The 71,019-nt window shown below is 46.4% G+C and overlaps 2 protein-coding genes across 5 annotated transcripts; one reads left to right on the top strand and one right to left on the bottom strand.

Moving 5' to 3' along the window:
* Positions 1–38,971: 38,971 nt before the first annotated feature.
* Positions 38,972–43,306, bottom strand: CETN2 (centrin 2). 3 transcript variants are annotated; one of them, XM_060137897.1, is made up of 5 exons: positions 43,193–43,306; positions 42,176–42,334; positions 41,789–41,917; positions 40,255–40,392; positions 38,972–39,823 (listed from the first exon to the last, which is right to left on the bottom strand). In XM_060137897.1, the coding sequence occupies exons 1-5, from the start codon at positions 43,289–43,291 to the stop codon at positions 39,734–39,736; spliced, it is 615 nt and encodes a 204-aa protein (XP_059993880.1). In that variant the 5' UTR covers positions 43,292–43,306; the 3' UTR covers positions 38,972–39,733. The 3 variants fall into 3 exon arrangements, with proteins under 3 accessions (XP_059993880.1, XP_059993881.1, XP_059993879.1); XM_060137898.1 differs by lacking the exon at positions 43,193–43,306 and adding an exon at positions 43,056–43,185; XM_060137896.1 differs by lacking the exon at positions 43,193–43,306 and adding an exon at positions 42,940–43,065.
* Positions 43,307–43,366: 60 nt separating this feature from the next.
* NSDHL (NAD(P) dependent steroid dehydrogenase-like) lies at positions 43,367–70,638 on the top strand. Of its 2 annotated transcripts, XR_009538484.1 has the most exons (9): positions 43,367–43,594; positions 49,700–49,814; positions 53,409–53,567; positions 60,103–60,249; positions 64,803–64,931; positions 66,993–67,135; positions 68,380–68,482; positions 69,251–69,998; positions 70,221–70,638. XR_009538484.1 is itself a non-coding variant. In XM_060137895.1 (8 exons), the coding sequence occupies exons 1-8, from the start codon at positions 43,545–43,547 to the stop codon at positions 69,581–69,583; spliced, it is 1,179 nt and encodes a 392-aa protein (XP_059993878.1). In that variant the 5' UTR covers positions 43,367–43,544; the 3' UTR covers positions 69,584–70,638. The 2 variants fall into 2 exon arrangements, 1 of the variants encoding a protein (XP_059993878.1); XM_060137895.1 differs by having other exon boundaries at positions 69,251–70,638.
* Positions 70,639–71,019: the final 381 nt, after the last annotated feature.

Below are 71,019 nucleotides of genomic sequence, written 5' to 3'. Positions count from 1 at the left end.
CTGCACTTTCCAGCAAGTTGAGGTTGGACTTCTAGCCACCAGGACTGGGACCCAGTACATTTCTGTAGTTTTAGCCACCCCCTCTGTGGGACTTTGCTATGGCAGCTCTAAGCAGACTAACACAGCCTGCTTTCATTATGGGTACAGCGACCAGACAGCACCGCAGTACGGGAATCACAGATTTGAACAGCACTGTACAAAGACTAGGTCTCATGACATGTGTAGACTATTAGCCCCAAGAACAGAGTAGACACGTGCTCGAACAGAGTAGACACGTGCTCGTCAAGCGTACCTAGAACGTTCTCCAGGGTACTCCACGCGTCAGGCCACACAGCATCCCTCAGTAAACTTAAGGGGATACAAACAAAAGGGCTTCAACATGCAAATTTTGGGGGGACGCAGTTCAGTCCATAACAATAGCCCAGGGAACATACAAGACATCACAAGGGAAACTAGAAAATACTTTGAAATGAAGAAAACACATACCAAAGCCCCCAGGACTTATGGCACGGGGCCAAAGAGGCACTTGGGACCTAAAGCTGCAAACACCCGTGTTCCAATGGAGGCGACACCTCAGATCAACCGCCTCATCTTGAACGGGGACAAGCGAGAAGACGAGGAAGGCGAGCCCAAGCATTCTGACAACAAATGTTCACGAGAAAAGAAAAACTGCGCTAATCCACGTACGCGGGGATCCCAAGACGTGCACTGGTCGGGAATCCTCACAACATGGGGGAGGGCGCATCCTTCTTACACACTCAGTAACAAGAGCTACAGCCACCGACCACTTCATTTGGCCCAGGCTTTCTACAAGCAGGTCACATCATGGGGAAACCCACACCAATGCTTTTGCCTGGTACTGTTAGGAGGCCCATTTTACAGATGGAGAAATCGAGGCGTAGGGAGTCTCCATGATTTGATCAGCTTGTCACTAGAAGGACTCTTATTCAAGCTAAGCATCATATGCGTGCAAAGACCCATCCCCGCACTGGCCTGACCTGTCTCCCCAACAGTCAAGGGGGATTCAGCTGTCCTCCACGGGGTCCTACTACCTGACGCCTCAGGCCACATCATGGAGAAAACACAGGGAAGCCAGGCATTAGTGCCCATGAGAGCCTGACACTGGATTCTGCCCACGTGGCCTCCCCAGCCCCATCAGGTCACCATCTCTCGTGAAATGGACACGAGGGCCAGGGAGGAGGGTGAGGGTCTAGGACTGAGGGCGTGAGGATGGAGAAGGGTCCCGGACGTGGGGGTCCGAGGCACGGCCCTCTGAAGGCGGCTCCTATGCTCAGGCTTGGGCCCTGCTCTCTTCTTCCACTGCCCACTCTGCTCCCTTCTGTCCCAGCGGCGTGGTGGCCCCACGTTCTCCTGCAGGCTCACTTCCCCGGGCACACTGGCTGTCAGGCAGGCGGCAAGCCTGCATTCAAAACACGGGGACCGCCGGGCTGGAGGACTCTCCGCATCCCCACGGGGTGTGAGTGTCTGTGCCCTTCAGGGCCCTGTGGATGACCTCAGTGTGGGTACTGGAACATACATGATGCGTTCCCTATATATACATGTGGTATGTCGATGCATGTGTATATAAGCACATATGTTCTCCACACATGTTATATATATGTAGATAGATAGATAGATAGATAGATAGATAGATAGATGACACACACTACACTACACAGACATGTAAAATGTATTACTCAGTATGAATGAGGATGAAAAAGTGACAATCACATAACTCTAACAGGTAATATGATCTAATCATGAAACCAAGCGTTCCCCTAAATCACCTGCCACTGCTCAGCCCTCTTCAGCTAAAACTAAACCTTTCTTAAAACAGGTTTCCGAAGTCTGCTGGCTGGCGAGGAGCCCCGAGGGGAAGGTGTGCGGTTCTCTGTGCTCCCCCCACGGTCATGGGCACGGCAGCCCCCCTTCCAGCATCTGTGCTGGGACTGCAGCCTTTCTCTCAGGGTTTGAGGAGGACCCTCCTGAGTGAGGATGGAGGGGTCCAGCAGGCCCGGAACAGAGGGTCCCCCAGCATGCAACTCCACCCGTACTGGGACTCCTGGGGCACCCCGGGCCGGGCTATCAGGCTGCCCATCCCCCCCCGCCGCCCCCAACTCCTCAGGGATCTCGGGGGTTCAGAGGCTCGGTCTGAGGGGCACAGTCTCAGGTGGGCAGAGGGAGGGGCCCAGGTGCTGCCTGGAGTCGAGGTGAGGACCAGAGGAGGACTGAGGGCCCCAAGGGGGATGCATCTGCAGCCCTCCCGACAGCCCTGGGAGCCCCCCCACGCCGGCATGCTGTCCAGATGGGACTGCACTGATCCCCCTGGGAGGGGCAGGGAAGGGCCTGGGTCAGGGAGGCCGGGGCCAGGTCGGCAGAGGGAAGGAGCCCAGCCCCACCAGGAGTCAAGGTACAACCGTGAGGGGGACTCGGAGGCCGCAAGGCATCCAGGTTGGCCCTGCTGTCAGCCCTGAGAGACCGCTGGCTGGGCTGTGGGAATAAGCGCCACCCCCGACCCCCGCTTCCCTCTCAGGGGTCCTGGCTGGGGAGGGCCTGGGTCTCAGGGGACCAAAGTCAGGTGGGCGGGGGATGGGCCCTACCATCTGGGAGGGAAGGTGAGTAGCCAACGGAGGGCTGAGGGACCCCCGTGGGATCATCTCAGCCCTGGGAAGCCCTGGGCTTGGGGGCCTGATGTGTTGTCCATAGATTCCCCCTGGGGGTCTCAGGACAGTGAAAGCCTTGGTGTGAGGGTCCGGCCTCGGATCAACACAGGGGGCGTCCAGGACCTGCCAGAGATCCAGCTGAGGACTCTGAAGGAAGACAGAGGGGACCCCACAGATCCCTGCCCCTGCCATCAGCCCTGGGCGGTCCCGGGACGGAATGAGCACTTGGCAAGGAGTTTTGACTTCCGCATCTGGGTCTCAGAGACACTGGGGACCTGGTGTAAAGGGCGGGGCCTAAGGAGGGCAGGGGGAAGAATCCCAGGTCCTGCAGGGAGTTGAGGTGTGGAACCTGAGGGAGGAATGAGGAGACGCTGGGCCCCAAACAGAGGGGGACCCCACAGATTCCCGCCCCTGCCGTCAGCCCTGGGAGGCCCCGGGGTGGGATGAACACACGCAGCCTTTCTTTACTTCCCATCAGGTCTGAGAGACTCTGGGGACTTGGTATAAAGAACGAGGCCTCAGATCGATAGAGGGGAGAGTCCAGGTGCTGCCAGAGTGACGGCAAGGCCCCTGAGGGATGACTGAGCGGAGCCCACAGAAACCCATCCGTGCTGTCAGCTGTGGGCAACAGCTAGGCGGGATGACCACAGGCAGCATTTCCTGACATCCGGGTCCCAGAGAGAGTGGGGACCTGGGGTAAGGGGCGGGGCCTCAGGTGGGCAGAGGGGAGAATCCCAGGTCCTGTCGGGGCTCAGGATGAGGACCCTGAGGGAGGACAGAGGGGACCCTGGGCCCCAGATCAGAGTCGGCCCTGGTAGGTCATAGGGCAGGAGGACCGCTTGCAGCACTTCCTGACATCTGGGTCCCAGAAAGAGTGGGGACCTGGTATGAGGGGTGGGGCCTCAGGTGGGCAGAGGGGAGAATCCTAGTCCTGCGGGGGTCAGGGTGAGGACCCTGAGGCAGGACTGACGGGACCCTGGACCCCAGAACAGAGGGGACCTCAGAGGAGCTCGCCCATGCTGTCAGCCCTGGGAGGTCCCGGGCAGGGCTGACTGGACGTTGCAGGCTCTCACCTCTGCCACGTGGTTGGGGATGGAGGCGTCTAGGGATGCGAGGACCTTGGTCTGAGGGGAAACATCAGGGCAGCGGAGGGTGGAGTCCCAGGACCTGCCAGGGGTCAAGGTGTGGACCCCAAGAGAGGACTGGGGGGAGCCCAATCCCCGGAGCAAACAGGGGCCCACAGACATCTGGCCTGACCCAACTGTCAGCCCTGGAAACCCTGGGCATTGTTATTTTCATAGGAATTGCATTGATTGCAGTTCTGTAGGTTGAAATGAGTAGTATGGTCATTTTAACAATATTGATGCTTCCATTTCAAGAATGCAATGTATCTTTCCATCTGTTTGTGTTGTCTTCAGTTTCTTTCATTACTGTCATAGTTTTCAGTGTACAGGTCTTTTGGCCCCTTAGGTAGGTTTATTCCTAGGTATTCTACACTTTTGATGCAATGGTAAATGAGATAGTTTCCTTAATTTCTCTTTCTGATACTTTGTTGTTAGTGTATACAAATGCACCAGTTTTCTGCATATTAGTAGTATTATTTAATAAGCTTCATTTTCTAAGATTGTGAATAGTATTGATCACATATATTTGTACTTATCCAATTCAAGACTGAATTTTGCTATTTGTAAAACCAATTGGGAAACCTTCCATCATAGTTTGTGATCTCAAACTAGATAACACAGCATTGGAATAGGAATTTACTTTGAAATGTGAAAGTAATTAGCAGCACAATTAATGAGGTCAAGAAATAGAGAAACAAAAATTAATTCTTGGCTTCTTATCCCTTTTCTTCTGTCATTTTGTAAAATTAAAATATATGTGTATAACCTGAATTTGTTTGGCTTATTTAAGAAAGTTGGAGAAAATTGATCTACGTAAGACTCCTGCTCACTGGCTTATTATTTCCACAAACATTCAAGGAGTCTGTGCTCTCTGGAAGGCCCTATGTTTGTAGTGGGGACACTAGGAAAAGCAGGACACACCCACACCTAGAGTGATGGTCTAGGAGCTGCAGTCACATGAGGAAGATGGTGAGATGTCCCCTAAGTCCCAAAGAACAAGTCAACATGGGACGAGGCAGTGGGGCTCCAGGAGCGAGCCCTGGAGTGTTAAGTGCCCCAATCCAGGGCAGTTTGGGGCTTTGGGAAGCGGGGGTTCCTTCTGTGGGTGGTGACGGTGATGAAGCTGGGTGGTGGCAGCCATCAGACATGCAGACATTGTGTTTTGAGTGTGAGAGGAGAGTCTGAAACGGGACTTTGCTGTGAGATGTCCTTTTGGATCATGGATAAACCTGAGAGAAATCTCATCTTGGGGCAGGAAGGAATGTATCCTGGCTCTTGTCTCATTGCACTTGACCACAATGAAGAAGTAGTTGTTTTATACCCACCATCTGCAAGGATTTCTGGAGAAGTGTGGTCACACTCCTTGGGAGTGATGCCCAGAAGTCCATGGACAGGCACTCTTTTCCCTGGTCTGTGAGAACCAGAGCCCATGACATTAAAATGACATTATTATTAGGTAATCTTAAGAGTATTTTGGACAACTCTAAGCAGTGTATAGATTTTTAGTGGAGGTGGAATGAATGAAAATCATGGTTTGGATGGAAGAGGAGCTTGGAGGGAGGGAAAGAGTTGGTTCTTGACATAAATTCTAGGAGCTTTGGGTTGCATCCTGCTGGGGAAGTCTCCTCCACACCCGAATTAAATAGTAGATCCTCTAGGAAGGAGATTGTGCTGAGTTTTATTAACAAAGCAAAGTTTCCTGCTGAATTAGTACTCCCTGTCCTATTGTGTTGCATGCTGTCTGAGATATCCTAGACAACAGCAACAACAAAAATTCCCAGAGGGCTTCCCTGGTGGCGCAGTGGTTGAGAGTCCGCCTGCCGATGCAGGGGACACGGGTTCGTGCCCTGGTCCGGGAAGATCCCACATGCCGCGGAGCGGCTGGGCCCATGAGCCATGGCCGCTGAGCCTGCACGTCCGGAGCCTGTGCTCCGCAACGGGAGAGGCCACAACAGTGAGAGGCCCACGTACAGAAGGAAAAAAAAAATTGTGAAAAATTCCCAGAGCCGAGAGTTGTGGGATCTGAGGTCCAAATACTAATACAAATAACTGCTAATCATAAAGGTTAGACCAGGCCTTGTGAGGTGCTTTACACACATCCCTGAAACCCTACAAGACAGGGCTCATCACAGCCACTTGCTTCACAGATGACAAACCTGAGGCCATGGGGCTTGGGAATCTTCCCAGGATCACGTGCTCGTAAGTGACGGGGTGGGGACTAGAGCCCTGGTCTGAATTCCTCTCGAGCCCACACTGTTCCCACCCACCCCAGCCTGTGGCTGACCTTCTGACTGGCGATTCATTTCTCTTCTCAGTGTCACACGGTGTCTTTCAGTTGACAAAAAGCAGGCCCAAGAAAGGAAGGTGCCAAGGAGAATCAAACATGACGTTAGTGCTGTCTGTGAGATTTATTAACCTGGGGTCCTCTTGCCCGAGTCCCAGCGTCTTTGAGAGCTGAGGTGCTGGCATTTCTGTCCAGTCCCAGAAACTTCCCACGTGACAGCACTCTGTCCCTGGTCTTCCCACATGTGCCCTCCTGTCCAACTCTGGGACCTGACCTGCTGACCAGCTCATCACTGCTGCCCCTTGTGAAGGCTGCACCCTGCTCCCAGTGAAACTGCCCAGAATCGCCTACCCTCCCCTAACTGGCCTTGCAGAAGTCCCCTGACTGTTTGTCCCTCACCATGGAACCCCTCTGATGGCAAAAATCCCTTCGAATTTGCACAGTGACTTTTCGATGTTTGGTCATCCTACTGGGCATCTTCAATATGCTCTCAATATGTTTTCCAAATGAACTGGTGAGTAGAGTGTGATTTGGCCCATAATCTAACAGTTCTTGGGATATAACCCTGAAGCTAGAGAGAGAATTTTTGAAAATACCTGATATTTACAGTAAGATTTTAATGGCGTATTTTCTTTGAAACTGCCCACTGAACACATAAACGGATGAATCAGCTTACCTAGGTGATTAAAACCCAAAGCCTCCTGTATTAGCCTGCTCAGGCTGCCATAACAGAATACTACAGACTGTGTGTAGCTGAAGCAACAGGCATTTACTTCTTACAGTTCTGGAGCCTGGGAAGCCAGAGATCAAGATGCCAGCATGGTCGGTTCCTTGTGTGACCTCTCTACCTGGCTTGTGGATGGCCACATTCTCACTACATCCTCACATGGCAGACGGATAGACAGAAGAAGCAAGGTCTGTGGTGTCGCTTTGTATAGGGGCACTGATCTTATACTGAGGGTCCCACTCTCATGACCTCATCTAGACCTCATTACTTCCCAAAGGCTCCATCTCCAAATACATCACATTGGGCGTTAGCCCTCAACATATGACTGTTGGGGGACACTGTTGAGTCCATAGCATCTCCCTCATAAATGCTAGATGAGGAAAGACCATGAAACAAACATCCACTAAGGCTGAATTTCTAAAACTTTAGAATACTCCTAGGAGGTGAAAAATGCTTCCTCAGTGGACATGCTACCTTTGATTTTAAAAAGTGAAAGTAATTAACCATCCTCCCACTGTCTCTTGCCTGGTACAAGCAGTGTGCCTAATGGCACCTGTGCAGGGGCTCAGGCAAGTTCAGTCACGTGGAGGGATAGGATTGTGAGCTTGCGTCAGATGGAAGGGGAACATTCTCGGCTTAATGAAATTACAGAGATTGTTGCAAAAAGTTCTGTAAAGGGCCATTGAGTGAACGAAGTGAATTCTCCCTGCTGAGATTTACAGAATCATTTGACAATTAGATGTGATCCTGTAGTTGAAAGCATCTGTCACATAGTAGATGCTTGAAAATTTCAGAGAATTTCAAGGCAAATGTGACCTCAGAAACTCCTCCAAGCAATGAAGACGGCAAATCAAAATAGTTGGTTTTTGTTGAGCATCTACTTCGTAACGGTGTGTGGGAGAGGCTCCAATGCCCGTCCACATCTTGTCTTGCTCTCCTTCCTGCCAGTCCACTTATAGTTAGGAAGGGTCATGTGATGACCGTTTGCCACTGAGATACTAGCAGAAGCATTGTCTGTCACATGCAGGCACTTGAGAACCAGCATGCCACTTCCCTGCCCTCTCCCTGGATTCACCAGCAAACATGGTGACCCCGTGTCGAGGTGCTGACACCACAAGATGGAAGCAGCCTGGATCCCTGGGTCCCTAGAGCTAAGGGCCCCTGCCAAACCACACAAGAATTTACCTGCACAAAACCACACTGTTCTTGTGTTAGCCTTTCAAGCGTCAGGGTTTGCCTGTTGCATCAGGTTGCAGTAACTTTAACGGACACAGCTTTAAAGTGGCCTATGGGCTTTTTCATAGATATATATACTATAAAAACATATCGGTTTTATTTGACATGCATATATAATGTTGTACATATTGATCTGCCACTAGACTTTTTCACTGAATTAAAAGGATGCGGGATCTTCCCCTGACAGCACATACAGCTCTACGTCACTTTTGAAACTACCCCCTGAAATGCTAAAGTGTGCCTGAACCATAATTAAACAATTTCTTATATGATTAATAAAATGAAATCAACACCTCTGAATTCTTGGGTAAACATGGATGTCTTCTGGTAAGGTATACATACTAACTTAAAGATTGGGTTAGTGTGAAAAGGGTGTGAATAGTTTAATATTTTATAAATATTTCTGAAATTTTATTCCAAAGGTACTATACCAATTCACATTCTTATAAGCATCACAAATGATTAAGACTGTGAGATATCAGCAGGCATTTCCCCTTTACTTTGGGAAGGAACGATTGGCTAGGAATGGCTAGGAACCGGGGAAGGGGACCAGACAGGACACCCTCTGCCAGGGAGGGGCATTGAGAGCATCATGGGGAAAGCAATTGCCAGAGTCCGTGAGAGACACCACGTGCAAAGCCAAGTCCAGAGAGCTCCAGGCAGGCTGACAGCCAGGGCCCTGAATCCGGAGTTCAGTGCAGGGGGAAAAGGACCCCGAAGGAGAGAAGTTGGGGAGGGGAAAGGATACAGGACAAGGAACGTGAATAGGCTGGGGAAATCTCTGGACCCTCCCAAGCTAGAAGTCGCAGGGTGGTCTGAGTGGTCAGGTCTATTGGATGAATGGACCACAGGCACGCCAGAGAGCCCACCCTAACCTTAGAGTCCCCTTACCTCTGTCAGGAAAAGTACACCTGAGTCCCTGCATCATTCAGGGGAGCTTCATCTCCTGACTATACTAGTGGTCCTTGAACCCTTGCCAGTGTTTCAGGGCTGGGCTGGGAGCTGTTGTGATGCCTGCTGGAGGCTGGGGACTTTCCCCCTGAGTGCAGGGCAATCCTCCATAGAGGTTGGGGCCATGTGAGTGAGTGGGGTGGGTCACTAGGGACAGACAGCTGAGATAGGCCAGGAATACCCATGAGCTGTGGAAGGGAGTGTGCAGCTGCAAGGAGGGTGAAATTGGAAGGGGAAAGCCATGGGATTAATCTCTTCAGCCTCTGCAGCTAAAGAGCTGGGTGTGGACATGCTTTGAAAAACTGTCCAGATGGTGTCCCTTTCTCACACTGCTTCCTGGGGTTTCTGAGTTCTTGGAACACCAGAGGCAAGTGTCCTGTGCTATGATGGCTGGCCTACATTGCCACTAGATACTGTCTGAGATAAAGGATTGGCCCAAGGTGCAGACATTTACAGGGTGAATGGAAAACCCTTGGAGATGGCACCCTTCCTTACTAAACTGATGGAGATGTGTGGGGCCTGATGCAGGAAGTATCATGGAGCGATCAGTTGAGAGCATACCCACCTCCAAGATGAGATGGTGTTTGGACCTGGAGAAGACACACCCATAATGACACCCTCAGTAAGTTCCCCATGGGAATTATGAGTTATGTGAGCAGTTGTAGCACTTGATGTTTCTTCCATGTAGGCAGAAGGCCCAGGCAGGAGAGGAGGCAGACTCCACATTTTGAATCAGCGAATGAGACCCTCCAGTAATTTGATTCATTCATCCATCAAATATTATTGAACACATGCTGAGAAAGAATACCAAGTAAACCAAAAAAAAAAAAAAGAACATGATAAAGCACTTAATTCAGTCTGGGTGGGAGGATGGTGAGGTACAGACAGATGTGAGAGAGTTTTAGGAAGTTACAAACCATGACATGGTGAGAAGAGTATAAAATGACCTTGAATTCTGAGGTTTCTGACTAGGCAGAAGCTGTTCATCTCAGCTGAGATTGAGGAAGAGCTGGTGGTGAGTTGATGAGGAAAGGTGTGAAGAATGTGGTCAGTATGGACCATGTAGACCTTGAGCTTCTTCCAGCTGACCAGTGGACAGTAGGAAACATGTCTACCAGGAGAGGAGCCTGGGCTTGACATTAGGTTAGGCTGCATCAATAGGGGTCATTAGAGACCATAGGTTTAGGTTAAAAAGAGTGTTGCTTACATGAAAAGATGTTCCACATCACTAATTATTAGAGAAATGCAACTCAAACCCACAGTGAGGTATTACCTCACACTGATGGGAATGGCAATCATTAAAAAGTCTACAAAGAATAAATGCTGGAGGTGGTGTGGAGAAAAAGGAACCCTCTTACACTTTTGGTGGAAATGTAAATTGGTACAGCCGCTATGGAAAACAGTATGGAGGTTCTTTAAAAAATTAAAAAGAGAGCTATCATATGATCCAGCAACCCCACTCCTGGGCATATATCTGGAGAAAATCATAATTCAAAAAGATACATGCAGGGCTTCCCTGGTGGTGCAGTGGTTGAGAATCTGCCTGCTAATGCAGGCAACACGGGTTCGAGCCCTGGTCTGGGAAGATCCCACATGCCGCGGAGCAACTGGGCCCGTGAGCCACAATTACTGAGCCTGCGCGTCTGGAGCTTGTGCTCTGCAACAAGACAGGCCACGATAGTAAGAGGCCCGCGCACCGTGATGAAGAGTGGCCCCCACTTGCCACAACTAGAGAAAGCCCTCACACAGAAACGAAACCCAACACAGACATAAATAAATAAATAAATAAAAACATCTACATGAAGTAGATATTTAAAAAAAAAAAAAAAGATACATGCACCCCAATGTTCAATACAGCAGTATTTACAATAGCCAGGACATGGAAGCAACCTAAATGTCCATCAACAGAGGAATGGATAAAGAAGATGTGGTATATATACACAATGGAATACTACTCAGCCATAAAAAATAATGAAATAATGTCATTTGCAGCAACATAGACAGACCTTGAGATTATCATACTAAGTGAAGTAAGTCAGACAGAGAAACACAAATATCATGATATCACTTATATGTGGAATCTAAAATATGACACAAATGAACTTATCTATGAAACAGAAACAGACTCACAGACATAGAGAACAGACCTGTATTTGCCAAGGGGGAGGGGGGTGGGGGAGGGATGGATTGGGGGTTTGGGATTAGCAGATTCCAACTATTACATATAGAATGGATAAAAAGCAAGGCCCTACTGTATAGCACAGGGAACTATATTCAATATCCTGTGATAAACCATAATGGAAAAGAAAAATTTTTTTTAAAGAGTGTTGCTTAGATAGTGGCCTATATGCTATAGGATACCATCACCTCTCCTGCAAACACAGTTGGAAACTAAAGTTGCACAAAGATTAAATTTATGAAAGACTTTAATGGGAGAAAGTACTCAACCAGAAAATCCAATTATAGAAAGTTTTCCTGTATTTAAATATATTTTTCTGTGTATTTGTGGCTCATGCATACAGCTACAATAATGACCTTTCATTCTTTCATTTGCTATGTCAGGTCACTTTTAAGACTTTACTCTTGACAGCCGTTGGGAAGACTGAGCTTACACTCTCTCTCTGCTTCCCCCAATATCCAGACACTTATCTCCTCAAACCTAGTGTGAGTTTTAGGCAGTTGGCAGCTCTTTGGTAACAAAAGTTGTTGATGATAAACAGATCAGAGACCTGGAGGCAACATCTGGTACCTGGAGGCTGGGCTTCCATGATACATCACTTATCTAGTGGACAGTGGTTGTCAAAATTTTAGATGTGGAACCTCTTATTCCAGCTGAAGCCTTCCGCAGAAATCCAGTCCACAGACATGAGCAAGGCAGACCACTCCGGTGGAAGTGAGGAGTGTGATCCCAGAGTCCTGCCTACCCTCTTGAAGAAGCTGGCCCTGACACTGAGCCACAGAACTCCAAGGTCCTCCTGACCACAGCTGGGAAAGTTCTACGCTGAAAGACCCTTCTTTCTTTCTTTCTTTATTTTTAACTATTTTTTTTATTTTTTTGCGTTACGTGGGCCTCTCACTGTTGTGGCCTCTCCCGTTGCGGAGCACAGGCTCTGGACGCGCAGGCTCAGCGGCCATGGCTCACGGGCCCAGCCGCTCCGCGGCATGCGGGATCTTCCCAGACAGGGGCACGAACCCGTGTCCCCTGCATCGGCGGGCGGACTCTCAACCATTGCGCCACCAGGGAAGCCCATGGAAGACCCTTCTTCAGACATGGACCTTATGCTCCTGCACAGGCACCTATTTGTGTGGACTCCATTCTGCCCAATGCACTGACTCCTAATTTATCTGTCTGGGTTGCCAGCACTGCCAGCAAATATCACCCTAACCTCTGCATTCTCAACATAAGTTATCATCCCATTTCTTGTTTCCCAAACTCTTCATTGCCCACTGAGTCTATTTCTGGACTCTCTAATCAGCAACACTGATCTATGGGTCTACCCTTTAGCCAATATCACACCATCTCAATTACTATAGCCTTTTCTTAAAATCAGGTAGTGTGATTCTTCCAACTTTATTCTACTTTGTCATAATTGTTTTAGCTATTCTTGTTCTTTTGCCCTTCCATAAACTTTTTCTGGCTTTCTATAAACTTTTTGAATCAGCTTGTTTATACCTACAAAAAAATCCTGCTGGAATTTTGACTGGCATTACTTTAAATATATAGATCAATTTACTGAAAATTGACACTGTCACTATGTTGAGTCTACCAGTCCATGAACACAGTAGGTATCACTATTTATTTACTATTCATTTATGTCTTGATTCCTTTCATTAGCATTTTGTAGTTTTCAGCATACAGATCCTGTGCATGTCTTATTAGACTTATACCTAAATATTGCAATTTTTTAACTATTGAAAATGGTAAGTTTTTTTCAAAGAGGAAATTCATATATTAATGGAGATAATTTGTGAGATTTCTTGTTACATATGAAATTAAACTTGCAGTGGATATCTTTGGACAAATAACTTTTTGACTGGCAGGAAAGTCTTCTAAAACTTTAAATTTTTATAAAAGAATCAGTTTGGTCACTATAGAAGTAACATGTGCTCATCACAGAAATCAGAGTAAATAACAAAAGCACCCATAATCTCACCAGAAAGTGGTAGGTTTTTAATTTTTTTTCCATTTTTTTCCAAAATGGTTTCCAATTTTTTATTGTAGTTGTATGTAAATACAGTTAATTTTGTGTGTTGATCTTGTATCCTTCAACCTTGCTGGATTTGTTGTAGTTTCCTTGGGATTTTCTCTGACTCCCTCCCAGGCTGCCAGATGTGAGAAAGCCCACAGGGTGCCAAGACAGCAAATGAGCCCCATGCCTTTCCGAGGCTGTACCCTCACTACCAGAGGTTCTTCCGGGTACCATGGTGCCAAGGGCTTCACCCTCTGAAGAGACCATGGGCTGGCCAGCCAGGCACCTGCCCACTCAGCCTAAGCTCTTTGGCCCGCAAAAATAGAGGTTAGAGTCATGATATGATTTTTGCACCAGAGCGGAGACTAAAGACAGCTGTACCAGTACCTACTGTGTACTGGACTCTGACTGGTGCCCAAGAAGGCTGCTGGAGGTGGGAGGAGGCAGGGTCGGGCCTACCCCTTGACTAAGGAAAGTTCTCTGTAGTATTCCACTCCCGTCATTCTGGGTTCACCACAGCCACAGCCTCCACTCTAGTCACCTTCCAGGTGAAACAGTGGAAAGAAAAAACAAAGAGAAGAGAGAAGAGGAGGGAAGAGTAGACCTGATCTCTAGGCCAAATATAAGGACTGCAGAAATACACCAGCCAAATAGAAGCATCAAGGAAGGAAAGAAAGGAGAAGTAATCCTCTGTGTGTAAGAGAGAGATCCTGGGGCTTATAGTCTCTGCTGTTATTTTATTTCAAATACAGAAATCTGATTTAGTAGTATTCTGGGGTGTTATGAAAGGGAAAGTGAGGATCTCTGACAAGCAGAGAGACAGCAGGAAAGTCAGAACTGGACAGTCAGCCCAAATCTGGTTTTCTGAAGATGACACCTCCCCAAGTTGTGGAAAACACTATGTTGGGGCAATATTATCCTACAGAACACCCACCCCTACCTAAGGCCCCATGTGTCTCCTTAGGACAATCTACACTGTGGCAAGACTTCAGGCATTAAGGAATAAGTTTCTCCACACCCTCTACCCACAACACTCAGTCCTGAAGTCCTCTTCTCTCCCTCATTCCAACAGCTATAGACATGAGTCACCTTCTAAATAATGAAAAATAAAGACTGTAAATACAAGACAGACTAGTAAGGAGGAAAAAATATCAGTCCTTGGTCCAAGCAGCAGACAGAATGATTTAAATGCATGCTTCCCGCTTTGAATATAAAGACACTCAGCAGAACTGAGAAGAGGGGGAAAGGAGAAGATTAAGAAACCAAGAAAGCGCATAGCCTCAGACCTGTGTGGAATGGCAATTGCCCCAACCCTCTCCAACTCTTATTCTTATGTGACAACCTTCCCCCCACCTCCTCCCAGATCTGCAATCCTAACTGCCTAGGGCTCATAAAGCAACCCCCAGAGGATGAATCTTACACTTCGAGGGATGATGGAGATTGAAGGGAAAGTCTGGCCTGGATTACAGTAGACTACAAAGAACCCATTGAAATTGCTCCCTGAGAAAATAGTAGACCAGTTTTTAAAAACAGGAAGGAAAGTGAGGGAAGAATAGATGAAGGGATAGAGGAAATGGAAAAGGGAGGGAAGAAAGGAGGGAGGGGAGGAAGATAATTTTTTAAAAATCTATGAAGCAAATAATTGAAAGGGCTGTTTTTGAGGACAGAGTGAGCAGAAAGGAGGAGGAAGTAGAAGGAAGTAAGAAGGTTAATAAAAAGTTGTCCAGTGGTAAGAGCCTTGGACAACGGGTTAGGAAATTCAAATTCTAGTCATTGCTCCGCCACTGACTTACTAAATTGCAAGTGCCATCCCTTCTCTGGGTCTCAGTTTCTTCATCTGTGCAATGGGGATGTGTGGGGACTTAGAGCTTCCACCAAGGTCCTTGCCTGCTTAGTTTTCACAGGAGAAAGGCAGACCTCACAGAATTAGGCTGTCAATAGGGATATATGTATCATTTAATTAAATTAGTAATGGATTCAGCAAATATAGGAGTCAGCTGTTTATGAAAAGTATCTAATACTCCCAAACTCCCATCAACTTACAGAAATCTCATCATATTGCTCCTATTATGCTGCAACTTGCTTTTTCAAAAAACAGCTTTATTGAGATATAATTCATATACCATGAAATTCACCCATTTAAAGTGTACAGTTCAGTAGTTTTTAGTATGTTCACAGAGTTAGGCAACCACCACCACAGTCAATTTTAGAATATTTCCATCAACCCAAAAAGAAACCCTGTATTCATTAGTACTCATTCACCATTTCCTCCCAACCCCACACCCCAACCACAGACAATTACTAGAGTCTGCTTTCTGTTTCTACAAGTTTGCCTATTCTGGACCTTTCATATAAATGGAATCCTGTAATATGTGGCCCTTCGTGTCTGGCTTCTTTCACGTAGCAAAATGTTTTCAAAAGTTTCATCCATGCTGTAGCCTGTATAATATTTTTATTTTTTATGGCCAAATAATATTCCATTGTATTGATATACCACATGGTGTTGAGCTCATCTATTGATGAACATTTAGGTCATTTCCAACTTTGAGGTACTGTAAACAGTGCTGCTCTAAACATTCATGTTCAAGTTTTTGTGTGAACATGTTTTCATTTCTCTTGAGTATATTCCTAGGAGTGAAATTGCTGGGTCAAACAGTGACCCAATGTTTAACTTTTTGAACAACTGCCAAACAGTTTTCCAAAGTGGCTGCACCATTTTACAATCCTACAGCAGTGTATGATGGTTCCAATTTCTCCACATCCTTACCAACACTTATTATTATCTGCCTTTTAGATTCTAGCCATCCTAGTGGTTGTGAAGTGGTATCTCTGTGGTTTTGATTTGCATTTCCCTAATAACCAAAAATCTTGAGCTTCTTCTCATGTAGTTATTGGCCATTCATATACTTGTGTGTGTGTGTGTGTGTGTGTGTGTGTGTGTGTGTGTGTGTGTGTGTGCGTGTGTGCAGTACGCGGGCCTCTCACTGTTGTGGCCTCTCCCGTTGCGGAGCACAGGCTCTGGACGCGCAGGCTCAGCGGCCATGGTTCACAGGCCCAGCCGCTCCGCGACATGTGGGATCTTCCCAGATGGGGGCACAAACCCGTGTCCCCTCCATCGGCAGGCGGACTCTCAACCACTGCGCCACCAGGGAAGCCCTCATATACCTTTTTTGAAGAAATGTGTATTTAAATATTTTGCCAGTTTTGAAATTGCAACATTTGTCCTTTTATTTTTGAATTGTAAGAATTCTTTATATACTCTGGATACCAGTGCCTTATAATGTATATAATCTACAAGTATTATAATTTTTCAGGGTAAGATTTTTTTCCTCTACCCAAAGCAAATTTCCATGTCATTCCATCTATCTGGCAGGCTTATTATTATTTATCATTTTACTGATAGTGTAACAAGTTCCCAAACAGGGGATCTTCTATTAGACCTCCTATTAATCTCCCATTAGACTTCCACTTTAGGCAGGCTCTAAATTTCATCTCCTGCCCTGTGTACTTTATGTAGCCATCAAAATGGAACACAATGCCTCCAAATTTTTCAGAAACCTCAAGGATAAAAGCTGACTTTGATACTCTCACCTCCCAGGAGTCCTGCTATCATTTCATTTATGGCTTCTGTGAATTCCATACTTGAATACCAAGGAGTGATGCATTTAAGAAGCTTTGACTTACTCAGTGTTTTAGTCGTTTTCATGAGGATGCTTATTCAGGGTCTTTTAAAATATGTTGTAAAAAATGGAAGTCTGCATTTCCTTTGTTTTAAAATTTTATTTTGAAATAACTGTAGATTCAAGGAAGCTAAAAAGATAGTACGGAAATGTTCTGTGTACCTTTCATCCAGTTTCACCCAAGGGTTACTATAATACCATATCAAAACCAGGAAACTGACATTGATACAATGTATTAGTATAGTTCTGTCTATTTATCACAAGTGTAGATAATCAAGATACAGAGCTATTCCATCATCACAAAGTCTTCCCTTGTGCTACCCCTCTATAATCATATTCATCCCTCTACTCTCACAATTCCTGCCCCTGGAAACTAATTGTCTCTTCTTCATCTCTATAACTTTATTATTTCAAGAAAACTATATATGTGGAATCATACAGTATGAGACTTTTGGAGACTGGATGTTTTCGCTCTGAATAATGTCCTTTAAGCCATACAAATTACTGCATGTATCAAGAGTTTGCTCATTTTTATTGCTGAGTAGTAATCCATGGTATGCAAGCAGCAGTTTCTGTAATCATTCCTTTAGTAAAGGACATTTCGGTTGTTTGCAACTTTTTTACTATCAAAAATAAAGCTGCAATTATATTCCTGTTTGCTTTCATTATACTTATATCATTATATTTGAAATGAGTTTCTTATACATATGATATAATTGGGTCATTTTTTAAATCCACTCTTCCACTCTCTGTCATTTAATTGATGTATTTTAGACCATGTGTTTTAATGTAATTATGGAACTGTTAGGGCTTGAGTCTGACATTTTATTTTTTTAACACAATTTGGTTTTCAGAGACGTTTCAGATTCAGCGCAAAATTGAAAGGAAGGTACAGAGATTTCCAATATACTCCCTACCCCTACACATGTGTAGCCTCTCCCATTATCTGGCACCAGAGTGGTACATTTGTTACAACTGGTGAACCTACATTGACACATCATTATCACCCAAAGTCCACAGGTTCACTCTTGGTGTTGTACATTCTATGGGTTTGGGAAAATGTATAATGACATGTATCCACCATTATGATACCATACAGAGTAGTTTCACTGCCCTAAAAACCCTCTGTGCTCTACCTGTTCATGCTTCCTTTCCCCCATCGCCTGGAAACCACTGAATTCTTACTGTCTCCATAGTTTTACCTTTTACAGACTGTCATATAGTTGGAATCATATAGTATGTAGCCCTTTCAGATTGGCTTTCTTTCACTCAGTAATAAGCATTGAAGATTCCTTCATGTCTTCATGGCTTAATAGCTCATTTCTTTTCAGCATTGAATTGTGGTGTTCCATTGTCTGGATGTGCCACAGTTTATGTATCCATTTACCTACTGAAGTATACCTTGTTTGCATCCAAGTTTTGGTAATTGGGAATAAAGCTGCTATAAACATCCATGTGCAGGTTTTCGGGGGACAGAAGTTTTCAACTACTCTGAGTAAATACCAAGCAGTGTGATTGCTGGGTTTTGTGGTTAAGAGTATAGTTTTGTAAGAAACGTCCAAGCTGTCTTCCAAAGTGGTTGTACCATCTTGCATTCCCACTAGCAATGAATGAGTGTTCCTGTTGCTCCATATTCTCACCAGCAGTTGACATTGTCAGTGTTTCAGAATCTGTCCATTCTAATAGGTATGCAGTGGTATCTCATTGCTGTTTTAATTTGTATTTCTCTGATGATGTATGAGATAGAGCATCTTTTCATATGCTTATTTCTCATCTGTAACTCTTCATTGCTGAGGTGCCTGTTCAGATCTTTGGACCATTTTTTAATCAGGTTGTGCATTTTCTTGTTAAGTTTTAAGAGTTCTTTGTATATTTTGGATAACAGTCCTTTATCAGTTATGAATTTGCAAAGATGTTCTCCCAGTATGTGGCTTGTCTTTTCATCCTCTTGGTAGTGTATTTTGTAGAGCAGAAAAGAGAGAGGAGATATGGGGATATGTGTATACGTATAGCTGGTTCACTTTGTTATACAGCAGAAACTAACACACCATTGTAAAGCAATTATACTCCAATAAATATATTTTTAAAATATATGAACAGTGACTCAGAAATGTATAGGGGAATATGCCACAACAATAACATAAAAGATGGGAAAAGGCAGTCAGAATTAAAATGTTCTAAGATCCTTGTGCAAAAGCCATGCCACCCCAGCCCTGGTCTGTCATCTTGTAGTGCGCTAGGTCCCAGGTCACTGTCCCTGGACACTGCTGCATGTTCTGCAGGTGCCTGTGATGGACCTGTGAAAGCCAGGCCATGGGACCCCCGAAGCTGCCTCAAATCTTACCCTGACTCCCACAAGCAGGAAGGGGTAGGGGAATATCTCTCTTCCCAGCTCTGGGCTCAGTCTGCTTGAGCCCATGATCTCCCAGGATCCTGCCACCTAGGCAAGCCTGCTCATGAGAAGGCAGGTGGATTGGGTCATATGGGCCCACTGTTAGGGCTCATGGCTGCCAGAGCATCTTTTAGGAATTGAGAGGGCAGAAGGGACACAGGTTTGGTCCTAGACTTCCTCCTTTCTTTGAAACCTGGCTCCTTCCCTGTTCTTGTGGTTCTTTCTGTTTTCCTTAACAACGTGCCTGTCATGTAGCAGATGTTCAATACATTTTAGTTGAATGAATGGATGAATGAATGTAACCTCAGACTCCACTGTCTCTTTGTTGCTAAATACAGTGGATGGTTCGCAGTCCTTTCCTCATCGGATAACTCTGCAGAATATGACAATGCGGATGGCCAGAAATCAAAATCACAAAAGTTGGCAAATGGTGTACCTAGAAATGCATGATTTGCACTGTGAATTGAGCCCACCGTGCTGGAGGTAGGAAGCAAGATTTCTGGCAAGAGAGCCTGAGAAGACACAGGAGGCAACCATCATGAGAAGAGGGAGCCTTTTCCTGAGGGTAAGGCCAGCTTAGGAGAGAGAAGTAGCAACACTTATATCTGCCCCTGCCACCTCCTCACTTTTAGTGGCCTGATTGCCTCTGCCACCAAGGTACGCTGCCAGCCGGCACCCCTGCCCTACAGCAGTCTGGCCGAGGAGAGAATCTCCGCTTTCCCAACTGGCCCTCTCAGCTGCCCCTGCTCGCCCAAGCCCACCAGGAGCCCCTTGCCCTGACTAACTTTACTAGTTTGCAACTGATGCCTGGACCCCCAAGGCCCTACTTCCAAATCGGTAGCACAAGCCAACACGGGAAGAGGATGACAGGCCCCAGCGTCTGCCCACTGTGCCTCGGCCGGTGCCCAGAAACGCCACGGGGCCGGGGCCTCGGTTCTCTGAGCTCCCGCTAGTGGGAAGGACTGTGGAAGAGCCCAACACCCGCGGCCTGCATCTTTCTTCCTGTCTGTACAGTCATTAGATGGATCTTGACTAAAAAATAAATTAAATCACATTGCTCTCCTGCTTAAACCTTCCAGTGGCTCCCTACTTTCCTCAGAATAAATTCCAAACTCCTTTCCATGGCTCATGGGGTCCTACACACTGAGGACTTTGACCACCTAGCCAGCCTGGCACCTTGCCACTCTCCCCACTTGGCTACAATCTGAGGCCCAGGTTTACCTCACCCCTCAAGCAAAGCTCTTACCTGCCATGTTGAGGGCCCCTACGGACACTGCCTTTGTGCACTTGAGCTTCTGTGGCTTGTGAGGGTTTCCCTGTGCAGAGGCTCAGGCTTACCAGGTCCCCACCCTTCTGATGACTCAGTCGTGGGATTGTGGGGCTATGCCTCCTCTGGCTTCACTTCCCTGGGTGCTTGGTTGCATAGGTCTCAGCCCAGTCTGCAGTCTTGAGGAGCTGAAAGTGAGAAGACTGGGAAGCCTGAGAGCTGAGAGCTGTTGGAAGATCCCTCAGGTCCCTACAAAGAGTTCCTTGTAGCAGGCATCCTTCTCTGATATCCTATTAGGCAGTTTTGTTGTACAGGTCATTTGTCCTGAATACTGGCTCGCTCATCCTCAGGTTGCAGGACAATGAAGAAAGGCTGTTGATTTCCTGCTAGTCCCCCACCAGGATTCATGGGCACCTTTTTCCCTGACAAGGCATTTTCAAGCCAAGAAGCTGCCTCCTGCTTTCCTTCCAATCTTTTCAATTGTGGTAAATATATATATAACATAAAATTCACTATCTTGATTATTGTTAAGTGTTCAGTTCAGTGACATTAAGCACATTCTGCAATTCTGTTCCGCCATTACTACCATCCACCTCCAGAACTCTTTTCATCTTGCAAAATTGAAATTCTGCTCCCGTTAAACACTAACTCCCCAACCCCTCGCCCAGCCCTGGGCAAACACCTTTCTACTTTCTGTCTCTATGAATCTGACTACTCTAGGGACTTCATAGAAGTGAAATTATACAGTATTTGTCTTTTTGTGACTGACTTCTATCACTTAACAGAAAGTCTTCAAGGTTCATCCATGTTGTAACAGGTGTCAGAATTTCCTTCCTTTTTATGAGTGGATAATATTCCATTGTATGTATGTATCACATTTTGCTTATCCAGTTATCCACTGATGGACACTTGATTTGCTTTCACCTCTTGGCTACTATGAACAGTTCTGTTAAGAACATTAGTGTGCAAATATCTCTTTAAGACCCTGCTTCCAATTCTTTGGGGTATATACACAGGAGTGAAATTTCTGGATCAATATGATAGTTCTACACATTCTCGCCAACACTTGTTATTTTCTGGGGTTTTTTAAATAGTTGCCATCCTAATGGGTGTGAGGTGGTATCTCATTGTGGTTTTGATTTGTATTTCCCTAATGACTGATGATGTTCAGCATCTTTTCATGCGTTTATTTGCCATTTATATATCTTCTTTGGAGAAATTTCTATTCAAGTCCTTTGCCCATTTTTTTAATCAGGTTGTTTGTTTTGTTTTTGTGCAGTTTTAAAAGTTCTTTATGTATTCTGGATAGTAACCCCTTATCAGATATATGATTTTCAAATATTTTCTCCCATTCCATGGGTTGCCTTTTCACTCTGTTGGTTGTTTCCTTTGTTGCACAGAAGGTTTAATTTTTGATGTAGTCCAGTTTATCTACTTGTCCTCTTGTTGCCTGTGTTTTTAGTGTCATATCCAAGAAATCATTGCCATATCGATGTCATGAAGTTTCTCCTCTATGTTTTCTGCTAAGAGCTTTAGCTTTAGCACTTATGTTAAGGTTTTTGATCAATTTTGAGTTAATTTTTTATATGGTGTAAGATGAAGGCTCAACATCTTTTTGCATGTAGATACCCAGTTGCTCCAAAACCATTTGTTGAAATTCCTCAGCTCTTAAAGGAAGAGTGACAAGGAGCAGGGTGTCTGAAGGTGACTGAATGACTGTGAACAAGGTCCTTCCTCTCGCTGAGCCACTCAGTTTCTCAAGGAAACTGGATAATTTACTCAACTCCTACTCTTTCATCACCCATTCATTCATTCATACAACGTGCTGTGTCCAAACTTAGAGCCCACAACCTAGTAGAATTTAGGAATCTCTGTGGTATTAGATGGAGGAAGAATATTCTTTATTTTCACTAATGCAGGCAACCAACCACAGGAAGGTTAGCAGCACCTGCAACTTTGTCACCAGGAGAAATCCCTGGTATTTTTATATCATGTTACCATGGCATCAGCTCTCTCCAAATATTCTTTACCCTTGTCACTACTTCCTAATTACAGTAATTATTAGACATACTACTCAGTCATATTATTTAATGCATCAGTGAAGATACACATATATTTTACAATATCACAATTGTGTTTCTTAAATAGTTTGATAACTGTACTTCAATAAAATTGCTTTCCTTTGTAACCCTACTTATTTTGTTTCTTGCATTCAAAAACATTATTCTCAGACAGATCCCCCCCAGTCTCCCCCACATGAGCAAGGAGGTTAAGAAGCCCTGCCCTATGTTGGGCCCTGGGGACACAGCAGCCCATGACACAGTCTCAGTAAGATCCAGCCACTGGGAGTGGGAGGGCACACAGATGTGTAGATGCAACATATTATGGTGACTTCTGTGCCAGGGGCACCAGGCACTGTGAGAATCCAGCAGATTACTCAACTCCAAGCGGACCAGCCATTTTCTGGAGGTCTATGTAAAAGGAGAGACCATCCATTTGTCAGCCTGGAGGAGTTATCCTGCCCCTGGTGACTTTTTTGACCCTCTTTGTGTAGGTAATGAGATTCAGAGGAGCCGACCCTGCCCCCCTTGGCAGCAGAACATCGGTTCTCCTTTCTGCTCTTCTGCTAACGACAAATATATTCAGCTGTGGGAATGCAGATGCTCACTGAGCTCTTGGTAGCTATGGAAATCCCAGGGTTTCCCTAGCAACAGCTCTGGTTCGGCCTTGTTGCTAGGGAACGCTGGGATTTCCCAGGCTGCCACAGAGCAAGACTGCTCTAGCCCAAGGGCAGAGACGTGAGCACAGCTGTAGGTCTGAGCCCCAGGGAATGGATGGTACCCCCTCACTCTGGTCCTTTCAGGTCACCATGGCCCATAGCCAAGTGAAAGGGGGCTGCACACTGGGCAAGAGGTCTTGAGAGGGGAGTGAGAAAGGAGTGCAGTGGGGTAAGCAAACTAATTAGAAAAGTCCAAATGAGCCCAAAAGGTGCCAAGAACTGGAAGATGCTGGGCTTCAGGAAGCTCTTCAATCTTCAAGTCTAGCACTTGGCTGTTTGTAAAGCACTTTCCCCAAGATTATCACATAGCACACACCTGCTTTGGTTAAGGAGAAAGCCCAAGGTTAGAACTAAGGCTAGCCTCAGGGATGAGGGTGTGCCACCTAGGCGGTCCCCAAGGGCCCCATGCTTAGAAAGGTTCTGCATACTTGGTATAATGCTCTGTTGTCACCATCTTGAAATTTAATTTTTAAACAAGCAGCCCTGATATTTTATTTTGCAGTGGGCTCCACAAGTTATGTAGCCAGTCCTAGTTGTAACCCCCATTTTACAAAAGAGAGAACTGACCTATAGGGAGTAGATGTAATTAACCCAAGTTCATGTGTCAGAAAGCACACCTTAGGGGCCGCTATATTTTCCCTTAGCTGCTTTCAGACACCAGAAGCTGGAAGGGTTTGACCCAAACAGGCATTCAGCATGAGAAGGCACCTCTGGGATCCCCATGACTAGGAGATAGGGATGGCTAGAGTCATGGTCCCCTCACTTGTTCTAGGGCTTCAACAGAAAACTGGAGAAAGCAAGGCTTCTCCAAGCCTTGCTCTGGGGGAGCTCCCAGTCTAGTAGAGGGTACTGCCAGCATTAAGGATATACAATTGGAATAGGGACTGAGGTGGCAGTGAGTCCATGGTTGCTGGTAGCAGCACTGGTTCTGCCCATATTTTAGAAATATGTCCACTTTCTAAAGGATCTAGATCTACTTCTACAGTAACAGGCAAAGCCCCATGCAACAGTACGCACATATTTAGTGAGACTTCCTGTTGGCCAGACCCTGGGATGATATCTACTCTAGGCTGAATTGTGGTCCCCCAAAATTCATATGTTGAAGTCCCAGCACTAGTACCTCAGAGTGTGACTGTATTTGCAGATAGGGTCTTTAAAGAGGTGATTAAAGTTAAATGAGGTCATTGGGGTGGGCCCTAATCCAATGTGAGTAATGTCCATATAAGAAGAAGAGATTAAATTCCATATATATGTGTTAGCATACGGTATTTGTTTTTCTCTTTCTGACTTACTTCACTCTGTATGACAGACTCTAGGTCTATCCACCTCATTACAAATAGCTCAATTTCGTTTCTTTTTATGGCTGAGTAATATTCCATTGTATATATGTGCCACATCTTCTTTATCCATTCATCTGATGATGGACACTTAGGTTGTCATGAAGAACCTAGGGGTAAGACAGGAATAAAGACACAGACCTACTAGAGAATGGACTTGAGGATATGGGGAGGGGAAAGGGTAAGCTGTGACAAAGCGAGAGAGAGGCATGGACATATATACACTACCAAACGTAAAATAGATAGCTAGTGGGAAGCAGCCGCATAGCACAGGGAGCCGCATAGCACCTGGAGGGGTGGGATAGGGAGGGTGGGAGGGAGGGAGACGCAAGAGGGAAGAGATATGGGAACATATGTATATGTATAACTGATTCACTTTGTTATAAAGCAGAAACTAACACACCATTGTAAAGCAATTATACTCCAATAAAGATGTAAGAAGAAGAAGAAGAAGAAGAAATTAGGACACAGACAGGCAGAGGGGAGATCATGTGAGGACACAGGGAAAAGATGGCCATCTACAAGCCAAGAAGAGAGGCCTCAGAAGGAACCAACCCTGCTGACCCCTTGATCTCAGACTTGCAGCCTCCAGAACTGGGAAACAATACATTTTCATTGTTTAAGCCCCCGCAGTCGCTGGTATTTTGTTATGGCAGCCCCAATAGACTAATATAATATCTTTCTCTGTTCCCACTCGTGTGAGGTAAAGACTATGACTGTCTCACAGAGGAGGGACCCGCGACTCTGAGGGGTTAACTACCTTGCTCAGGGTCACACAAGCTACCACGCAGCCTAGGGCAGGACTCAACTCAGCTTAGTCTGACCCCCAAACCAGTGTTTACACCTCAGGAAGCCTGAGTGAGTTGCACCCCAGCTTATCCAATTCAGAAGATCCAGATCCCTTTCCTTCTGCTGTCCTGTGGGCTAAGGGACTTCTGGCATGACTCTCTTGCCCCCGGGCCCATGACCAGCACATTTCTGCCGTGTGTTCCAGTTTCTCAAAACTTCCTGGTCATTGGCACCTGTGCCCCAGGCTGAGATGATCACCCTGGATGGATCCTTTCACAGAAGGACCCTGAGGCCATATTGACATTTACTGTTCTGAAGACAAACAAAAGAGTGGATATGAAAGGCCTTTGAAAAGTGTCACTAAGCAAAGTAGCAGTCTCATGGGGTCCCTAAGCCCTTTAACACTAGGGGACACTTTCAGAATTAAGAAATTCCAGATTCTGCCGCCTTCATGCGGGGGAGAAATTCAGCTCTCTGTGACTCTCTCCTTTCAACCCCGAGGCAGCCAAGCATCTCCGTAAGCAAAGAACTATCTACCCAGAGAAAACCATGCCTCTCCCCTGGAAAGCAAAAGCAACTGCAGGTGGTTAAGGGGATGGATTTTTCTCTTTTAAAATTTTTTTAAGTTAACAGTGCTTTGTCAAGGTACAACGTACATAAAAAAATTGCACAGATCATAAGTGTAAAACTTGAGAAATTTGACAAATGTATACTCCAATGTAATCATCATGCAGATAGAAATGGTAGTTGTGGTTTTAAGTGGAAATCCCCACTTGTCTACTACAGGCTGTCCACACATAGTGTGACAACTCTGATCATGCCAGGTATTGGGCCCCAAGGATGCAGAGTTGAAGCACAAGGTCAGTGGAGTTGATGACCTTGCTAATCTTGTAGAACCAGAGCTATGACAGAGAGGACAGGGGCTAGGGAAGCACAGAGAGGAGCACAGATCCAGGTCAGGCCAGTCATGAAAGATTCCCCTTGAGCACGTGACAAGTAAGTTGGACGTTGTAGGATAAGAATGAGTCTGCTGGGGAAGAGAAAAAATAAGGGGACATTGTAGACATAAAGACATGTGAAGGCTTAGGGGTATCAAACAGCTCAGGAAAAAGGCATCAGAGTAAACACAGCATAGGATGGCTCATAGGGTGCCACTTGGGGTCAGAAAGAAGATATGATTATAGAGAAATAAACCCAAGGTTCTTGTGTGACTTAGAAGCTGTTTCTGAAGCCAGAACAGTCAGTGCCTGTCTAATGCTCATGTCAGGTTTTATTGCTTGTTGTCAAATGCTGTTGTACAATACACAGGGCAAAAACCAGGGACTGCATGATTCTCGTAGCAACGTTCAGAATAAATGTGAGTCTCTCCCCGACAAGTGATATTGCAGAGCAAGTTACATAAATGGAATTATCCATCTGATAGATCTCACCACAAATTGATCAAGGTATCTAAAATCAGCTTAGCACCAATGTTTAAAGTGGTCAGAGATGTTTAAAGTCACCAAACCTAAATACATGTTTCACCTCATTGTGCCAGCATGTCATTTTCTCCCTCTTTAATCACTTGTTTTAGTTTTGTCACCAGAATGTATCTCTTCAAGTATCCTTAAATCCTTTCTGAAAAAAAGCAAAATATATACATGGGTAGCCGCATACATACATGCAGCAGAAACAGTCCATCTTTTCACAGCACCCCTGATATATACCAAACTGTCATATACACTTAAGTCTGTTTCAAGCCCATTTCTTCTATTCCAATAGTCCAATTTTTTCCTGGCCCTATACCACACTGGTATTATTTACTATGGTTACTTCCCTTTATTTTTTAAATTTTTTTATTTTTAACATCTTCATTGGGGTATAATTGCTTTACAATGGTGTGTTAGTTTCTGCTTTACAACAGAGTGAATCAGTTATACATATACATATGTTCCCATATGTCTTCCCTCTTGCGTCTCCCTCCCTCCCACCCTCCCCATCCCACCCCTCCAGGCGGTCACAAAGCACCGAGCCAATATCCCTGTGCCATGCGGCTGCTTCCCACTAGCTATCTACCTTACTACGTTAGTTAGTGTGTATATGTCCATGACTCTCTCTCGCCCTGTCACAGCTCACCCTTCCCCCTCCCCATATCCTCAAGTCTGTTCTCCAGTAGGTCTGCGTCTTTATTCCTGTCTTACCCCTAGGTTCTTCATGACATTTTTTTTTCTTAAATTCCATATATATGTGTTAGCATACGGTATTTGTCTTTTTCTTTCTGACTTAACTCTGTATGACAGACTCTAGGTCTATCCACCTCATTACAAATAGCTCAATTTCATTCCTTTTATAGCTGAATAATATTCCATTGTGTTATATAAACCATATTTTGTTTATCTATTTATCTGTCGATGGACACTTGAGTTTCCACCTTTTGGCTATTGTGAATAATGTTGCTATGAACACAGGTATGCAAATGTCTTCTCATGTCTGTACTTTCAATTCTTTCTGTAATACACCTAAGAGTGGAATTGTTGGGTCATATGGTAGTTCAATGTTTAATCTTCTGACAAGTCACCAAACTATTTTCAAAAGTGGCTGCACAATTTTATACTCCCACCAGCAATGAACCAGGGTTCCACTGTCTTCACATCCTCACCAACACTTGTCATTTTCCATTTTTTCTGGCCATCCTAGTGCATGTGTTGTGTTATTTAATAATATTTTTAAATAAGAAAATCATACATGAATACAATCTTGTTTTAAGAAATTTAAATTCCACCTCTGAAATCTTACCCTATAGCTTATCCCACTGGTTATAATGTGGTCATTGATGTCCTGGAAGAGTAAGCTGCGTTGAGGAGTTTTGTCACTAGCAGCTGAATTTTAGTATCTTTCTCATGCAGAATGCATCACCTAGGAAGTGTCAGGCTTATTTTGGAATGACCTTCTCCTATCACATATACCAACAACTCTTTATAGTCCTTTCCCTCTCTGAAATTGCTTCCTCTGTCTGGGAAAAAAAAATAATGGGAAAGATTTTCTCCCTTTTGAAGAAAACAACTGTCCAACAGTTCCAAATGGGAAACAGGTAGTGTTTGACAAGACATTGCCCTCTGCTGGCTGTATTAGTCGAGGTTCTCCAGAATAGGAGATTTTATACATACATATATATATATATAATTAATCTCCTATTGGTTCTGTTTTGCATATATATACATATATATGGAGAGAGAGAGAGAGAGAGAGATTATAAGGAATTGACTCAAGATCTGCAGGGTGAGTCAGCAAGCTGGAGACCCAAGAGAGCCAATGGCATAAGTTTCAGTCTGAGTGTAAAGGTCTGAGAATGGGGAGAGCCAGTGTTGTAGTTCCTGTCTGAAGGCTGGTAGACTCAAGACCCAGGAAGAGCCAATATCCCAGTTCAAAGGAGAAATTCTTTGTCTCTTACTCAGGGGAAGGGTCAGGCTTTTTGTTCTATTCATGTCTTCCACTGATTGAATGAGGCCCACCCACATTAGGGAGAGCAATCTGTTTTTCTCAGTCCATAGATGTAAATGTTAATCTCATTCAAAAACACCTTCACAGAAACACCCAGAATAATGTTTGACACATGACCCAGTTGAGTTGACACATAAAATTTACCATTGGACTGGTCATGTGAACTGCTTTGGAGACCAAACCCAGAGCAGGAAGCTGTGGTGTATTTAAGCAATTGCCCTGATGGGTGTTGCAAGCAATCAAAATTCTAAGTAAGAAATTAAGAATAGAAAACTTGTAAACCATCCCAGAGAGAAAAAGAATAGGCTCAACCATCTAGTTTTCAGTTAAAAGTATTAAAACCAATCGAAACAAGGAGCACATTGTCTTAGAGAGCAGAGTGATAAAGTAGAAAGATCATGAACTTCAGAATCAGAAACTCTGAGCCTCAGCTACTTTATCTGTAAAATGGGGTAATAATAATCCTTGCCCAACGCTGATAATTCAAGGATCAATATTTCCCAAACTCTTTATGGTTTAGAAAGGACTAAGAATGATTGATTAAACCTGACCAGCAAGAGAGAAGAACTGGTTGTGGGTGAGGAAATGACCAGAATTTGGGAAAAAATAATAATGACATTTTGAGGTTCATAATAATGGCAGACAAGCTTGGGTGGAAATCAGACATGAACTTAGATTAGAGGATCTGAGAAGGCAGACTCCAGGGGGGAAAGGACAGAAAGCAAAATAGCACACAACACAGTTTGCAGTCCTACTGCTAGAGACTCTAAGGGAAGTGGTTCCAAACGATGAGGATTCTAAAAAGGGGAAATCTGCCTTCATTACTTCAAATTCCCAAAGTTCCCAATCTCAAGTCATCCAAATGAGATTTAAAAATAAAAAAAGTCAGCCATGTGGCTATGCAGGGAGACCTCTAAGTGAGCTCATATTACGAAAAGATACATGCTTCCACCCTGGCTCCCGTAGGCCATTCACAACACAGCTGCCAGTGTGAGACTTCCCACTACAAGTCAGCTTACCTTCCTGATCAGCTCTCAGTGATGACAACCCATCGTCTGCAGAACATAACCATTACTTACGGGGTTTACGGGGCCTCATCTTACCTGACCCCTGCCTCCTTCTCCAACCTGACATTTTTCACTTTGTTCACTTTGCTGCAGCCACATGGACCTCATTTTTCCTCACTCACACCAACCCCACTGCTGCCTCAGGTCCTTTGTACTTGCTGTTCTCTCTGCTGGGGTACTCTTTCCCCAGATCTCCTCATAGCTTCAGGTCTTTGCTTGAATGTCATCCCCACAGAGAAGCCTTCCCTTACCATCCTGTCTAAAATAGCACCCCTACATCCTTTTCTATCTCCTCTTCCTGCTTTACTTTCTTGAGATTTTTTTTCTGTCTCCTTCACCAGAATGTAAATCCCATGAGGCTAAGGTCTGTATTTTGTTTACTTCAGGGCCTGAATCAGAATAGATGCTCATTATTGCTGAATAAATGATAAATAAATGATAGAAGGAGAGAAAATTGATTTTCTAATGATTGATTCAAAACAAACAAAAAAAAGCAATGGTATGAATCCAAAACAACAATTTCAGGAAGGCTAGACCTCAAAATGGATTGAGGCTTTTGAAAACTGCTGAAGACGGATAAGTAAAAGGCCTTTTAAACAGTATAAGGAGGGGAAAGAACAACTTCTTAAAGAAAATAAGTCCTCTTTTGTTGGCATTTTACTTCAAGAAGATTGATTTTCAAACTGAAAAAGGCTAAAAGCGTTGGGAGAGGAGATGACCAGAAACCCAGGCAAGTGGTGATATTGTTGGAATCCAAAGGCTCCAAGGAGTGGAGGGTCGCCAGGAGGTCTAGACAGGGACAGAAACAGCATTGTAGAGATTCCCAGACCCCGAAGTGGCAAGAAAGCAGCAGCCTCAGGTCCTCAGGCAGAGCCAGGAAACAGATCTCAGGGAATGCCTCGGTGGACAAATGACCACAAAACCAGGTCTCACACACTACTACTATTATTACTACTGCTGCTACCACTACACAATGCTGTGGGTTTGCGCATTTCTCTCCACGCCCCAGATGGCAATGCCCAATTCCAAGGCAGTGGGATGAATGGTGTAACTCCCAAACCCTATAGTTGAGGATTTTAGCCAAATTCTGAATTTTTTCATTCACCAAATGTTTATTGAATGCCTGCCATGTGCTAGGCTCTGTTCTAAGCTCTTTAGGTATATTGGATTATTTAATCCTTACAACTGCCCTTGAGGTGGGTTCTGTTAATAAACCCCCTTTGAACCCTCTTGCACTGTTGGTGGGAGTGTAAATTGGTACAACCACTATGGAGGACAGTATGGAAGTTCCTTAAAAAACTAAAAATAGAGTTACCATATGATCCTGCAATCCCACTCCTGGGCATATATCCAGAGAAAACCATAATTTGAAAAGATACAGGCACCCCAATGTTCATTGCCACACTATTTACAATAGCAAGACATGGAAGCAACCTAAATGTCCATCAGCAAAGGAATGGATAAAGAAGATGTGGTACATATATACAAAGGAATATTACTCAGCCATTAAAAAGAATGAAATAATGCCATTTGCAGCAATATGGATGGACCTGGAGATGATCATACTAAGTGAAGTAAGTCAGACAGAGAAAGACAAATATCATATGATATCACTCATATGTGGAATCTAATTTTTAAAAATGATTTAAATGAACTTATTTACAAAACGGAAACAGACTCACAGATTTTGAAAATAAACTTATGGTTACCAAAGGGGAAAGGTGGGGGGAGGGATAAATTAGGAGTTTGGGATTGACATATACACACTACTATATATAAAATAGATAAACAACAAGGTCCTACTTTATAGCACAGGGAACTCTACTCAGTATTCTGTAATAACCTATATGGGGAAAGAATCTGAAATGAGTGGATATATGTATATGTATAAATGATTCACTTTGCTGTACACCTGAAACTAACACAACATTGTAAATCAACTATACTCCAATAAATTTTTTTAAAGGAACCTTTGACAAATGAAACCAATGAAGTACTGAGGCTTTAGGTAACTTGCCAGAGGTCACATAATGGGATTTCACTTGTCTAGCTCCAGAGACATTTCACCACTACTCCACGGTGCCCCTCAAGAGGTTGGTGTCTGTTCTTCAGAGAGCCAGGTTCATCCACCAACAACAACCTCAGAAATTCTGTCACACTGCCTCTGGTTACTGATCTTTCCAATGCTTTTCAGACTCAGTTTGCCATCATTGGACCTATTTGTATGAGGGATTGCACAAATATTCACCCACATACAACATCTCACAAGGAGATGGCCTCACATCCATGTACAAGGTTACACTCTAAATTGAGAAAAAATGTTTCAGGGGGGGCGGGGGCAAGGCTGCATACCCCCACGTCCAAGTTTTGTTTCCTTGACATCACCATGTGCACTTCTGGTCAGGACACTTGGTGGAATAAAGGAAGTTTTTCAGTAAAAGAGAGACATGTATGAGTTTGCTGGGGCTGCCAAGACAAAGTCCCACAGATTTGGGGGCTTAAACAACAGACATGTATTGTCTCCCAGTTCTGGAAGCTAGAAGTGCAAAATCAAGGTGTTGGCAGAATTGGTTCCTTCCGAGGCTGAGGAAAGGATCTGCTCCAGGCTTCTCTCCTTGCCTCATAGATGACTGTCTCTCTCGGTCTCCTCACTGTCTTCCCTCTATGCATGCCTGCATCTAAATTTCCCTTTTTTCTGAGAACCCCAGTCAGATTGGATCGGGGCCCACCTTAATGAACTCATTATAACTTGGTAAAGACCCTATCTCCAAATATAGTCACATTCTGAGGTCCTGGGGGCTAGGACTGCAACGTATCTTTTAAGTGAACACAATTCAAGCCATAAGAAGGCACAGTGGTCAGAAAAAAAGCCACAGAATGCTGGAATTTTTAATGAGTTAATAAACCCTTGCTACAGGATCAACAAAGCTGGCAAATGAGGAGGCGTGACTGTGAACAGAGCATTTACTGGGTACAAAGCATGGCTACGAAGAAATCAAAAGCACATCTGTGCCCTTCCCTTGATAAATGTTCGGTGTAGTTGGGGAATCTCAATGAGGCCATGTAGCAGGTAAACAATTTTCCCTGCAAACACTCAGAAATGCAAACATGTCATTTTATTCTCTTTTAATTAGACTTAATCAAGCTTCCAACCAGACAAGCCATCCTTCCATCAGTCTCCGCACCTGGTAGCTTTTCTGAGGGGTCCACAGCTCTGCCAGGATTCTCGACACTGTGGCATCCTCTCCATCACACTCCAAGGCTGTTTGGGACCACAGCCCTCTCAGGGCACCTGAGAAGATCCAGCTTGAACCACTGGACTCCAAGTGACTCGGTGCCTTGGAGCCTCTCTGTCCTGGCACTCCACCTAGTGGCAAGGGACATATCTGCAAGGCTGCTGTCTCAATTCTCAATTCCAGCCAGGAAGCAGACCACAAATACTCCTACCGTCAAACAAAAGTTTTTCTGGAAGGAGGGGATTCTTAGGTCGAGTTTCACAACATGAGAAGAATACAGATTTGGGCGGAAATGGGGGCTATATTTCAATAGGGACGATGGCAGGAACATAAGTACATATATAGAAATTAACAGTATACCAAGGATAACATATATAGGCACTGATTAAGGACAGAACAGTCCAAGTTAAGGAGGAAACTGAGGCTCAAGACAGTTAAGTCATGGACTTCCCTGGTGGCGCAGTGGTTAAGAATCCACCTGTCAATGCAGGGGACACAGGTCCGAGCCCTGGTCCGGGAAGATCTCACATGCTGCGGAACAACAAAGCCCGTGCACCACAACTACTGAGCCTGCGCTCTAGAGCCTGCAAACTACAGCTACTGAAGCCCGCATGCCTAGAGCCCATGCTCTACAACGAGAAGCCACCGCAAAGAGAAGCCCGCGCACCACAACGAAGAGTGGCCCCCGCTCGCCACAACTAGAGAAAGCCCGCGCGCAGCAACGAAGACCCAACGCAGCCAAAAATAAATATATATTAAAAAAAACACAGGGGATTCCCTGGTGGCGCAGTGGTTGAGAGTCCGCCTGCCAATGCAGGGGACACGGGTTCATGCCCCGGTCCGGGAAGTTCCCACATGCTGCGGAGCGGCTGGGCCCGTGAGCCATGGCCGCTGAGCCTGCGCGTCCGGAGCCTGTGCTCCGCAACGGGAGAGGCCACAGCAGTGAGAGGCCCGCGTACCGCAAAATAAATAAATAAAATTAAAATTAAAATTAAATAAATAAAATTTAAAAACACAGTTAAGTCATGTCCCCCGGGGCCACAGCTGCTGTGTAGAAGAGTTGAGATCTGAAGCAGGTATGAGTCAGTCTAAAGGCCAGGCTCCTTTCCTAAGCAAGATAGTGGCACAAGGAAGATGGTACTGCAGATCATCTTGGGAAAAGACAGGACAGAAAAAGCAACTAGGAGGACATTACTGCATTCCAAATTTGGGTTGAGGTGGTGGCTTCAGAAATGAAAAAGGAAGAGGAGGATCAGAGTGGCTACTGTAGGGAAATCTTGGTGACATAATAGATGTTCAGCGCAAAGAGGAGAAAGGCGATGAAAATGACAAGCCTCTAAACCATGGCACTCACAAAGAAAAAGGGGAAAGGCTTAGAAGACTGAGGGTCAGCAAGGAAAAGCACAAGAGGTGACTTGGCTTCCAGATACATCAAGTCCTGATGGTGATGTTTTCAGAATTGGGCTCAGAGCCCCTGTGAGAGTTTGGGGCACTGCCGATAGGGATTTGGGTCACTAAATATGTCCCGTATGTCACAGCATGGCACACCAGGATGGCGTCATTGCTCCACAGCTGTAATCAATGAAGACTGATAACTTTTGCTACAAGTGAAGATGCACAATATTCCAGTGACTTCAAGAATATAGGATGTTGAGGGCTTCCCTGGTGGCGCAGTGGTTGAGAGCCCGCCTGCCAATGCAGGGGACACGGGTTCATGCCCCGGTCCGGGAAGTTCCCACATGCCGCGGAGCGGCTGGGCCCGTGAGCCATGGCCGCTGAGCCTGCACGTCCGGAGCCTGTGCTCCGCAACGGGAGAGGCCACAACAGTGAGAGGCCCGCGTACCGCAAAAAAAAAAAAGAATATAGGATGTTGAGCTGAGCAGGTCATGAGACATGGAATGGAGGAGGAAGCCACTTGCTGCAAGACACTTATCATGAAGGCCGTGGAGGGCTCATAAAAGGGTATTTCCTGGCCTGTGGCAGAACTTCCCTTCGTGGAGTGAGCTATCAGGGAGTAAGCAGGTCTAGGCAAACAAAAGGGTGATTAAGTGTGTAGTGAAATGACTACCGGCTGTTTTTTACAGAAATGTGAGTGAGCTGTAATTGTAGCTAAAGTGTTGTTTTGAGTGTATTCTCCCTTTGAATGTGCTTCCAAAATTCCTACTATTTGAAAGTGTGACAAAAACAAGAATTTAAAATCTGATAGAGGGTGAAAGGACTTCAAAAGGGCCCCCTAGGGCACCCAATGTGCATTTTCACCCTTCGATGCCTGGTCAACATTCTGGGTCCAGGAGCTCTTCCATGTTGAAAAGGACAGGAACTGAGATTCCTTTTTTATTTTTTGGCGGTACTGACTTCTCCCTCCCCACCCCACTTGCGTTTTCTCCCCTAAAGCCCCCATCCCCACCACCACCCCCATCTCTCCACGGCATCCTCATGGGAACTGATGGCGGCTCCCTCTCCATCCCCGGCCCTCCATCTCCCCACACCCCTCTGTTCCAGCCCCATGTGAAGGCACTTCCGCTCCCTCTCCATCCACATCCCTGCCACCTCACTATGGTCGTCTCTGGTCCATCTTACAGCAACTAACTTCAGCTCCCGCTGCTTCCCAATGCCCAGCCCAACGCGGAATGCCCTCTCTCACTCACCATCCTCCCACACCCACATGCTTCTCTACTCCACCCTCAAATGAACCAACCTCTGTTTCCCTTCCCCCCAACTCCACCTGCATATCTCTGGTCAAGCCCCACATGTAGGAACCCCTGGTCCCTCCTCCCCCTTCCCCCAACTCCCATAGAGCTCTCTGGTTTATGCTAATGCAAACCAGTCAAAATCTTGTATCATCAAAATCCCGCCCCCACTCTCCCACAACTCTCTGGTCCAGCCCAACATGAACTGAACTATGTATCCTTTCCCTCCCCATCACCCCAAACCCACTATAGTTCTCTGTTCCAGCTGAACATGACCTAACACCTGCTGCCTTCCCCTCCTCGTCACCCCCAAGCCCATACAGCCCTGATCCGTCTGCACAGAAACCAACCCTTTCTCCCTCTCCCTCTCCTTTCCCCACCCATCACTTTTTCCTACTCACATGGATGGACCTCAGTCCCTCACTTCCCAGTCCCCAATTATCTTTCTGCTCCATCACCAGTTGACCTGACCTCTGCTATGTCTCCCAGTCCACGCTGCCATACTCCCCCAACATCTCTGGTCCACCCACAGGGGCTGACCCGTTCCTGCTCTCTCCCTGCCCATCCCCCACCATCCCCCTCCAGCTCTGTAGACCACCCATCCTCAGGAACTGACCTACCTTGTCTCTCCCTCCCTATCCACCCCCACACCGCCCAGAGTTTACCCAACCACTCTGCCTACATCTCTTGGTCCAGCCCCACATGAACCAACCTCTACTCCGCTCCCTTTTCATGACCCTACTCACCCTACACTCTCTGCATCAACTGCACCTGTGCTAGCCTCGCCTACCATTGCCTCCCCCCATCGTTCCCATCCCATCAGTCTATCTGACCCAGCCGCACATGAACTGACCGCAGCCTCCTCTCCATCCAAATCTCCCCACTCCCTTGCAGCTCTTTTCTGCCTCCACATGAACTGGCTCCAGATCCTCCTGCATCCCCATCTTCCTGACCCTCCTGTGACTCTGCTCCAGTGCCACAGCCACGGATTCATGCAAACCTATCTTAGAATGAGAGTCATGTACCACAATGTTCATTGCAGCTCTATTTACAATAGCCCGGAGATGGAAACAACCTCAGTGCCCATCATCGGATGAATGGATAAAGAAGATGTGGCACATATATACAATGGAATATTACTCAGCCATAAAAAGAAACGAAATTGAGTTATTTGTAGTGAGGTGGATGGACCTAGAGTCTGTCATACAGAGTGAAGTAAGCCAGAAAGAGAAAGACAAGTACCGTATGCTAGCACATATTTATGGAATTTAAGAAAAAAATGTCATGAAGAACCTAGGGGTAAGACAGGAATAAAGACACAGACCTACTAGAGAACGGACTTGAGGATATGGGGAGGGGGAAGGGTGAGCTGTGACAAAGTGAGAGAGAGGCATGGACATATATACACTACCAAACGTAAGGTAGATAGCTAGTGGGAAGCAGCCGCACAGCACAGGGAGATCAGCTCGGTGCTTTGTGACCGCCTGGAGGGGTGGGATAGGGAGGGTGGGAGGGAGGGAGACGCAAGAGGGAAGAGATATGGGAACATATGTATATGTATAACTGATTCACTTTGTTATAAAGCAGAAACTAACACACCATTGTAAAGCAATTATACTCCAATAAAGATGTTAAAAAAAAAACCAAAAAACCTATCTTAGAATGGCTGCCAGACATACATATGGCAAGCACATTATGTCTGTCCTGATCCTTAGGGATAACACGTTACTTGCCACTCTCCCTCCCTCCAAGAGATTCTGACTTTATTTCATTGAGGAGAACGTTAAGCAGGAGGGGATAAGAATGTTTCCAGGGTGACAGCTAACAGTGAAATGGGAAGTAGGGCCCAGTTTTTTCACTCGTTTCCAATATTGTACGTCTTTTATCAGATCATATGCCTCTTATTAAAAACCAGCAATATGACAAAGGTCAAATCCTCACAGGAAATGCTGTCAACTCGACTTTGGGGACAGTAATCATAAAAGCTTCATGGACCCACATTTAACCAAAAGCTTATGTGACAACCATACCAAAGGAATGAGTGAGAACAAATACTTCTGAAATGCCTCCTTCTCGGCACTATAAATCCAGGCCCTTTCTGTTAAGTTTTCATTGGCCCCACCAGCGATTCTGAGTTAAGCACCACTCTTCTCCCTATTCACAAACAAGGAGACTGGGGTGCCTAGAGAAGCAGCTTGCCCCAAATTACACAGCCAGAAAGTGGTGGAGCCCCTGTGAGAACCCAGGTCTGAAGCTACTCTGGGCTCCCCCCACATACCTCAGTGTTTCTCAAGGAGAAGTCCCTCTGCAGGAGAGTTGTCCAGGGGACCCCCAAGTCCTCCAGGATGCCAGTGTCCAGAGATGAGGCCCATGGTCACAGCTCTTTAACATGCACCCCACATAGGGTTGCTAGTTGAAATACAAGACACCCAGGTAAAGTTGAACTTCAGATCAACAATGAATAAACAACAAAATGTCCAAATGGGATACACTTGCACTAAAAAAAAATTGATGTGAAATTCAAATTAACCTAGGTGTTCTGTTTTTATCAGCTTAATCGGTTTTCCATTCCTCCTCATCCCTTCTTGCTTCTCACCCTCAGCCTGGGGCAGAGACTTTAATGCCATCTGCCAGGATTTCTCTTATAGGTCATCCCGTATGGGGCCAGGAGGGCGCTAGACAAGGTCACTGGACCCGAACCACACAGAGATTCTGAGACACCATCCAGCAAATAAACTGACCACCAGAGGTTGGCTAAGCTCAACCTACTGTCATAATCACCTGACTTTCCCCAATTTGTCCCAAGCACAAATTACCAATAAGACTCTTTTCCAGCTGTACACTTTGCCAAAACTATTTTTTTGGGCATCATTTAGGCTTATGCAAAACAGTCAACTAATTTTAGAAACTGATGGGTTCCCAGGGCAAAAAGCAATTCGCATCCATAGTAAAGGATCATTTTGTTTTATGTTCACGGGCTGGCAAGGAGTTTGGGATCTACCAGGCTACGTTCAATGAAATGGTTTAGAAGCTGAACGCATAGTCAAGGCTAAAGAAGTCATCCTTAGAGAACAAGAGCTCAAAATAAGAAAGGTTTTATTTGAAGACAAAACAAATAGCGCGCGTGTGCACACACACACACACACACACACATCCAAATGCAAGTAAGAGAGTTCACTGGGTTTTATAAAAGAGAAAGCTGCAGGCTTCCCTGGTGGCGCAGTGGTTGAGAGTCCGCCTGCCGATGCAGGGGACACGGGTTCGTGCCCTGGTCCAGGAAGATCCCACATGCCGCGGAGCGGCTGGGCCCGTGAGCCATGGCTGCTGAGCCTGCGCGTCCGGAGCCTGTGCTCCGCAACGGGAGAGGCCACAGCAGTGAGAGGCCCGCGTACCGCAAAAAAAGAGAGAGAGAGAAAGCTGCACTCAGGTGCCAATTAAAATTGGAACCATTGAAGAGATGCCCCCTGCTTGTGGTGACACAAGTACAACGTGTGCCTGTGAAGAAGTTGCTCTGCGGTGGCATAAATGTGGGAATGCGGGACAAGAGTTAAGCGACACAAGGCAGAACAGCAGGTGTGCAAAAGCTCAAAGACCCTCTTCTCCACTCTAACGTGCTCTCGTGCTGTCCTGGGGAATTAAAGCAGTCAGTAGGTCACCTTGCAAAGAACCTCAGTTTCAAAGAACACTTTCAAAAGTTGAAAATAGATTCAGAGTTAGTACTAAAGTCATACAGAGAGGTCAGTGGGGGAAAATAATTTACGTTCTCAAAAACCAGGCTTCAGACAACAGCAGGCACGAAATCGAGTTCTACGTGCTCGCGTTATAACAGATGACACTGATCTTAATAAAGGCTGGTCTTCTTCATGATGCGCAGGAACTCGTGCTCATTGACTTCTCCATCTCCATCTCTATCGGCCTCATCAATCATTTCCTTCAGCACAGAAAAGATTCCGGTTAGATTAATTCATAAATGAAACGAAAATGTGACTAAGTAACAGGCTTTTAAAATGCTACATGAATAGACAATTGTGGTCCACCTGATGCAAATGTGCTGCTTTTTATAATGGCTTGGTTCCTGAAAAGTCATTTGAAAACCAAGCCATACTTTGCCACATGTGTATCACCTAGAAGGAAGCTCAACGATCATGTTGACTAGGGAGATTCCTAAAACCTAAAATAGTAAGTAAAATTGTTCACGTGTGTATTTTTCTGGGAGCAGCGTCCATAGGTTTGTCACACTATCAAAAGAGAAATTAAGTGGTCAACAGAGCGATGAAAGAACACTAGTTTTCCTTCATATGTAACCAGAGAAAATGTAAGTCAGAAAAGTCACACAAGGCTCCAGGCTGATGCATCACAAACCTGCAGTTCCTCATCGGTGAGGTTTTCACCCAACTCCTTGGCCACACGTTTTAGATTTTTGAACGATATCTTCCCGGTTTCATCATCATCGAAGAGCTTGAAAGCTTTCAGGATTTCTTCTTTGGTATCTTTCTCAGACTTAACAAGTAGAACATAAAACACATGAATACGGAGACATTCATGACTCATACTTACTTGGCTCCTGCAGCCCCACCACCGCCCATCCCCCCTGCCCTGCACAGACATCTTGGTAACAGCCTTCATGACCACAGGGGCTAGATCACAGAAGATCACACATCAACCAGGGTAGAAAAAGGGGACAAACGATGAAATTATTAGAAACCCAGAGGCTAAAAAGGAAATATAAAGGATTGTATTTAAAACACTTTCTGTATAAACCAAAGAGAAAGTAGATTTGTTTTTAAGATATACAAGCAGACGGTGGAGTTAAATTTAGGGGAAATATACTGCTTAAGCTGGTGGAGGAGGGAGAATCTTGGTGAGGGGGGAGGGGGAGGGAGGAAAGAGAAGACTATTGCACTTGTTACAAAGCGTTACTGGGATCCCAAGTACTCTAACAGAGGAAAAGAGTAAAATCTCCAAGAGCTCCAAGTCCAGATATTCCTGAAAGGTAGCTAAAGATAGTGAGCCTCTAATAAGACCAATCTGGGAATCAACCTTGAATGTGGGACAGCTTTACTAGGTTTTTACAGAATGTTAAACTTCCTGAACTCTTAAACTAGTCTCTGAAGAAAAATATAGGTGTGATTAGATAATTTCAAAGCAACAGGATTATTAGAGTAGGAACAGGCCTGTGCCCTGGGAAGCACACTTGAAACACTGATGGAGTTACTTTTCCACAGGCCAATAGAACATAGCTGAGCCACATTAAGGAGGAGCCAGGAGGTCAACGAAAGAGAAATGGACCAATGTGAACATCTTTCCTGGGTGGGACACTCAGGGGACTGAGGTAGACTGGTGAGGTGTCATCTTAGAGTCTCTTTGGACCATTTGGACCCTTTAAAAGGGTGACACCCAAGAGACTAGAAAATGGGTGAATTCAACCTTGGAAGTGGTGAAAGACCAAATCCTCAGTGCGATAAAAACACAGCCTCAGGCTGAGGCTGCCCAGAATAACGACAAATAGGAGAGAAAAGAATTTCAAACTTTAAATACATGGACTTTGTCTTGTCAAAATGCGAGACACTGTAATATTGTTGGTGTTAATGAAAAGTTTTACTGCTTGTGGGTATCACACTGACATACCGGTTGGAGAAAGGTAACAGCAAAAAACATGAGAACAGGAAGACTTTTACTTCCTTTCAGAGGGTAAAATGACTTTCCCTGTGACTCTGTGACCTTGAAGAAAGCCAAGTAGAACCTAAACATCGTAATTCTCAGTCACAAATACTCTCCTTTATCTGAACTCTCCAGTTTGTGTTAACTTTTCTTCAGTGAAGACATTTCCATATCGAGATTCAAATTTGTCCACCATTATTGGTGGAAAATATGCTGATCATCTTAGCTAACTTACCATTTTCTGAGTCATCACAGTCAAAAAGTCGCTAAAGTTCATTTTTCCTGTCCCTTCCTTATCAATTTCACTTATCATTTTCTTGATCTCTTCTTTCTTGGGTTCAAAGCCCAGTGCCCTCATTGCCACCTACAACAAAAAGAGGATCATCTCAATAGGCACATCTAAGCCCAGGCGCGAAACAATGACAGTGCTGAGGGTGTTAAGCCAGCATCTGCCACAATCCTGTTAAAATGACTAAGAAACACTATAACATTAAGCAAATTGATGTGTGCGCTCAATTTTATTTAATAATCCTCGAGGTAAGTAAAGACAGGAAAACACAGCACAGAAGACAAAGAGGCAGAGAAAAGATAAGTCAGCAGAGCAGGAATGTATAGGGCTTGCCTTAAGTTCCTTAACATCAATTGTCCCAGTTCCGTCAGCATCAAAGAGATCAAAGGCTTCTCGAATTTCCTGTTTCTGCTCTTCAGTAAGCTCCGGTTTAGGACTCATCCTTTTTCGCTGGGCAGTTGATGCCATGTTTGCCTTCTTAAAGTTAGAGGCCTTTATATGTTTTACAAACACAGAAGCACAATATTAAGAGTCCACATTTTACATAAAATAGTTACAACCACACGTATTTTAAGATAGCTTATACTAACGAATTCCAAAACTTTGCTTAACAAACTATTGTTTGTAGAAGCAAGGAAATGCCTTGTTCTTTTGGACGTCTCTTATGGAAAAATCATCCCAAAAGAGAGCTAGCCAAGGAGCTGACCGGGGAGAACTGTACAGATAACCAGTTCTCCCTGAATCTGGGGATCCTAACTATAAAAATGTCCTTAGAACGCTACTCCGCTTCACTCTAAGTTCTCCGATTTTCTGATTACTTCTAGATTTAGGCCAAATATTACTAAGGTAAGATATATGTTCTGTCAATATCGAATAATAAAATTCAATCCCCTTGGTACCTCTGAGCCTTCTCCAAGAAGCTCAAAGCGTTTCCCTAAGTCCCTATATTTAACATTTTAAATGCATTAATAATCAAACATAATAAACTGCCCCCCAGCTCTGTGTGGAAACTTTGGTAGAGGCGGCCAGAAGGCCAGAGTCAGAGAGGGGTCGGGGCCTGGGGGGAACCCGAGTCTTTTTTGCCCAGGGACGGTCACCGAAGGGGCTGGAGAAGGCCAGGGGAACCCGAAGGGCGGGTAGGGGGCGGCTGTGGCTGAAGGGGAGACAGCGACGAAGCACAGGCCCAGCAGGGCAGCCGGCATCTCTACCCTACCCTTCCGGGAAAGCTCTCAGAGGAAGAAGGAGTGCGCCAAGGCCGAGAACCGCGCAGGAGAGGCGGCGGGGCCTTGCCAAGGCCTGGGAAGGGCTCAGCCTCTGGACGCGGGGTTCCAGACGGCGGCACGCACTCACCATCGCGGATGGACTCCACTTCCCGTTGTTACGGCAACCGACGTACACAGTGACTCGACTCCGTTCCCACCGCCCCGCGCGCGCGGCGTCGCTCCCCATTGGCGGACCGCTCGCTGCCGCTCCCCATTGGCACAGAGCTGGAGTGGGTGGGGCTAATCTGAAGAACTCCCGGCGCAGGGCCGGGGGCTGTGCGCTCGCGGCCTGGCCTCATTGGGCAGGATCACGCCGCGAGCGCCGACTGGCTGAGCCAGCACCGAACAGAGCCAATTCCCTTGGTGGAAGAGCCTCGGCAGATTCTCGGCTCACGCGGGCGGGGAGAAAAGGGTGGCTGCAGGCCGCTGGAGCGCTGAGGATGAAGGCTGCGGACGCGCTGGGGACAGCCAGGGGGCCGCCTACGGACGGGTAAGGGTTGCGACCTCGCCCTTGTGTCGGCGACAGGACTGGAAGGGTTGGGTGGGGCGATCCGGGTCGGGGACTCTCTGGTCTGGCCTGAGATTGAGTTAGGGTCAGAGAGGCCAGAGAAGAGCGTCACCTTTCGTGTTGGAGCAGACACTGTACTCACTGGGCAACTGAGACCCGGAGAAGGGAAGGGACGTGCCAAGCCTTGTCGCAGAGGTTCGGACGTCTGGGAGTTAGCGGCCAAATGCAGCTGAGGCTCTTTCTTTGAGCGTGTCCCTTCAAGAGCACCCCCTGCCTCTCAAGTAGGTTCCAAGACAGGATCACTGTAGTTCTCGCCTGGCTTAAAGCAGCCCAGGGAAGTGAGCTGGAGGCCTGGGAGCGGACTTGGAAGGGAGTGAAGCAGATATGAGCGTGAGAGGGAGCAGGTCATCAAAATATATTCTTTTTGGCACCCAAACACTCCAGGTGGATAGCGAGGGGCATTGCAGGCGGAGACACCGCCTGAGCAAAGTCACAGGAGTTTTGCAAGTGTGAGACCTGCCTGGAGAATTACAACGGGACGTGTGCTCTCAGCCCTTACCTGCTTCCCCTCTGGGCAGGGGACAGAGCATAAGTTTCTCAGGCTGAGAAAGCCTGAGGTTTATTGACATTCATTAAACGACAGTGTTCACCGACCTTCTGCCCTTTACCCTCTTCCTCTTTGAGCATAAACCAGGTCCAAAACCTTGCAGTCATATTTGACTCTTTTCGTGCCCCCTTCCCATTAACCAGCCTCCAAGTTCTATCCATTTTCCCCCTTAAATGCCGTTTCTTTTCTCTTTCCCACCTCTGCTGCTCGCTCCTCTCCCACTTCAGGCCTTCAGCAGCAGCCTCCCTATGAGTACAAGCCAGACAGCCAGCCCCTCTGTTTGACTCTCGCCTCCAGGGCCTTAGAACTTGGCTTAAGGATCTCCTCCCCGCCTGGGTTTACCCTCATCGGAAGTCAAAGGCACTTCTGCAATGTTCTGCTAAGCCTGACTCCCACCCCAGATGCTGGACTCCCTGAATGTCTGTGCTGTGCAAGGTTCTGTTTGGCAATGGCCTTGTGAATGAGGGAATGTATGAGTGAGTGAGCTGACACCAGGGTGCTTTTTCACAACTTTTTGACAAGTTACAGCTCCCCTTTTACCCCTGGGGCTTGTTTCAGCCCTACAGCAACTCTGAAGTGTGTGGGAAGGATCGCTGCTCTACAGATGAGGCCTCTTACACCAGCCGCAGCAGCACAGTTCAACCCATACTCTCCATTCCAGGGTCCTTGCTGGCCCTCCAGGGGCTCACAGCCTGGCGGGCCAGGACAGATGTGGCAGGGAGAAAGCCTAAAGCTGTGTGCTATGTTAGAATGAGAACAGAAACCTGTTCTGAGGAAGCTGCTAACCTTGCCGGGGGAGGAGGAGGAGGTTTCGCAGAGGGGACAGCTGAGCAGAGCAGCTCACCATGGAGAGGACAGTGAGAATATTCCAGGTGGAGGGAACAGCATACGCTAAAGCTCTCAGGCTGGCTTTGTCAGTGGCCACCACAAATTCAAAATCAGGGCCTTTCTGTGTCCTAAAAGTCAATAGACCAGCAGAGAGATGAATGACTGACAGAAGCACAGAGATACCTCAGATCCATGAAAGGACAAGACTGAGCTGATTGAGACTTTTGGGGAAGTGGTGGGAAGCCTTGGATGTTGTTGGCGTCGTTCTTCCACAGACTAGGGTATCAAGCTCACGGTGGCCACAGTTTAGCTTCCTGCACTGAGTCTGTGGACAGCAGCAGGCCAGGCCCCGACTACCCCAACACACCCCTCTGAGCTGCTCTGGATTTCTGCTTCACAAAGAGCCTGGTCTCCCACGTTTGCAAAGGAAGGAACACTTGTCTCTATCTGGTTCAAAATGGACAGACTATCCCGTCCTTTTGTCCCCAGGACTCACTAGCTGGAGACTCTCCCCAGCAGGAAGGCGGTGATGGGCTCACTCCCTTCTCTCTGTATCTAATCCTATCAGTGACCTTCCTCCCCCTTGCCCAGAAGTGGAGCCAGGCGCTTGGGTTTCCCTAATAGAAGATGGTTCTCTTCCTAGATTCTTTTTAGCCTAAGGCCTTGTCCCAGTGTGTATAGAGGAACAAAGGCATAGGTACTGGTTTTAATTCAGACACCTATCATTTTAAAGGAAAAAGACTTGAGGCTTCTGATGTGTGAACCTTAGAACGTTGCTCTTTGGGGTCTTATTTTCTCACAGCTGTTCGTGTGAGTGTGTGTGTGGTACAATAGACAGAACTGAAAATTTACCATTTTAACCATTTTGAGTGTACAGTTCAGTGGCATTAAGTGCGTTCACATTGTCGTGCAACCATCACCACCATCCGTCTCCAGAGCTCTTTTCATCTCGTAGAACTGAAACTCTATATGTACTAAGCATCACTTCCCGATTCTCCCACTTCTCCCAGCCCCTGGCACCCTCCCTTCTACTTTCTGTGTCTATGAATTTGACTATTCTAGGGGCCTCATGTAAGTAGAATCATATAGTATTTGTCCTTTTGTGTCTGGCTTCTTTCACTTAGTATAATGTCTCCAAGGTTCTTATTTCACTTAGCTTAAGTTCATCCATGTTGTAGCATGTGTCAGAATGTCCCTTCTTTTCATTTTTATTTTATTGTTGTAAGAACACTTAAGATGAGATCCACCATATTAATGAATGTTTGAATGTACAATAGGTACAACACACCTCTAGAGCTTACTCATCTTGCTTAACTGAAACTTTCTGCCCGTTGATCAGTAACTCCCCCTTTCCCCCTCCCCCAGTCCCTGGCAACCACCGTTCCACTCTTTGATTCTGTGAGTTTGACTACTTTAGGTCCCTCATATAAGTGGAATCATGCAGTATTTGTCCTTCTGTGACTGGCTTATTTCACTTAGCATAATGTTCTCAAAGTTCATCCATGTCTCATATAGTGGAATCTCCTTTTTTAAGGCTTAATAGTATTCCGTTGTGTGTATATACCACATTTTCTTTATCTATTCATCCATCAATGAACACTTAGGTTGTTTGCATGTTGGCTATTGTGAATAGTGCTGCAATGAGCTTAGGAGTACCCATATCTCTTCAAGATTCTGGCTTCAACTCTTGAATATATACCCAGAATTGGAATTGCTGGATCATATGGTGGTTTGGTGGTTCTATTTGAATTTTTTAAGGAACCTCCATACTGCTTTCTACAGTAGCTGTATCGTTTTTCCATTCCCACCAACAGTATACAAAGGTTCCAATTTCTCCACATCCTTGCCAACACTTATCTTTTGACTTTTTGATAACAGCCATCCTGACAGGGGTGAAGTGGTATCTCATTGAAGTTTTGTTTTACATTTCCCTGATGATTAATGACATTGAGCATTTTTTCATGTACCTGTTGGCCATCTGTATGTCTTCTCTGGAGAGATGTCTATTCAAGTCCTAAGCTCATTTTCTAATCAGGTTATTAGTTTGGGTTGGATTTTTTTTTCTTTTCTTTTTTAGCTATTGATTTGAAGTTCCTAATACAGTCTGGAGATTAACTCCTTATTAGATACAAGTTTTGCAGATATTTTCTCCATTCCATAGTTGCCAGAATTTCCTTCGTTTTTAAGGCTGAATAATATTCCATTTTATCTGTTTATCCATCAACGGACACTTGACTTGCTTCCACCTTTTGGCTGCGGTTCACAGTGCTGCCATGAACATGGGTGTACAAATATCTGTTCAAATCCCTGCTTTCAGTTTTTTGGAGTATGTACCCGGATGTGGAATTGCTTGATCCTACGGTCATTCTATGTTTAATATTTTTAGGAACCACCATACTGTTTCCCACAGCAGCTGCACCATTTTACGTTCCCACCAACAGTGAACAAGGGTTCCAGTTTCTGTACATCCTTGTCAACACTTGTTATTTTCTGTTTTCTGGGGTTTTTTTGATAATAGCCATCCTAACAGGTATGAGATGATTGCCCACTGTGGTTTTGATTTGCATTTCCCTGATGATTAGGGAGGTTGAGCATACTTGCATGTGCTCATTGGTCATCTGTAAAGTATATCTTTTTTAGAGAAATGTCTGTTAAATCACAACTCTTCTTGGTGTTCATTTGGACGTGACCATATATCACATGGGGGATTTAGGTTGCAGGGGAGGGGGGCTGCCAGTGGGATCTGATTCATTCCCTAGGCTAGACCTGGGCACCCAGCCTCTAGAGACCACTAAAGTATCAGCAGAATTCTTATCTGGCTTAAAGTATTTACAAACTTTAAAATAATTTGTATATAATTTGAGACAAATTAGATTTGATTTTGTTTTTGCAAGAGGCTGGTTTGCTGAGAATTGTATATGCATTATTTGAAAGTTATGTTATGGATCCAGGCTCCCTCCTCAAGCCCTAGGGGAGGATCCTTCCTGCCTCTGCCAGCTTCTGGGGGTCCCAGGTGTCCCTGGGCTTGTGACCACAGCACTCCAAATGCTGTCTGCCCTCTCATTTCCTCATGCCTCCCTGAGTATCAGGAGAGACTGAGTAAGAAACCAGCAGTGGGTATTGGTGAGTGGAACACCACCAGAAAAATAACAAACCCATTTGCCCCCAGTGAAGCTCCTGCATCTTAGATGGGGGTGTCTGTGTGTACGCGGTTGAAAGCAGAAAGCATGGGTGCATACACACACTGCGTATTCATGAGTCCAGTGGACGTGTGAGGGCCAAGATGCAGTGGTGAGCAAGACAGACAGGACCTCTAGGCACACTGTTTGCTAGGCCTTGGTGCAAGTGCCCAGATCCTTGTTCCCTGGCAGATGCACATTGAACCAAATGGATAAAATGTTCGCCAGCCACATCTGTTTAGGGAGAACAGATGACAGGGCCATCTGCCGACACAAAGAGGATTATGGTGTACAAGGCAGACGGGATAGGCCTAGAGCTACAGGTGAACTTCGCTTATTCGTTGGTGTGCTTTCTAAAAAGTTCTGTGAAAAATGAAGTTTTGAAATATATTTCCTAATAACTTCCATTGTGGTCGCAGAAATATGTGTCCCCAAAATGGCTCCATCAGACATTGAGGATCCTAACATCCATTTCCAGGCCACAAAATCAGCTCCTACAGGGACACGTGACAGAGTGTGTGTGTGTGTGTGTGTGTGTGTGATTGGGCTGCCTGCCTGCCACCTCCTCACTGAAGAGTATCCTCTGAATCTAGCCTTTTGCAAGCAGTTAGACTTGCTTTGTCATGGATTTTGCCACCCGCCGGTGTTAGGGGATCTGTGACTTAGGTAGATTGACCACTGCAAGAAAGCAGATCAAGACCTAATGCACTGTAACCCCAAAGTGAACGGCTTCTCTTTGTTTGCGGTTCAGTGGTTTGGTCTCGTTGTGGGACTTTATCACCTGATATGCTTTGCTACTGTCTCCTGGTTATGAGCTGCTGGGTCCCCACCACACTCTGGCCACTTCCCGAGGGTTTCCGGTGGCCCCAGACACTCTGAGTTCTATATGTGGTCAGGGTGGCTTTAATTCCACCAACAAGGAGAGCTCTGTCTCTTCTTACTCTTCCTCCTCACAGCATCCCATGCCCTGGCACCATGGCGATGAGCACTGAGTCTGTTTTATTGAGCTGCAGCAAAGAGACATGGCTTGAGCAGATTGATACACTTTCTGACAGTGCCAAGACTGCAACCTGGGCCTCCCCGGGTCTGTGCGTTTTCCCACTGCGCTGCCACAGTCTACTAGTCTACTGATCGACTCGAGAGAAATAGACAATAATTGAAGTGCTGTGGGAAAAGCTGTGATGTTAGACATATTCTTTTCATTGTAACTGATGGATGAGATTATTTAACTGGCTTCCTGTTCTGCCTGGAGCCAAATATACAGTGAGTTATGGGCCCAGTCAGGCCCTTCTCTGAGGGCAGCCTGCATCACAGGAATGTTCGCTGAGTGCTTCATCCAGCAGCTGAAGCTGTGGTTGAGCTCTTTGTGAAAACTCCATGTGTGCGTGTGCGGGGGGGCATCCACACAGAACACTAATAACTAAAAGATGGTTCAGTTTATATAACATGTCTGTCTCTAAATATGTCTTTAAGGACCGAAAAGTTGACTGCAGACAGGGCCAAATTTGCAGCTGAAATGGAACAAGCAGCTGGTGAGCCAGTGCGAGACCAGGGCACATGGACACATTTGACAGAAGACATTCCAAAAGTGAGTACGAAAAGGGTTAACCAAAACCAGGTAAGGGGAAAGTCGAACACATACATACCAACAAGACATTGATACATAGCTATGGGTTAAAAATCGTATCTGGTTCATTTATTAAATCAATCAATGTTGAGTATTGTTTCTTTATAGAAGATATATATCTTTATTTAAGGCACCAGTTACTTACTGCTGTGTAACAAACTCTGTCAGAATGTAGTGGTTTAAAACAACACCCATTTCTTTGTTCACGATTCTACAGGTTGGGCTCGGCCCAGCAGGGGGCAGGGGTTCCTTGGTGGGTCTCCCCTGGGCTTGCTGTCACAGCCGCTATCATGGGGACCCTGAGGTGTATGTTCCAGGCAGCCTCACACACATGGCAGTAACTGCTGGCTGTCAGCTGGGTGCCTCGGTTTGCCTTCACGTGGCCTCCAGCAGGTTAGACTGTGCTTCTGGGTAGAATGGCAGAAGCCTTTCCAGGGCCAACAAGGGCGGTAGCAAGGCCTCCTAAAGTCTAGCGTCGCAAGTGTCAGAAGGGACTTGAAGGAATTGTCAGGCCTCTTGGAGATTTTTCCACAAAGATCTGCAAAGAGTGGGTTGGATTCACTTTTGCTGAACGAACACTTCAGAAATGAAATCACACCAAGGTAAAAAATGTGTTTATATCAAATGTTAGTAAATTAGGGATTCCCAGGAGGTTGCCAGAGGTCAGCAGATCACCCTGGTTTTAGTGTACAGCTCAGAGTAAGGTCTTCTCTCTGCCTCTGTAGTTGAGCGTTAATCTGAGATTCTAGTGCTCAGACAAACCACCAGAGCTCCTTGCCGTCTGTAGCTCATTATTTGTGTGAACCAGGACTTTACTCAGCAACCAGAAACAATCCGGATTCGGATGGTTGTTCGTTCTCATTGATTGACTTTATAGGGAGAAAAAGTTACACGAAGTACTACAATAGAAAGAACACTTTCACCCTAACTTATATATACATTCTGTGTAAGACTTCTCTGAGAAAATGGCCCACGGCTAAAGACAAGGGAAAACAGAAAAGGATGGAATAAACCCAGTGACCTGGAGCATTCTCTTTTCTCAAGATCATATTGCAATGAAATAGTATGTCTAGATGGCTTTCTTTCCTATTCTTTTTTTTTTTTGCGGTACGCGGGCTTCTCACTGTTGTGGCCTCTCCCATTGCGGAGCACAGGCTCTGGACGCTCAGGCTCAGCGGCCATGGCTCACGGGCCCAGCCGCTCCGCGGCATGTGGGATCTTCCCGGACCGGGGCACGCACCCACGTCCCCCGCATCGGCAGGCGGACTCTCAACCACTGCGCCACCAGGGAAGCCCCTCTTTCCTTTTCCTATTCTTAAAACTGTCTCCAAGATGTCAATTTTATAACTCCCGGCAGTAACCCATTCTTGAGTCTCGCTACCTGTTTCCAGTGTGGCGTCTCATTCTTACTTGTTAGTGCATATTCCTTCTGTCTGCTGGGCCCACTTGCCCCGTGCCATCTTTCATGGCCATGAAAAGTTAAGTGGTTATTTCACATGATCTCCTGTAACCGAATACCATGGTTCCATCCCACATCTGACTTCTCTGGGGTAAATGCCAGCTCTGTTCTCATCATTACAAAACTCTCTGTGGCACAGCTGCTGACCCACGCTTCCCAGGCAATATTGGTGCAACATTTCAATATAATAAAAAAATCCACGTCACTGTCAAAGAGAGGAGTATGGATTGCTCACATTTAAAATCGTGAAACGAGATTGCACTAGACATAGTAGCAAGGTTATTTGATTTGTTTTTAATTAGACCATATCAGCCTTTTGAAACAACTGTAACTAGAGATTGCAGATAATATAAACAAGAGACTCTGAAATCCTTTGGGATGCCCTTAGACATGTCTAGTTCAGACCCTCTTTGGGCTCAGGCAGATTTTTACTAAACCAAGAAAAAATAGCTTGGGAAGCAAGGATGCTCAGAGTTATTCTAAAAAACTGCATTTGCCTGTGCAGCTGACTTGGGGGGAACGGGAGGATAAGGGATTGCCGAAAGGGGGATCGAGTGGGATTTGTGTAATTTCATTTGCCTATGCCCTGGGGGTGTGTTAGAAATTTTAGTAAAGGTACAAATAATGTAGTGTGCTGTGATTACATGTATATGGCAGTAACTGAAGCATAGACGAGAATGGGCTTAAAAGATAATCTGGTGCGGGGGGTGGCACAGTGAGGCTGACTCTGTCAGGAGATTACAAATGCCTGAACAAATGATGCTAAAGCTACGGAGCCATCTACAGAGGGCCTGGTGGACTCCACTAACAATACCACTCCAGATGGGATGACAGGTTGAGAGGGGCAGAGCCGTAGAAGAGGCTCTGGCACCCCTGCAGTCTCCTGCATGTCTCAGTTATACAGGCATTTAAGGCATACATAGCAGGTTGGTTGGTTGGTTTTTTAATCGGGAGCAGAATTTCTTTACGATCTCTACTTCATCCCCAACTTTGATTTACTGTACATGAGCTCAGGGAAGAATGGGGGTTTGTCATCTTAAGGAAGCCCAGATATGGTTTTACAAAGACCCCAGGGAGGAGGGATATACCAGGGCCTCCATCTGGGCCCCTTGTAGCCAGCTTCATCAGCGTACACCAGCTACAGTTTTGCATCGACTCCCTGGAGTCAGAATATTCAAGTGCCTGCATGTGGTGCACTGTCCTTCCTTTATCCCCAATTACCAGAGTTGGACTTTAGCCAAGAGTGCATGTGTTGCAGAAACTGAAATGTAAACACCATAGCTCTCCCCCAATTTTTCAACAACTTCCTCAGAGCTCAGAGAAGGGGAAGCAAAGCCCTGGGCCTGGCTGATGAACAGCTCACCCATCCTCCCTGCAACCCCACCAGGAGATCCCATCAGACAAAAGCACAGTCTTACATGGATGTGCTAAGGCGAGAAGGGGTTAGGTGACGAGTCCTAAGCCACACAGCCAGCCCTATAGTGGTTGGGGAGCAAAGGGGGCTGACTTTGCCCTGTAAGTAGAAGTAAGAAGACTCTGTAAGAAGTAAGAAGACTCTGCTTTCTCCTTTCTGATATTTTAAGTGCACACTGTCAATTGAGTGGGTGGCACGTTTTGATTTGTTCTGTTTTTCCATTCATGTGTGTGGTTGGTCGGTTGGTTGGTTTGCTTTTTGCCTTAAAAGTGCCCATGGATCAGCTATTGGGAACAAGAAGGTGTCACTTTTTTTTTTTTTTTTTTTTGCCACACTGTGCAGCTTGTGAGATCTTAGATCCCCGACCAGGGATTGAACCTGGGCCACGGCAGTGAAAGCACCGAGTCATAAGCACTGGACCGCCAGGGAACTCCCCTCAGGTCATCCAGTCTCACCAAAGTCTGCCTCAGTATCATTTGCTATCCTGCCTCTCCTGATCCCAGGAGAGAAGGTTGGCATTGGTGATAGGACACCAGAATTATATGAAGCTTCCAACTTGGCTCAAGAACAGTTTCAAACTAAGAGATGGACCTGCCATCACAGTGGCTCACGGTCTGTGAGTCCAGGCTCTTAATAGTTCTCAGCACACCCGTACCCCACTGCCATCCCTCCCTTTCTGCAGGCCATGAAATGCACAGTGATCGGAGGCTCTGGGTTCCTGGGGCAGCACATGGTGGAGCAGCTGCTGGCAAGAGGCTACGCTGTCAACGTATTTGACATTCGGCAAGGGTTCGACGATCCCCGCGTGCAGTTCTTCCTGGGCGACCTCTGCAGCCAACAGGTAACAGACCACCGAGCCTTGCCGATTGCCCCAGGCCCCTGAAGGGAGACTACCAGACTTACGCTGCTCAGAGGCCAGCCAAGTTGTTGTTTCTAAAACAAAAGTTTTTTTGAAAAACTGTAAAGTTATAGGAAAGAATTTAACACACACCCACATTGTTACTAGTGAGAATGAGTAACTGTCATCTCTGTCACTACTACTCCACTCTGCCCTGGTAGTTCGAAGGCAAGTGTGGCCAATACATAAATGAGTGGGTGTAGCTGAGTAGCAATAAAACTTTATTTACAAAACGTTGTCCGCAGGCCATAGTGTGCCGACTGTGGCCCCAGAGTGTATATCCAAAAGTGCAATTGCTGGAGTTGTTTTTAATTGAGATACAATTCACATTCCAGAAATTTCACATTTCTAAAGTGTACAATTCAGTGGTTGTTAGTCTGTTCACAAAGTGATGCGTCCCTCACCGCTGTGTAATTCCAGAACACTGTCACCACCCAAAAAGGAAAGCCCAGGCCTGCTAGCGGTCATTCCCCGTTTCCTGTCCTCCCCACCGCCGCCGGCCCTTGGCAACCATACATCTCCCATCTCTATTCTGGCCACGTCACATAAGTGGAATCATAATATTTGTCGTTTTGTGACTGACTTCTTTCCCTTAATGTTTTCAGGATTTAGCCGAGTTATAAGGGTGTTAATATTTTGAATTTTAAGATGTTGCCAAATTGCTCAACAAGGCTGCTTTGTCGCTTAAGTTCACAGCAGCCGTGTGGTAGGATCCCCATTGCTCATGTCCTTGCCAGCACTTGGTATTCTTAGACGTTTTGGTATTGCCCTTCTGGAGAGTGTGAAGTGCTACCTCAGTGACGCTTAGTGTCACATGTGCCCCCTGCACGGGTGGCTAGGCGCCACGCCTTTTCCTGACCCTCCTCTGTGAAATGCGTGTCGCTGACCTTCGCTCGTTAGTCTTTGGCTTTACCTTGTTCTTCCTAGGGATGTGTAATTCCTTTCTATTTGAGACAGTCCTTCGCATGTTGTATGTATCACAGTGGCTTCCTTCAGCCTGTCACTGGGCTCTTCTTCTCGGCTTTGGCATCATTGGCTATAGTTTGTTTATTTGTTTGTTTTGGATTTTAAGGCTATGGCTTCCCCTGCAGCCCTGTCAAATTCCAGGCTGTCTTCCTTACCCAACCCTCCCCACCTGTGGGCCTGGAGATGGGGTAGAAGTCTTCCTTGTTCATCATCACTGCTTCTCTCACCCTGACTCGAGCTCCCTCCAGCTTTGAAGGTAATACCAGCAGGCTGTACATACCCTCGTACCCTTCCTTGTGGCCATGATCCACAGCCACCCTCTCCCTTTCCCAGGTGACTCCATCTCATTTCTCAGTGCTTTTAGCTCCTGGCCAAGGTCAACCTCATCGTAATTGTTGGCAAGTTCAGTATTCACACCTATGATCCTGCCAGTACCCTCGCCTTGGCCTCCACTCCCATTGTCATTCCCTAGACCCGGACCTTGGTCGTCCCCAGTAAGTGTGTCCTCTCCGTGATCTCACTTACAGGTGTTGCACTGTGAGCCCCAGCTCCTATCTTTCCAGTTCACAGCCTCTAAGACCTCCACTCTACCAGGTCTGTGACCCACCCAGGCATCTGGCCGTTTCCCACTATCCCGCACCCCATTCAGAGCCTCCCTGCTGTCAAGTCTATGGCTGACTTCCTCCTGCATGATTCTCAGCCCTCATTGTATGTATCAGTCAGAGTTGTCCAGAGAAATAACCAGGGAGACATGGATCGTGGGGGCTGGCAAGTCTGAACTTTGCAGGACAGGCCGGCAGGCTGCAAGCCCAGGCAGTCCTGAGGCAGGTTTTCTTCTTCCCGAAACCGCAGCTTTTACTCTTAGGCCTTTCGACTGATTGAATGAAGCCCACCCAGATTATCAAGGACAGTCTCCTTTGATTTCAAGTCAGCTGATTGTAGATGTTAACCACAGCTACAGAACATCTCCAGAGCAGCCCCTGGACTAGTGTCTGCTGGAAAAACGGACACATAAACCTCCCCATCGTGTTGTACTTCCTGGGTTAAACCCCAGCCCTGGTTAAATCCAGTTCTACCTCCGTGGGGTGTCTCTGTGCAGCCAAACGGGGCTGGAGAAGAAAACACAAGCTTGTTGCCTCTTTCTTCACGGTCGTGGTCTTCAAGCGACCCATGTACCTTCCGGCACCATATCCACAGACCTACACTCTTCACGTGCTTAGCCCTGGAAATGGTCCAGGCACCAGCTAGAGCCCGTGTCTTCTTCCCTGCTTGGTGATTCCTCTAGGGATTCTCCACCCTCTCTCCTTGATCAGCAAGTTGTCCTACCAGATCGCAGCCATCAGCACAGCGTCACCGTCTTAAGGAAACAGAACGCCCTGATGCGGCTTTAGCTATTGCCCCACTTTCCCCTTGTGGTCATTTGTTCTCAGCACCTCTGACTGCTTCCCTCCATTGTCTCATAGCAGCACTCCAGCTAGGTCTTCACCTAACAGCCACTGATACAGCCACCAGGGACCTGGAAGCGACCAGATCTGGTGGCCACACCGTGCTTCTCATCTGCCCGGACCCTTCCGCGGCATCTGCTAGTTTCTTCACTCACCACCCTCTCACTTCTCCTCCTGCCTCACCAATTGCCCCTCCTCAGTCTCCTTATCTCTGTAATGTCTAAACTTGGCAGGATCCAGGGCTTATTCCTTAGATCTCTTTTCTCCAAGCACACTTAGTGTCCTGGTGAATCCACTCCGGCTCACAGATTAAATAGTCTAGAAGCTACTAAGCTCCAAGCTTGAGATCTGCAGCCTCGTGTCTGTCCAGCTGCCTGCTGGCTATCTCTCTTTGTGCTGTATCTAAATTCAGCTCCTGGCTCCCTGCTACAAGCTGGCCCCCTCCCCCAGCACAGCCAACCTGCTGCTACTAAAGTCCTCACCATCTTGATAAATGCCCACTCTGTCTTTCGGATTGCTTTGGCCAGAAACTTTAGATTTATCCTTGATTCCTTTCTCTTCCGTACCCTCGATCCCATCCATCACCAAATCTTGTTGACTCCACTCTCAAAGTAGATCTCCGATCCATCAGCTCCTCACCCCTTCCATTACCACCCTGGTCCAAGCCACCACCCTTTTAATGCATAAATCAGACTTCAGGGCTCCTCTGTTCAGAAGCCTCCAGGGGTGTCCAGTCCTATTTATAGCAAACATACAGACCTGAATAATCACCCACAAGGCCCTGCGTGATCCGACCTCACCCGCTCCCACACTCCCCCTCATTGCTCCTGTCCAGGTGCACTGGCCTCCTTACTGCTTCTCAAACTCACCAACTGAGTTCTTGCCTCAGGACCTTTGCACTCGCTGCTCCTTCTGTCAGGAATGCTCTTCGTGAACCGCAGAGCTTGTTCGGGAAATTCCTGTAAGTCTTTGAGCACCTTATGCTAAGCATCCAGCCCCTCTGGATCTCCCTTACTCCGCTTTGTTTCTGTGTAACACTTGGCACTAGCTGATATACTCTGTGTAAACTTAGGTATCTGTGCCCCCCACCCAGAGAATGGACCCTCCTTGATGGCAGGGATATGGTCTCATTTGATCACTGACGTGTCCCCTCAAAGGAGACAGGCTCTTTAGCAAACTTCAGCTCCCCTCCAAACCACTCCCCCACAACTCCCACGCCATCGTTGCCAGTATTTCGCTTCCAGATTTTCTTCACCCTGAAGACGGGGAAGGACGAGGGAGGGATCGACTGAAGTCTCCACTCATCAGCACCTCTCCTATCCCATTTCTCTCTCCCAGGTTCCTTCCTCTTCCTGCTGAAGCATTTCCTGTAGCATTCCCCCCAGCGAATATCTGTACACAGTAAACTCGCTGAGTCCTTTCATGCCCGAAAATGTCTCTGTTTTCCCGTCACTCATGAATGCTAGTTTGGCTGCAGGTGGAATTCTCGTTTCACAATTTTCCCCCCATCGCTCAATCTGAGCATCGTTCCTCTGTAGGTCAGCTGAGTTTTCCTCATGCCTTTTAGGATTTTCTTTTTTGTCCTTTATGGTCTGAATTTTAGTTTTCTTTTTGAATCCCACTCAGCACCTAGTGGGCCTCATTTTGAGAAAATTCTTCAAATATTGACTCTACCCGCATTCTTTCTGGCAGCCTTACTGGACATACAGTAAAGTCTTTCGTTATATTCTACATGTCTCTTAGTCTCTCCTCCATGTGTTCTTTCTCCTTCTGTCTTTGTAATATTTTATAGATTCTCTCTATTCCATATACACTCACAGCCAGGCCTGTTTCATCTGTATCCCCTCCCCACCCTCAGATTATTTTAAAGCCAAACCTAGACATCTTGTCTTTTTTTTTGGTAAATATTTCAGTATTTGTTACTAAAAGATAAGAATCCTTTGAAAAAACACAACTCCATGACCACACCTAAAACATATTGACAATTGCTTAATTTCTAACCAGTGTTGAGATATCTCTGAATGTCTCGCAATGTTTTTGTATAGTTGTCTTTCCAAATAAGGAACCAAAAAGGTTGAGGAATATTGCAGTCAACTGAAGGGGCAGGACAGGAATGAAATGTTTAAGTCTCTCTTAATTTATAGTTTAAAATTATTTTCACCTGTTTCTTTTTACTTTTTTATGTTTTTTTATTTTTTTACTTCTATTTATTTAATTTGTTTGGCCGTGCCACACAGCTCGCGGGATCCTAGTTCCCCGAACAGGGATTGAACCCAGGCCTCCCTGCCGCCCTGCAGCGGAAGCGCAGAGTCCCAACCACTGGGCCGCCAGGGAATTCCCACTTTTTCCTTTTTTAATGTGGCTACTACAAAATTTGAAGTCATATCTGTGCTTTGTATTATATTTCTAGTGGAGTAAAGACTGCATCTGATTCTGGTTTGGTTTTTTTCCGTTGAGGCATCATGGATTGACACCCCAACAGCCATAAGCACACCCGGTGCTCAGATTTTGCTTTCTACACACCACCGCCCATAATAGGAACCCGGGCTTCTTGGGAAAATAGCCTATGCAGGACTCTGGGGCAGGGTAGGTAGCACAAGGTGAGCCTGTAATATTTTCCTAGGACAAAATTAAGGACGTACTCAAAAACTAATGAGAATATGTCAAAAAGACACAGGAACCAATTTGAAGAGCCTCCACTGGCCAAATCTGGGACATTTTGAGCCTCACCAAATATAATAGTAGTGGATTACACAGAGGGAAAGGTACCTTTTTGATGGCCAGAATCGGGCAGCCATCCCGCTAAGCAAATGATTGGATCAACATCACCAACAATGGGACAGACTGGGTGATGCCCTGAGAAGGTCATAATGTCACTGGTGTGATGTTCTTGCCAAAAGTATTAAATCTAAAAGACTAATCCAAATTGAGGGGGCATTATTGGGACAGTTGGGGAAGCTTGGATAGAGACTAATGATTGCGTAGGAGTATCCTATCTGTTACATTTCTTGCATGCGATGAATGTTTTGTGGTTATTTAGGGGATGTCTTTGTTCTTAGGAGGTGCCTGGTGAAGACTTGAGAGGCTAAGTGGCATGATGTCTACAGCTTACTCTCAAATGGTTTCAAGGAAAAACATCATGTCTACATAGAGAAAATTGTGGCAAAATGCTAATAATCGGTGGATCTAGGCACATAATTCATGGTTGTCTTTCTTTTGGTGATGTTAGTATCTATTGATCATTCCTAGATCTTATTACTCAGTTAAGGTTTCACAAAATGGTGACATGCTATTATTCTCTCTTTATTTCTTAGCTCAAATCTTTGTACCTTGTGCAGATTAAATGCTTGACTCTTTCCCTTTATTTGCCACTTTGCAAAAGGAATTCTTACTCATACTGGGGATCAAATTGTCCCTTCCTTTTTGGCCAGTGGGAGCGTCTTCAAGTTGGCTCTCGAGTCCTTTTAACAGGAATTATTTTCTGGTGCGACAAGGTGTTCCTGGCTCATCTTGTCTGTTTCCTGCCCCAGTTCTGCAATCAGCCGTCGATCTCAGGAGCTCTGCTTTCCTGTAGCAATAAATTAAACGTACATGTTTTTGTCTCAGGTTACTGTTTTATGTCTAGTTTCACGGAAAGGAATGCTGCTGTGTATTGGGTATTTACACTGTCTTTTCATATGATTCATAATGTGTATCTATGGGCTCATCTTCCCCAGGAGCTTTAACTGCAGGTGCCCTGAATTGTACCCCACCCACCCACCACCCATGAGGCGCAAAGGCAAAGATGCTGCCTTTCTCTGGATCCCACAGGCTTCTCATGCCCCAAACCAGTTTTTATTTGGGCCCAGGTAATGGGGAGGGGGGTGGTTAAAGGGACAATATGGTTTCTGTGCCGTGTACTTGTGTTGTTTGACTCTTTTACAGTGAGAATGTATTTCTGTGTTGATTGTAGAATTATTAAAGGGCAAGACACCTACATGCCCCAGATTGGAGAGTGGTAATGTGAGGAGGATGTTTACTTGTCTAAAGCAGGAGGGATTTTTTTTTGTCTTTGTTTGCTTCTCCAGGATCTGTACCCAGCTCTGAAAGGTGTAAGCACAGTTTTCCACTGCGCATCGCCCCCACCATCCAGTAACAACAAGGAACTCTTTTACAGAGTGAATTACGTTGGCACCAAGAATGTCATTGAAACTTGCAAAGAGGCTGGGGTTCAGGTAAGGGGAAAGCTGGAATGAGTGCTGTCGGGAGCGTGTGATGGCCCTTTCCAAGTGTGTGGGGACCAGGGCTCTTGTTCTCTTCCTGTGCCTCGCCAGGCTTGCTTCCTAAAGTGTTGTGAAGAGCCTAGAAATTCAACCCTAGGACCTGCTGAGCATCTGAACAGACCATCTGAGGACCCTAAGCTTTATTAGTCTTGGTTAAAGAGCTACACAATTTAGAAATTGCTTGTATTTTTTTATTGTGGCTTAAATATATATATATATAATGTAAATATATATAAAACATAAAATTTACCATTTTAACCATTTTTAAGTGTACAGTTCACTGGCATTAAGCACATTCACATTGCTGTACAAGCACCGCCATCGTCCGTCTCCAGAACTTTTTCATCATCCTAAGCTGAAACCTGTACCAATTAAACACTAACCCTCTCCTCCCCTCGCCCCTGGCGCCCACCATTCTGCTTCCTGTCACTGTGAATTTGACTCTAGGGGCCTCATAGAAGTGGCATCAAACAACATGTGGCCGTTCGTGTCTGACTTACTTTACTTAGTGTAACATCTTCAGGGTTCGTCTGTGCTGTAGCAGGTGTCAGAACACCAGGGCTGTTTCCAGGTTTTGACACGGGGAGGGGTAAGGGTAAACTGGGACGAAGCGAGAGAGTGGCATGGACATATATACATATATGTATATACACATATATACACTACCAAAGGTGAAATAGATAGCTAGTGGGAAGCAGCCGCATAGCACAGGGAGCTCAGCTCGGTGCTTTGTGACCACTGAGAGGGGTGGGATAGGGAGGGTGGGAGGGAGGGAGACGCAAGAGGGAGGAGATATGGGAACATATGTATGTGTATAACTGATTCACTTTGTTATAAAGCTGAAACTAACACACCATTGTAAAGCAATTATACTCCAATAAAAACGTTAAAAAAAAAAGTTTGTAGGGGACTTCCCTGGCAGTCCAGTGGTTAAGACTCTGTGTATCCACTGCAGGGGGTGTGGGTTCAATCCCTGGTTGGGAACTAAGATCCCGCATTCTGTGCAGCGTGGCCAAAAGAAAAGAAAGAAAACCTAAAACTTTGTAAAAATAATATCATGTTGAATATATCTTCCTGCAACTTGCTTTTTTTTTTTTTGCAGTACGCAGGCCCTCACTGTTGTGGCCTCTCCCGTTGCGGAGCACAGGCTCCGGACGCGCAGGCTCAGCGGCCATGGCTCACGGGCCCAGCCGCTCGCAGCATGTGGGATCTTCCCGGACCGGGGCACGAACCCGTGTCCCCTGCATCGGCAGGCAGACTCTCAACCACTGCGCCACCAGGGAAGCCCCCAACTTGCTTTTTTTCCCCAACATTATGTTTTTGAGATTTCTCCATCTTGATAGACGTAGCTCTGGTATATTCACTGAAGTGGCAGGATTGCTCAGTGGGTAACAGTGCAGGAAGTGTTTTTTTTAATGTAGTATTTAGGGAATGTCTCTCAATAGAGCAATCAAAAGATTGGTTACTGTGCTTTTCTTTTCAGAGATTTAAAGTGTTACTTCCCACATTTAAATCCTTAATCCACCAGGAATTTATGTCTGTATATGTTCTGAAGTAGACAGAGGATGTTTTGGTGCTCAGCAGCATGTGTTATATGATCCATCCTTTCCCCGCTGTTCAGCGCCCTGTGCAGCACATCTGTGCGGGCCTGTTCCCGGCTCTCAAACTCTCTTGGCCCCTGTGCCCTGCCTTAGGATGAACCTCAGTATCTAGTGTAGGACAAGTCACTCCCCCAACCATGTTCTTCAGAACTTGCTTGTCTACCCTCAGAATGGGAGAAAATATTTGCAAATGAAGCAACTGACAAAGGATTCATCTCCAAAATTTATAAGCAGCTCATGCAGCTCAGTGTCAAAAAAACAAACAGGGCTTCCCTGGTGGCGCAGTGGTTGAGAGTCCGCCTGCCGATGCAGGGGACACGGGTTCGTGCCCTGGTCCAGGAGGATCCCACGTGCCGTGGAGTGGCTGGGCCCGTGAGCCATGGCCGCTGAGCCTGCGTGTCCGGAGCCTGTGCTCCATAACGGGAGAGGCCTGCGTATCGCAAAAAAAAAAAAAAAAAAAAAACAACCCAATCCAAAAATGGGCAGAAGACCTAAACAGACATTTCTCCAAAGAAGATACACAGATTGCCAACAAACACAGGAAAGGATGCTCAACATCATTAATCATTAGAGAAATGCAAATCAAAACTACAGTGAGGAATCACCTCACACCAGTCAGAATGGCCATCATCAAAAAATCTACAAACAATGAATGCTGGAGAGGGTGTGGAGAAAAGGGAACACTCTTGCACTGTTGGAGGGAATGTAAATTGATACAGCCACTATGGAGAACAGTATGGAGGTTCCTTAAAACACTAAAAATAGAGCTCCCATATGACCCAGCAATCCCACTCCTGGGCATAAACCCTGAGAAAACCATAATTCAAAAAGAGTCATGGGGCTTCCCTGGTGGCACAGTGGTTGAGAATCCGCCTGCCAATGCAGGGGACATGGGTTCGAGCCCTGGTTCTGGGAAGATCCCACATGCCATGGAGCACCTAAGCCCGTGTGCCACAACTACTGAGCCTGCATGCTGCAACTACTGAAACCTGCGCGCCTAGAGCCTGTGCTCCACAACAAGAGAAGCCACCACAGAGAAGCCTGCGCACCACAGTGAAGAGTAGCCCCTGCTCACCGCAACTAGAGAAAGCCCGCACACAGCAACGAAGACCCAATACAGCCAAAAATAAATAAATAAAATGAAAAAAAAAAGAGTCATGTACCACAATGTTCATAGCAGCTCTGTTTACAATAGCCAGGACGTGGAAGCAACCTAAGTGTCCATTGACAGATGAATGGATAAAGAAGATGTGGCACATATATACACTGGAATATTACTCAGCCATAAAAAGAAATGAAATTGAGTTATTTGTAGTGAGGTGGATGGACCTAGAGTCTGTCATACAGAGTGAATTAAGTCAGAAAGAGAAAAACAAATACCGTATGCTAACACATATATATGGATTTTTTTTAAAAAATGGTTGTGAAGAACCTAGGGGTGGGACAGGAATAAAGACGCAGACGTAGAGAATGGACTTGAGGACATGGGGAGGAGGAAGGGTTAGCTGGGACAAAGTGAGAGAGCGGCATGGATTTATATATACTACCAAATGTAAAACAGCTAGCTAGTGGGAAGCAGTCACATAGCACAGGGAGATCAGCTCGGTGCTTTGTGACCACCTAGAGGGGTGGGATAGGGAGGGTGGGAGGGAGGGAGACGCAAGAGGGAAGCGATATGGGAACATATGTATATGTATAACTGATTCACTTTGTTATAAAGCTGAAACTAACACACCATTGTAAAACAATTATACTCCAATAAAGATGTTTAAAAATTGAAAATATTTTATAAAATTTAAAAAAAAAAGAATTTGTGTATTCTTAGCCCTTTGCTCGTATACATTTTAGAACCAGCTTGTCGAGTTCCTTGATAAAGCCTGTTAGAAATGTTACTGTAATTGCCTCAAACCTAAAGGTAATTTGGGAGAGAATTGATATCTTTCAAATATTGAGTCTCCGTATCCATAAATACGTACATAATATGTCTATTTATCTCTTTAATGTCTTTCAATAGAGCTTTATACTTTACTTCATAAAGGTTTTGTACATCTTTTGTTAAATTTATTCCATGTACCTTGCTTTTGGTGGTTGAAATATCTTTCACATGACATTTTCAACTGCTACTGCGTAGGGGCACAGTTAATTTTTGTATATCGATTTTGTACTCAGCAACTTTGCTGAACTCTAATATTTTCTGTATATTCGTAGTGCTTTGTATGTAGACATTTGCAACACCTGTAAGTGGCAATAGTTTTGTTTCTTCTTTTCAAATCATTATACTTTGTTGTTTCCCTTATCCTACCATGCTGGCTAGAACTTCCAGGACCTTGTTGAATAAAAGTGATAAAGATGTGATTCGAGCTAATGGTGTTCAGTTTAGGATGGGCTGCCCTTAACCAGGTAGCTGGAAGCTACGAACCCTCGTAAGAAAGCAACTTCCTTTCAAATAGCATTTCGCCAGTGGACATGTGCACGTGCCCATTCGTGTGTGCTGACGTGCCAAGGTTGGGATCAGAATCACCAGGGTCTTTTGCAGACAGGCATCTCCCTCGAAGTTTGTGGGCTATCCTTCCCCCATGGAGAATCACTCCCATAGTGAGATACCATGAATAATGGAAGTCTGTTCTATCCCTTGGTTGTGATAAGAGGGGGGAAAATGTGAAATTCACTGTTTTAGAGTGTGATACCATAATGTGTCTCAAATCCCCATACCTGCAAAAGATGGTGATCTTTGCATTATTTTAAGAAGGCCTGAAAAGGGAAGGCATCATAGCAAAGAATCTGTATGGGGCGAGGGTTGTGAGCACGTGCCATTTGATTCTCTTTCCTACCTGACCATCGTGATGTTTAAACAGCGATCGTTCCTGACTCATTTTTTTTAAATCTTCTGTTCTCCTCTGCCAGAAACTCATTTTAACCAGCAGTGCCAGTGTCATCTTTGAGGGTGTCGACATCAAAAATGGAACCGAAGACCTCCCTTATGCCAGGAAACCCATTGACTACTACACGGAGACGAAGATCTTACAGGAGAGAGTACGTACCTGAGAACTGGTTGAGTGAGTGACAAACGAGGTCCATGAACGTCTACAGAATTTAGATTCTTAAGAAGAATGTTTATGAACATAGGAAGTTAGTATTCTGATGCCTGATATGTAAATTGGGCAGTAAAATCTGTGGATGGAATTCAATTTCAAGGATAATAACAGAAAAAATAATAACATAATAGCTTAATGTGGCCAGACGCTACTCTGTATTTTACGAGGAGCTGCCTCATTTAAACTTCGCAATGACCCCATAAGGCAGGTACTGTTACCGTCACCAGGTTACAGAGGAGGACAGTTGGTGCAGAGAGATTCGGAAGCTTCCTGAGGTCACGCAGCTCTAGAGCCTGCACTCAACATGTATACCATGCAAGTTTACTCAACTGCTCCAGCAATCAGACAATTTATGATGACCCAAAGCGGGAAGCAGAACTCAGGCTAAACACTCAAGTGTGTTTTGATTTGAACACACCTTCCTAGTGGCACTCTTGCACCCTCTGTCCTTTTTTTTTTTTTTTTGAAATTAAACAATGGAAGGCTCTTGCTTTATTTTAAGGAAAAGTACTTTTCCACTTGGCAAGCCAGCTTCACCAGGGAGCACCTGGTTGTAGCAGCAGTCTGGGCCAAGTAGCAGAGACTGTGACAGTAGCCAGCTCCGGGACTAACGTCCAGGAGAATATTACCCTGAGGACACCCGATACTGTAGGCCATAGATGCTCATCGGCCACAGGCAGCTCACCTTAGCCAGGCAGCTGTGAGTTTGCCTCTCCCAGCTGTTGGCAGCGGGCCACGCCTACTGAGGTTTTCTTTCGCAGCCGGTATGTATGGAACCAGAGCTTAACGCCAGATTGGCCAGAGTCCCCCTGCGTGGCCTGAGTGTCAGCCGCCTCCCATCTGTTTGCTATTACTCCAACCCAGAAAGTCCCCAAAGACCTCATCTGCCGGGAGACCCAAGGGCTTCCCGGTGCAGCGCACGGAGGCCTAGCTTTTGCAAGCTCCAGTCCTGGGTCTGCCCGCCTGCTCCTTGGAGCACAGAGAGCCTCACGTAGCTCCCACCTGCTCAGACTTGACCCGAGGAGCGCTAAAGCTTCCACTGGGCCCCGTGCACCCTCCGCCAGCGCTCCTGGGTCTCCCGCCCCCTGGGCTCAGGTGCTGCAAGTGGCAGCTGTGGTTCAGACCATCGTCGTGTCACTTGCACTGACTCTTGGGTGCTCTGCTGGAAATGAGCTCAGCCTGTAAACGCCTCTGGCAGTAACTGTGCTGGAGCCTCCAGTTGGCGGCAGATGTCAAGCTGCTGCCGGCTTTCAAACGTGCTGACAGATAATAGATGGAGTGTGGTGTTATCTAGGACTCCCAGAGCCTTGGCGGTAGTACCATCGTGGTCCCCATTTTTAACAACAACCTATCTGATCCTTTGGGGAGTTTTGTTCCCTTTGAGACAAAACTTGTTTCTCTGTACTTGAAGCCCTTAAGTTCTAGCTTGTACATTAAGCCACACAGAACATGGCTCTGAGGATTCACCCGACATGTTGGTCCATCTGTTTAGCTACTGAGTTGCTGCCCTGTTTCTCCCAGACCTTCTCCCTTCTCAGCCCCTTCTTCCAGCCCAGTTGGCTTCATCAGAGTCCCTTCCTAGGAGGTGGTACTCAGTTCTGACCACGACAGCCCAGGACTGGTGGAAACCTACAGTTGGCACGTGGAACTTAAGTCAGGAGCCGGTTTGGCGGCAGCAGCCTTACTGAAGGCCCCCAGCTAACTCATTAACTGGATCTCTCAGATATTTTCCACAAACTGCTGCATTCATGCATTTTAGTGTTTAAACCCCAACCCAGGCCTTTCTGTTAGATTCTACTGGTTTCGACCCAGCTGTCTCCTGTGTTTTCAGATTTGGGTGTTGGAGTGGGGAAAGGGATACAGAAGTAGTCCCGAATTATAAGTGTCACTGACGTGAGTCTGCAGCCCGGGGCAGTGGGCGGCATCCATGCCCCTGTGCAAGGTCCTGTCCCCTGGGGAGCATGTCTGCAGCCCACATGGTCCCTCTGCTCTCCCGCAGGCGGTACTGGGTGCCAACGATCCTGGCCAGAATTTCATAACCACAGCCATCCGCCCTCATGGCATTTTTGGCCCAAGGGACCCCCAGTTGGTCCCCATTCTCATCGAGGCGGCCAGGAAAGGCAAGATGAAGTTCATGATCGGGTAAGTTGCTGCTCTCCTCCCCGCACCCCCCGCCCTGGACACAGTCGGCTCTTGCCTTACGTGGCCTTCTCTGCTGCCCGCTGCTCATTTCCTGGGGCTGCCACAACAAATGAGGCTTAGAACGACAGAAATGGATTCACTCCCAGTGATGGAGGCCAGGACTCCCAAATCCAGGTGTGGGCAGGGTTGGCCCCACTGGAGGCTCTGAGGGAGAGTCTGTTCCAGGCCTCTCTCCCAGTCTCAGGTGGCTGCCAGCAACCCTTGGCGTCCCTTGGCTTGTAGACCCGTCACTTCAGTCTCTGCCTACATCTTCATGTGACGTTCTTTTCTCTGTGTGTCTGTACCCAAACGTCCCTCCTCTTATAAGGACACCAGTCATTGGGTTTAAGGCCCACCCTACACTAGTGTGACATTATCTAAACTAATTACATATTCAAAGACCTTATCTCCAGATAAGGTCATAGTCACAAGTTCCAGGGAGACATGGATTGTGGCAGGACACTCTTCTGCCCCATGAACCCTCTCAGGTAGGCTGCGAAAACATTTGTGTCCCTGTTTGGAAATTCCGGAAACAGGCTCAGAGGGGAAACAATTGGCCCAGGGTTAAGGGCCAAGCCCTCCGCTCTCCTTGCATCTAGGAAGGCGGGGGTAGGTGTTAACATTCCTCCTCTGGGCAAGTGCAAGTGGGAGGGCTGCTGCAGGTGATGAGACTGGGACTGTGTCCCCAGTATACCTTTCCTTCCCCCCTCCTCCCTCCCTCCCTCCCTTCCTCCCTTCCTTTCTTCCTTTCTTCCTTCTCTTTTCTCCCTTTCTTTCCCCATTTATCCCTGTGCCTTGCCACTTTGCCTCCCTGCCTTTCACTTGGCTTTCCTGCTGTGGGATTTGAAAGAGACAGTAGAAAACTCTGAGGCCAGAGAAAGGCATTAGCCCAGAGTGCCCTGGAGGGAGTTCAGAGCTGCTGCCCTAATTAGAGCCCAGAGCAGACAATACCAGTGTTGGCCACACTGGGACGGGGCAGGCAGGGCATGGGACTTGCAGATTCATTGGTGGGCCCTTAAATATCCCACTGGCCCTGAGGGCCTAGGAGCCCTGGCCTCCTGCCCATCTTCAACTGTTACGGATGCCCAGGTGTGCCAGGGGCTGGCATTGCCAAGGCGGGTCCTGGCCCTGGGTCCACGTGCAGGGGCTCTACCAGCCGCAGGGCTCTTCCCGGCGCAGGGAACCCATTCCTTGTGCACATGCAGGAACGGGGAGAACTTGGTGGACTTCACCTTCGTGGAAAACGTGGTCCACGGACACATCCTGGCTGCAGAGCACCTCTCCAGAGACACAGCCTTGGGTGGGAAGGTAAGGCACCTGCTTCTACCTGCTCGGCAGCAGCTGGCCCACCATTTCCTGCCCCTGTGTGTCCGCCTGCCTTCACAATTCTCCTCCCAGTGATTGGACCCACTGGCAAGTGGCTTCTGTGACCCTGCATCCTGGCAAAGCTGCTCTAGGATCCCACTGGGCCACGGTTGAGCCCCTCGGGTGGGGTGAGGTCAGCTCTCACGCAGAGATGAGAGAGCGCACGTGGGCTCCTTTCACTCCCACTCCTAGGGCCCCCGTCTTCTTTGTTTCTCACTCCGACCTTTGGAATCCCCCGTATTTGGGCTCATTTTTTTCTCCTGGGCCTCTGCCATTTTCCGCCTCCTGTAACTCTCAGTGTGGCGGGGGTATGGTGGGTATGGCTTTTAGTTTATACCAAAGACAGCACGTTTCAGAAATGTCATATGACCCGTTTGTTGCATCTGAAGATAAGATGATTTACTGCATTTACCGTGATTAACACAATTATTAAATTAACAAACGTACCTTCCCAAGTGCAATCTAAGCTTCCCTTGAAATCCTGTCATCGCCTGAAAGCTGCCTGCAGACTGCGGCCTGTGTAGGCTTAATAACCGCCTCACTTTCGAGCTGCCTTGCAAAGGAACTGGGGCGGGCAGGCAGGGAGTGGCCACTGGTTTCTCAAAATATTGGTCCTGGCTGAGCTCCGAGCTCCAAGCTCCAAGCTCCAAGCATGGCCTGCCGCCCCATCCTGCTGGGGAGCAGTTCCTAACTTCTCCTTCCCCCCTGCAGGCTTTTCACATCACCAACGATGAGCCCATCCCTTTCTGGACTTTCCTGTCCCGCATCCTGACAGGCCTCAATTACGAGGCCCCCAAGTACCACGTCCCCTACTGGGTGGCCTACTACCTGGCCCTCCTGCTGTCCCTCGTGGTGACGGTAATCAGTCCCATAGCCCAGCTTCAGCCCACTTTCACGCCCATGCGGGTCGCGCTGGCTGGCACATTCCATTACTACAGCTGTGAGAAAGCCAAAAAGGCCATGGGCTACCGGCCGCTGGTCAGCATGGATGACGCCGTGGACAGGACGGTGCGGAGCTTTCGCCACCTGCGGAAGGTCGAGTGAGGCGGCCTGGAGCCCGGGCCCTTCCACGCGTTCCCCAGCCGATAACTCTCTCCTTGCAGTGAGTTTCTTCTGAGCTTAGGTCTCCTCCGGCTGGTTCTGTGAGAGCACACCCACCCTTCTGTGACTCCGAGGGTGGCGAAATCAGCAGACGTTTCTTCTTCGTAGGACTGGATTTAGATTTCTTAAAATAGGGCAGCTTCCTGGTTTACTGTTTTGTATTCTCTCCCTCTCCCCCACCCGCTTCCTCCTGGGTCCCTTATCATTCCAGTGGCCTTGTAAACAGTCAAAGAAGCCTAGGGAAGAAACAAGCCATTTGCTGATCGAGGAGGGGGTCCTAGACTTATTTCCATGCAGACTGTTCAAGGAGCCACAGATGACAGATACCCTAGAGAAAAGCAGAAGTTATAAACACATGGTGAGGCTTCAAGTGTACGTCTTAAATAGACACAGAGTTTAGAGCAAAAACTTTTAAAAAGCTTGAATAACCGTAAACCCCCCAAATCCCTGGGGAGAAGAGCTACCAGTTGCTCATCTCCTTGCATGCTCCCAAGTTCTCTCTCAGGTGCAGCTGGTGTGCCTGCCTGCAGTATTTTTTCATACAGCATTCTTTGATGGGCACCTTTCTCTTTATCCACAGAGCCCTGTGCCCTTTTAATGGCAAGGTGGTGGTCTGCCCGAGTGGCATGCCGTTTGAAGCTGTTTAGCACCTCTCCTAACATGGGACATTGGGCAGGTTGAAAGTAAGCCGTGGAAAAGGTCAGAGAGAAGAGTACCCCCTTTATCTGCTTGGAGTTTGGGCAGAAACAGCACGAGATGATGCCGAAAGGGCTACTTCCCTGTGGCTCACGCTCATAGAACCCTTCAGGTCAGTTTCTGACAGTCATAGCACATATAGTGATTCAGCATTCTTTATTTTCTGGTGCTCTGCTTACAGAATCTGGTTTCTTCTCAGACTCATTGAAATGTAACCTTAAAGACTTCTGTTTGCTTCTCTGCCTTTGTGCAAGGGTCGGGAGACAGCTGGGGAGACTGGAATAAAGTGAAGGTATTGTACATGCTGTGCAGTTTGTGTGATTTGAACTTGACCCCCACCTGGGGGGAAACAGCTACTGTGGTGGGGGGACACAAACAGAAATAAAACAGGGTTTTTGCCCCTAAGGCAGTTAGAACAGAGGAGTTAAGATACGTTCACAAGCCCCTATAATAGCAGGTAGGAAATGATAGACACACTTGAGACGAGGTGGTGTTAAGTTCAGAGGAAGGATATGTGGCTTCCAGCCAAGGCCTTGAAGGATGGCTAAAGAGTACGTAGGTGCAGGCCCCTAGATGGCGTTTCAAGGTAAAAGGTAAGGTTCACAGGCATTGGCTTGTCATAGTTTCATTAGCAATGTGTTGTCTCTCAGATTCAATGAAGTACAGAAATGTCCAGCTGGCCT

The sequence above is a fragment of the Lagenorhynchus albirostris genome, chromosome X (genome assembly GCF_949774975.1).
Source record: "Lagenorhynchus albirostris chromosome X, mLagAlb1.1, whole genome shotgun sequence".
Classification (NCBI taxonomy): Eukaryota; Metazoa; Chordata; class Mammalia; order Artiodactyla; family Delphinidae; genus Lagenorhynchus; species Lagenorhynchus albirostris.
The sequence above is the reverse complement of the archived record's forward strand: the minus strand, read 5'-3'. Positions and strand labels throughout refer to the sequence as shown.

Excerpts from the sequence above, each read along its gene's own strand:
- CETN2 (XM_060137896.1), bottom strand. The coding sequence starts at position 43,044 with ATGCCGGCTGCCCTGCTGGGCCTGTGCTTCGTCGCTGTCTCCCCTTCA. Across the intron at positions 41,918-42,175 it reads TTGATGTTAAGGAACTTAAG|GTGGCAATGAGGGCACTGGG; the intron begins GCAAGCCCTATA and ends TTTTTGTTGTAG. Across the intron at positions 40,393-41,788 it reads CTGTGATGACTCAGAAAATG|TCTGAGAAAGATACCAAAGA; the intron begins GTAAGTTAGCTA and ends CTACTTGTTAAG.
- NSDHL (XM_060137895.1), top strand. The coding sequence starts at position 43,545 with ATGAAGGCTGCGGACGCGCTGGGGACAGCCAGGGGGCCGCCTACGGAC. Across the intron at positions 60,250-64,802 it reads GCAAAGAGGCTGGGGTTCAG|AAACTCATTTTAACCAGCAG; the intron begins GTAAGGGGAAAG and ends CTCCTCTGCCAG. Across the intron at positions 64,932-66,992 it reads CGAAGATCTTACAGGAGAGA|GCGGTACTGGGTGCCAACGA; the intron begins GTACGTACCTGA and ends GCTCTCCCGCAG.